At 43.7% G+C, this 72,089-nt stretch overlaps 1 protein-coding gene across 2 annotated transcripts; it reads right to left on the reverse strand.

The window, feature by feature from the left end:
* Window positions 1-2,110: 2,110 nt before the first annotated feature.
* Pold3 (DNA polymerase delta 3, accessory subunit) lies at window positions 2,111-49,720 on the reverse strand. 2 transcript variants are annotated; one of them, XM_032893032.1, is made up of 12 exons: window positions 49,702-49,720; window positions 40,388-40,443; window positions 33,250-33,352; window positions 29,495-29,534; window positions 27,621-27,753; window positions 21,685-21,946; window positions 20,160-20,232; window positions 17,251-17,416; window positions 14,117-14,226; window positions 10,576-10,679; window positions 9,516-9,594; window positions 2,111-5,383 (listed from the first exon to the last, which is right to left on the reverse strand). In XM_032893032.1, the coding sequence occupies exons 3-12, from the start codon at window positions 33,349-33,351 to the stop codon at window positions 5,181-5,183; spliced, it is 1,272 nt and encodes a 423-aa protein (XP_032748923.1). In that variant the 5' UTR covers window position 33,352; window positions 40,388-40,443; window positions 49,702-49,720; the 3' UTR covers window positions 2,111-5,180. The 2 variants fall into 2 exon arrangements, with proteins under 2 accessions (XP_032748923.1, XP_032748924.1); XM_032893033.1 differs by lacking the exon at window positions 49,702-49,720 and adding an exon at window positions 41,899-42,049 and having other exon boundaries at window positions 3,430-5,383.
* Window positions 49,721-72,089: the final 22,369 nt, after the last annotated feature.

Genomic DNA, 72,089 nt, shown 5'->3' on the forward strand with positions numbered 1-72,089 from the left:
GGGTTCAATTCCCAATCCCTCCACAATCACCTGCAACTCCTGACCTCTACAGACATCAGGCACAAACATGATGCGGACATACAAGCAAGTAAAACACACACACACACACACACACACACACACACAGAGCAATGGAGACCAACTGCCATGATGTATATATCCTGCCTTCAATACTTCCCAATTCTGTGATCTTGAACAAACTACCTGTTTCCTCGTGAAAAGTGAGACTAAAAGTGCCAGTGGACCAGAGACATAGTTTAGTAGAGTGTATGTACAAAGCCCTGGATTCCATCCCAGTACCACACAAACTGGGCATGATGATCTGTGCCCATAGTCCCACCACTCAGGAGGTGGAGCAGATCAGGAGTTTAAGGTCACAGTTGGCTGCAGTTGAGTTTGAGGCCAGCCTGGGATACAGGAGCCAGTGTCCCAAAAAGTACTCATCTCAGAGTTGTTAAGAGTAAGGGTTAGTTAATATATACAATGCATGCAACAGTGTTAGGCAGATAGTAGGTGCTCAAAATGAGCTCTTTTCTCCTAGTTTTGTGTGTCAAATTATGAAGTGCTGCCCACCCATTATCTTCCTAAGGGTTTGCAGCAATGTAGGTGGCTGTACATTTTGAATGAAGAAGCTGAAGTAGAGGGCAGAACATGGCCTACAGTCAGTGCTGAACAGAGGCCCTTCTGCTTCAAGCTTACATTTCCATCAGAGAACCCTGCTATCCACTGTTGGGACTCCACATAATCAAGTTGAACCTACAGAGAGCCACTGTACAAACTGACTCAAAATAACCCTAGTTTATCTGCTCAAAACTTGTCTGCAACTTTCCAATTTCAGAGTGGACAGGAACTATGTTAAAGATCCCCACTCGTATTTTTCCTTACGTGGACTGGAGTATATGAGTGGTGAATGAAGTTCCAGTGCTGAGAGAACACATGCAATTGGTAACCCTTCCCCAGTGTTTCTAACACTCATCTAAGCATTGTCATTGTTGAACATTGTTATTATAAACTGGTTAGTGTGTGTGTCTTGTCTCTGGCTCTTACAAATGCCAGAGTCTCTTGTCTGGGACCAAGGTGATGATCATTCAACAGCTTGGGGCCTTTGCATTTGAAAGATCCGAAGCAGACATTAAACAAGATGGTTTTTCCATCCTTCGAGCGCAGTCCAGGAAAAGGCGAGCCACATGGAAGAAGAACCCTGAGAAAGCCCAAGAGACCGAAGGAAAAGCTAAAGAAGGGCTAGCCACAGAGAACTCTGAGCCTTAAAAAAGAAGGTGGTGTGAGCCAAGGGGAGGCCTCAAGGAATGAGGAGTCTGGCAAGAGTGAGGGAGAAAAATAAAGGAGGGGAGTGTGGCAACTTAGGCTTGAAATGGAAGGGCAATTCTGGAGTTACGGTGGGTTCTGATCCAATGGAAAATTAGACCAGAAGCCTTACCAAGCTTCTTGCTAAGGAGCCTGGGTGGTCATCTGTGGGTGGCCCACACTTAAGAACACACACAAAAAACTGGACAGAAACACAAGAGGGGAGAAGTGTCATGCAGCAGGGAGTGGCAAGAGTGGATCCTAAATGTAGTTATTTGGGTACAATGTGCCCTTCAGAGAGGGCACGGTGACAGCATGGGCTAATTTACAGAGCCGCCGGGTAATAATTCAGAGAGCAATGCTCCCTTCTCCCAACAAAACGAGGCAGCCCCTGAAGGTTTCATGGTGGTAAAAGCTGCACTGTACAGCATTCTGAGATCCCAGAACCAGTGAAAGGAGAGACAAGTTTACTAAAGTGAGTCTTGACACTGAGTGCGTTTCTGGCAGATCCGTTATTAGACGCTAGTTCTGCCCTGTCCTCGGGAAACGATTTGCTTCCTTATAAGGTTCTTCTCTTCTGCTCTGTGTAACAAAGACCATCTTCTTAAAGGAGCAAGCTAGGAGAACCTGTCCTCCCCATCCCACTCCTTGTGTTTTAAGCTAAGTAGAGATCCCTACCATTGAGAGTGTCAAGGTACTATCAGCTCTTGAAATCCCTCCTTACCTCTTCTGCTACAGAAATGCAATCTGGAGTGGAGTCTAGGGAACAATGCATTGTTTGTAGCAGCTGCAGGAATGAAGCGACTTTGGCTTTGACAAGTCTCTTTAATTTCATTAGCACTTCCCATTACTAGACTTCAGATACAGTGTGCATGTACTGACAGATGTGCTATCACACCATACAGGAGCACAGGACATGCCAGCTGTCACTCATCACAAGGAACTGACTTCTAATGGAATTAAACAAAAACCAAAAAGACCCACTCAATGTTTTCAGCTGGTCTCCATTATCTATGGGCAAATTCCAAACTACTTAGCAGTACCCCAACTTCACATCTCAATGTATTTCCCCATTTTAAAATTCTACAATCTGGGAGCTGGAGACACGGCTCAGTGGTTAAGAGCACTTGCTGCTCTTGCAGAGGGCCAGGGTTCCAGTTCTGGCACCTACACGACGGCTCAGACCTCGGATAGATGCCTTCTGATCTCCAGGATACCAGGAACACACACAATGCACATACATACGTACATGCAGGCAAAACACTCATACACATATGAGACAAACTTTAAATCTATAATCTATTCCTTCACACCCAAAGCCATGCTCTTGGCCTGGAGCATCCTTCTCATTCTTCTTTCTTGGTAAAGTCACACATGTCCTTCAAAGGAGTGTGTGGTTCTCTCCCCCCAGCTGACTTTGAGACCCTCCTCCTTGAAAGCGCTGAAGAACCGACTTACCCACCACTGCAGTTGCTGCCCTGCAACTCCATTTTATAAACTCATGTCCGTGGGATCCTTAATAGTTTCTAATCTGTGTTCTGGTCAGATGCCTGATGTATGTTAGACACAGCAAATGTTTGAATGAACAGCAAACACTGCTATCTATACGCATTTCTCTCAACAAAAAGAAAATTCCACTCTTTAAAACCTGCCATAAGACAGGATAACCATCTTCCCCTTTGGATCAGGTGTAAAGCCAGGAGGCCTCCGAGAGGACATCATTTGGGTTGTATGTGGGGTAGCTGTCTGCACCCACCATCGGGAGAAAGGCAGCACCCAGTGCCCATCACTGTGGACCACATTCAAGCTACAGGTACCAGTTTCACTCCGCATGCTAAGCAGCTCAGATATTTGCCCAATATCATCCAGGCAGCAAGGGACGAAGCCAAACCAATACAGAACCCCAGATCAGGACTAGATTCTCCCCCTAATGAACTGAAAAGTAAAGAGAGGCTCTCCCACAGGACTGAAAAGATGAAGACAGCAAATAACTGGTCCATCTCAGACTACAGGCGCGTGCTTAACAGCACAAACGGAAAACCAGCCTGTTCCTGGGCAGCGTTTAGATAACTGTGCTCCTGCCGCCTGGCTGTCAAGTAATAGACCCATCAGACATTGTTTGGCTCTCGGTTTCAAAACAGCTTCTAGAATTTATTTAACTCCTGAGTAACCCAATAGAGCACTGCACAGACTGGAGAGAAGCCACCACTCAATGCCTGCTTAACTTTGCAGGCAGCTCAGAACCCGGGTGGCACGTTGGGTACAGAAATCGGAGATTTGCATTCTCCCTGTAAAGATACAACTCCAACTTGCACCAATTCAAGTTTGGTTTTATTAGAAATCCCACCATAATTTTTAAAGACTGGATGGTTGCCTTGTAACTTTTCCATTCCCATTTAGAAAGATGACTAGAAGCAATGACAAAAATAACCACTTAAAATAGGGGATTCTTCCCCAGAGTTTCTTGTAAGCTTAAGTCCAGGCATTCCACTCTTCCACTCAGAAAAGAAAAATAAAAGGCTTTGGAGCACACCAACCTTTACTCAGATGGACAAAACATCTGCCTCCGGTTCTCACATTAGACCAGGACGCATCTCCTGAGTGGCTGGTCTCCATCCAGGCCATGCTTGCTAAAGCAGCCAAGTAAATCCCAAGGTCAGTCCCAACCCCAACCTTCAACAGTAGGAACTGCTTACACCTCTTATGACACAAGCCAGGCTTCGGCGGAAGGGTCGGGTCAGACACCCCTCATCTCCCGTGGGTGAATCACAACAGCAGTCAGATCTGTGTTCTCTTCCCTACAGTTCAGTGTGCAAAGCCATTGCCACACAACGTGAACAGGGCTCACCTCCTGCCCGGCCATAATGGAAGGTGACTGAAAGTTATTATTAGGACAAAAGTACAAAAGCAAATGTTTAATTGCTGTTTCTATCTATAACCAGTCATCCCCACCCTCTTCTCTTCCTGGGGAGCCTGTACTGCTGGGCAAATGAAGAACCTGGCAAACCAAGGAGCAACACCTGTGTAGAAAGGTGGGCCTAAGTTCTCCCTTCCTTCCCAGAAAGGGAAACTGACATTTCTGGACTCTGTATTTCCTTGGGAGGGAGAAATTATCTGGTGCTCACCATTTCTTCTTTTAACCTTTCATCAATACAGGTCCCATCTCTAGGGGATCTAGAAGAATAGACCACACATAAGCACCGTGTATCCTGTGTTGACAACGTGACAGCTCTGGCATTGCCCACCATGTGACTTTAGGCCATTTCTGGTGACGCTGGGTACGTTAGCACATCTCTGTCTGTGCTCTTCCCTAACCAGTGAGTGTGAGGGAAGTGTGAGGGAGCTTCCATGATGAAAGGACTGGACAATACACACTGGCCAAGCCTGGAGCCAAGCGTCACTTCCTGCATCAATGGAGATAGAGAATTATAAAATTTTAGCTTCTCATCTGACCAAGACTTAAAAAGATTTACAGGAAACAGTTTTGTTGGGTGAGGGGACAGAAGTATGGTAGTAGGAAGAGAAAAATGAACACATCCAGTAGAATTCATAAAATAAAAACAGTCACAAGTTCACAGAATAGAAGAGGAATATGGCACAGGGCAAGTAGGGCCCAGCAGGTAATTCTTGAATGAATTCTCCTAGGCAGGTCAATGATTGTGCTTTATAAACTTATTACAATGTAACAGCTTTTAAAATATTATTTTGCCTCTTGCTTGCAGGAGACTAAAACAGAAGTGGTACAAGTGTCCACGATGGCAGAGCAGCATTTGGTCCAGGCGAGGCAAGGAGCCAGGCAAACTTACACAGTAAGTGACAATCTATACTTCTTGGTCTTCTCCCTTGACCACCCCAAGTCCTTCCAGAGACAGCATTTACTTTTTCTGGAAGAAGCCAGTAATGGAAACTTGTCTGTTGGCTTTGCCCAGAGCAGCAGCCCCTTTCTTGGGACCCTTCCGTTCTTCTCTGGGCTCCCGTTTCACAGTGGCAGCAGGGGGTCTGTGTGCTGAGGCCATCTTCATCTTCGTCTCCTCCTCACTGTCTGTGCAGGACTCACTCTCATATACTTTCTCAGTCACTGAAATAAAAAAAAAGAAAGGACATAGGTAGACTGAGTCATTTACTATAAATGGTAAGTTGTCCTGCTCTCTTTTTCCTCCTGAAAAAGCACATCTAGACACAGCCAGAAACTAGCCTACAGTCACATGGCTGACTCCTCCAGTGTCCCCCGTCATCAGATGGGCCTTTATCATCTCATTGCCCACATCTGTAACTTGGGTCCTAGTCTACACTAACTTCCTGAGCCCTACATATGAACTGTATCGCAAACACCGACCTCTAAACTCCACGCTCTCACTGGCTTCCTGAGTCCTATTTCCCTGACCTGCACGTTTACCCATTGCTGATTCTGCCTAAGCACTCTCCCGCCATGCACACTTGTAGCTCACTCTACCCTGGTGTTAACCACTGCCCCAAAGGAAAGCCATAGTTTGTTACTCAGTTTTTGAAACCTAATAACTACTACTGAACCCAAGATTTACTACAGCCTAATCATGGTGAAAACGGCCTCAAACAAACCATTCTAGATGATACATTTGAAAGTTTTAATGGACAATGATAAAATAAGAAAAAATGTTACCAGTTTCTTACTCCCTAGCAGCAGCAGGTTTTCCCTCTGCCATTAAACTGGGCTTGCAGAGACGGCTCAGCTGCCCAGAGCACTTGCTACTCCTGCAGAGGACCTGAGCTCAGTGCCCAGGACACACATTACAGTTCACAACTGCCTGAAATGCCAACTCTAGGGAGGTCAAATATGCTCTTGTGATCAATCTCCTTGGGCACTAGGCACGCATGTGGTGCATACACATGCATGCAGTATACACATAAAAAACTAAAACTACTCAAACTCTTCAAAAGGAAACCTGGAAAAGTACTATGCTAGAGGCTAGTCACCTCAGCCCCAGCGTGCGCAGGCAGAAGCAGTGGTTCCAGTCATGTTCTAAGAGATCAGATGGAGAGACTTTCTACTCCACTGCATCACACACCAGCTCCAGGCCACACACAGAGCTACCTCCCTGAGATGAGAACTAAAGCAGCAGCACCATCTTTCCCGGCCTCTCAGGATGCAGCAGGTGATGCAGAAGCAGTGAAGGGAAACATCTCTCCACTAAAAATGTGACTTCATGTGCATAAAAGTGTGTGAAGCAATCAAGTTCAAAGTGAAATTTCCCCATCAAAGAACAGAGATGTTTCACACTCTTATTCATTGATAATTCCTTCTAACAAAAATACACTGAGTAAACTGTTCCAAAGTTACAGGCACAGGGATTCAACTACCTGGGTCCTAAAGCCCGGGCTGTCCCAGTGTGAACATGTCCTGGGTCAGCTGGGGACCTCGTGGGAACACTGCTGGATTCTAGCTCCAAGCTCCGCACTTAGCAACAGGTCTGTGGTAGAACCTGAGAACTTGTTTTATGCACATTCCCAGACACAAACACTGATGGTCTGGGTGACACTTGATGAACCAATGTCCCCCATTCCATTAAAATGGGGAGTGCAGCATATACGGATGCACGGGCAGTCCTTGGCAAGGACGTTCCAGTGTGTGTGAGTGTCCTTTCTTCACAGTGTGCCCTGCTGGAGGGTAAGTGGCTGCCGCCTCTGCAGCACGCCTTTACCTTATGCACCTAATGCAAACGCCAAGTATCCCCCATGGAGGTCTTAGGAATTGTCTTCGCTTTCAAGAACTGAGAACCCAGTCTGCTGTCACAAACTTTAAAAATGTAACTCAGACTGGAGGACTTGGACTCTGGTGATCCGATTAGAAGTGCAGCATCTCAGTCAGTGTGATGCAAGCACCTGACATCTGTATACTTGGAGTCCAGTAAGAGAACCCTGACGAGACCAGCCCAAATTATATGGTTAGACCATGCTTACAAAGGAAGAAAGGAAAAGAAAAGGACAAGAAAAACGCAGAAGAATTCCAATTTTAGTAAGACTTTCAGGTACTTCACGTAGCTAATAATATTAGAGAAATCTGTCAACCTTTTTGCCAAGATACTTGAGACATTTCCATTGAATATCTACAGTCCAGCAAGCACGATCCCAGAACACCTTCCATCTCCAAAATGCACTATGATACTTACAACTCAACTCATGGGACAAAATTACGAGCTGTTATTATTTATTTCTGTCAGGAAGATCTGAAGAGGCTATGGTACATTACTTGGAAAGTTAAAAACCAGCCAGGCCATACCAACCAAATGTCTCAAGCAGCACACTTGGTGTAAATTAAAAGGGGTGTTCCTACAGTTACAGCTTAGCTACTTCAAACTACAGGACAAAGGAGATTTGAACTTCAAAGCACAGCCCCTCTATGTTAGCTGAACCTGTCACTTTCCTTGGCTGCCATTCTAAAAAGCCTGCTGTGTGGACAACATTCCATTTAGTTTCTTTGCTCTTAGAAACCCCTTCCTTGATCAGAAATTCACCCTAACCTAGGTCAGGGCCCAACACCATAGTTGCTGCTATAACCCTCAGGAAAAAAAATCTAGCAAGAGAAGGACAGCCCCTGTGCAGGTCCATCTGCACAGTTGAAGCAGAGTGAAGAAAACACAGCCAAGATTCATTAGGTTGCACTTGGACTAAAATTAAGGGTGCTACGTGAGCAGTTCCCATCACAGCCTCCGAGACTGTCAACAGTCTTGTGTGGAGAAAAGCTCACAAAGAAGCCCATGTTCCATGCCTGCTCAAATGTGAGGGCTCAAAACAAAGCAATAATTAGCCACAGTCTCCTAGTGAACTCTCATAAAGATACCCTTTACTTTCTCCTTTTAGAGTAAGGATGAAAAAAAAAACCAAAAAACAAAAAAACAAAAAAAAAAAAAAAAAAGGGGAATACTGGAAGGGGGGCTTTTTTACCTTTTTAATTAAAAAAAAAATCACACCTCAAATAGATAAAGCATTCTAATTATATAAAATATTAAAAAGCAAAGGAAAAAAAAAAAAAAAAAAAGCCCATAAACACACACCAAAGTTCAGAATGCACAGATTTTCAGGTAAAGTGTCACAAAAAGAGGACCAGCGCATGCTGAGAGTGTTACTCCCAACTGCAGATGGCAGTCACAGTGACAAGCCTGTCAGAAGCATGGGAGATGGGATGACAGGATTGGGCATGCAACCAACACAATGTCTCCACATGCTTTAATGAGCATCCTGTCAAGGAAGAGTTGATTCTTCAGAGCCAATCGATCTTCTAAAGATAGAAAAGAACAACCAAAAAAGACAGGGTAACCTGGTGGTGGTAGCGCAAAACTTTAATCCCAACACTTGGGAGGCAGAGGCAAGTGCATCTCTGAGTTTGAGGCCACCCTAGACTACAGATTGAGTTCCAGGACGGCTAGGGCTACACAATAAAAACCATGTCTCAAAAACCAAACCAAAACAGCAAAAAGATAAGGCATTAGAATCTTCTCTAGGAGATCCACTTCATGGTGGGTGCCATAAGAAAGGAGAAAAAGAGGGGGGCAGCTTTAAAAAAAAAAAAGGAGAAAGAATTATCCCTGCTCCAACAAACCACAGGTTTTACAAGCCTAAATCCATAACTGCTTCCAGATAGGAGAGCTTGGTGTCGGAATCCGATGTCAAGAGGCTCCAAGTGTTGACTCTCAAAAGCCCCACTGAAGACCACTGAATTGTGGAAAGAGCCCGAGCTGGCACAAGGAGGAACACACAGGAAGTAGGGAGATCAAATCATAGGCTCCTAGGATGAATGAGACTGGGCACCGAAGACTTGACTCTCCAGGGTCCAATCATCTGCAGGAAGCTGCCTTTCTACCACTGAAATACTTACCACAATCAGTAGTTAAAAGAATGTTTCTCAGTGTTTGAGACAGTGTTGCTACCTCCTCTGAATCTTCACAAAGACTCCACTGGGAGGCAAAACAGATATTTCTCTTCCATTCCACAGATCAAGAAAATCTCTAGCAGAGATGACATGGCTTCGATGTCACACACTCAGAGCTTTATTTCATGGTTTAGGGCCCACACAAAAGCCCAGTGTTCTGACTTCACTGCAGTGGGCATTGTACTCTGTATTATAAGTGTGGGCCACGGGCCAGAAGCAGCAACTTGAATGACTAGAGAATTCACATCTGGGATAGACTGCTCTGCAGGGGATCCTAGTGCCCTGATTCAAACATCTGTCTTACCCATGCTGCCTTCTTCATCCACAAAGGTTTTAGATTTCAGTACACGCTTTCGTTTTCTTTTGTTTTCTCCACTTGAGCGCTAAAAGAGCAGAGTAACAACATTAAGTTGACCAGTGAAGCTAAGAGAAAAACCACCTCCTAACATGACATTATAATAAAAGGAAGAGAGAGGAACTCTACACAGCCCTGCCACTCTGCCAGAATGGTTACTGTATGCACTGGCATTGTCCCAAAGACAAACAGGTTAAGGACCTTAGTAGAAGAGACAGACAAGGGCAGCATACACTGCTGCGGTAGGCTGTGTAAGGAAAGCTGGGGCAGAGATTTTCTTATGGCTCTGAGTATGCACCCATGGAGAAGACACTTGCTGTGCTCAGCCTTGGCACTGGAACACCATACCCAGCTAGTTTAGCCAGAAGCACACATTACTACTGTCACTTTCCTTTTGTCTCCACTTCTCTTTCATCCCATTCTTTGGCTATGATGTAACAGCATGAGATTTACAGGAGTCTTAACAGAGTAGATTAAGAAAACTAATGGTTACAAAGAAAAGGAGGCTTATCAGCAGACTCTTCTTAGCATTTCACCACCCATACTAACAGACATGGACAAGCCACAGCTAAAGGGCATTCAAAACTGCACGTCACTGTTTGTTGTGGTTTTTCTCATCCAGTCCTTTCCCTGAAGAACAAATCTGAGTTTTATTTTCTTTTATCTTTCATAATTTGCCCTGGTATACGCAGGGCCTCCTTTTGCACAATTCCAACTGCAGCTATGTAGCACAGCAGCCGTATGGTAGTGGTCACAAAATCCCCAACAGCTGCCCACAGCTGCCTGTGAGCCACCTCTGCTGCCTTCCTAAGGCAATGCCCTAAGCCATGGCTCCCTCAGGTGAGAAGAGAGGCGTGTCCATCTGGCCAACCTGAGGAGGAGCATCATGAGATAGAGCCAGCAACAAGCACTGGTGAAACACAGAGAAGGTGACACACAATTCAACATGGTGACTATAGGTTCCTGAGGGAGAAAAGACGCACAGGAGGGAGCACTCTGGTGGGTTTACCTTGACAGGAGGGGGCTCAGTTTTTAGCACAGGATCAGGAGGTGGAGATGCAGGAGGTGGAGATGGTGAGACTGCTTCAAACATCTCAGGAGAGTCTGCGAAGACTGGGAAAGCGGAACAGGCTTAATGAAGGCAAGCTCTAAGGGGCACGCTGCCTTCTCCACTGCATCAGCCTTCACTCACAGTCATCAAAGGGGATTTTATAAGCAGTAATCACGACAACCAAGGACTCCACAGTTACAGACTTAACTTTAAGAAACACATTGATTTTAAAGAATTTCTAAAGTGACAATATCTTAGAGATCATCCTGGCCAAGGTGAAACACAGAGAAAGTGATACACAATTCAACATGGTGACTATAGGTTCCTGAGGGATAAAAGACAACAAGATCAGAGCATGAAATTGGTTGAAAGATACTGATCACTTACCACATGTCTGGAGTTTCACTTTACCCTCACACAGCTAAGAAACAGATCTTACTCCCATAATACAGTTCAATAAACAGAGGTTTCAGGAGATTCCTTCACTTGACAAAGGCTCCTAACAAATTTAAAACCCATCAGTGTGATTCCATAGCCTTCCCTACCCTACCATCCATGTTCTTATCACTCACGACCAGAAGGCAGTGGAGACAGCCTGCTCTACTCAACATGTCACAGCCGCAAAGACGCTGCTGTGGTCTGGCGATGACTTACCCCTAGACTGTCTATGAAAGCTGGTCTCCATGAAGGACCTAACAATGAAACCTGATTAGTAGTCTTTGGGACTATTTCTAGTGACTTCACTGATAAGCCTTGCATGGGCACAAAAAGTTAGGAGAGAAAGAATGCAGTGAAATGGTACCCACAATGGAGCACCATGGGGAGGTATCCACAATGGAGCACCACGGAGAGGAATCTCAGCGTTTCTCAATAAAGAAACAGAGGTATGGTAGAAGGCCGTCAGAGTAGAGGGGATGAGCTTGTCTGAACCTGAGGCCCTGACCAGAGGCCTTGCAATTATACAGTGTAGTGAGCACTCTACACTGAGCTATGTCCCTAACCCTGACCTGCTGCTGAATCACGACAAAGAAATTGCTAGTCGTGGGCCTTGGCAGCTGCTTCGTTTCACCTGTTCCCTGAAACTCTAGGCTACATTCAAATTCTCTGCACAAATCTTGGAACTGAAACTGTCTTCACTGTAGGTCAGTGTTAGAAATCATGATAGTGAAGGGCTCATGGCCAAATGATCTAAAGAGGTGAGGCAGCACAGCCAGAATAAAACAATAAATGAGACACTTCACATATGAAATGGGCTCCCTAACTTTGTAAGCTCAGTAGGGCAAGAGACAGAAATGAAAGAAAAACAGTGCAGTCAGTGTCAGTCTAGCTATGAAGCCAGCTTCAGGAAGCCAGGGCATGATGGGGGCCTAAGAAAGAGAAGTGTCATACCCCAGAACCAAGAACTCAATGTTCGGAAATAATAGCTAATTAGACAACTGGACCTCAGTGGTCGGAGGAAAGTCTAGGCAGCAAGGAAGGCAAAGAAAAGATTTTTAGCACTCAGTGATAAAGCTGGGAGTTTCTGTTCAGTTCCTCAAGAACATGACTTACAAAAGGAAATGGTTCCAATGGCTCCCCCTGGTCCCTCCTAGCATGGCACATAACTGTTTACCTATGTCTCACTTCAAAGAGGCAGGGATGCCAGTTGTTCTGGCACTAACACAGAGCAGCAGTAACTGGGTTTGCTTTAAATGAAGGAGACTAAGCACTTTCTGAATAAAATTAGGGGTGAGGAATATTCAGGTCGAGGGAAGACCACAGGTGCTGCCTTCTTTCCACTCGCCCACCTCCCAAAGAATCGTACAATAATAAATGTCATAACCCCATGGGAGAGAAGAGAACAGAGATAGGGATTTCAACACGTCCTAGCAATGGAAGGCAGACGGGAGAATGCTGACAACAAAAGTCGGTTCCGTGATTCAGACGGGAGGGATTACCATTATAAACTGTTCTATCTGACTTTAAGGGAGGATAAACCAACATTTCCTACTTTATAAACATTAACCACTCATTCTCGTAATAACTCCACAAATCATTATTTGTCTCATGTAACTGAGGTTCAAAGACATTTTTTAAAAACTTGCCCATAGTCAGTCTTTACCATTAAGCCAAGCCTTCTGACTTAACTCATCTTACTGACGTAAATATGCTTTGTACACTAAGTATCTGAAATAGATTTGTAGTCGATGATGAAAACATTCCCGTGGCAAAGCATGAGCTCAGGAAAGCAGCTTTGCTGGGAAACTAGCTTCAGCTGACCAGCAATGTAACCAACCACTTGTTTGTCAAGAGTCCTCTGGCAGAGACTAGAAATTCCAACTCCTGGAAAGCAGTCACCGCTTCCTAGGACTCAATACTTACTGTTACAATACCTATCATTACCTAGGGAACAATGTGCACGCGTGTGTGCTTAACATTCTTCACAAACAACCTGCAAGGACTGAAAACGCTCACAACCTAGCACAGCTATAAAACTATTCCTTCTTAGCAACACAGAGACTAACTAATGTTACTTCTTTCTGGGTCTAGCATATTTCTTTTAAATATGTAGAACTGCTAAAGGTACTCAGGGTGAAGGCCAGGCTTTGCTGAGGTGTGAGAAGCTACTGTGTGTCAAGCGCTGTCCTGGCATTTCTGACCTGTTGTCTTCATGTTCACAAGGAGCTGTAGTTTGTAGTGACATTGTAACTTTGGAGGAGTAAACATGGAAATTAAGTCTCTGCCCAACATTAGAAAACACAGGAAGCAGTGCAGGAAGATTTCAACCCAGGTCTGTGTGTGTGAGACTCTGGTGCTCCTGCTATCACTGCACGCCTGGGGCACATCTGCTAATGCCCAGTCTGAGATGAGAGACCAAGCTATTATAATCAGTGGAACACAAATAAAAAGTTAGAGATCGTATAAAGGTTCGAGCAAATCCTGATGGCTTTTCAGACACAGAAATTTTAGAATAAAACGATTTAGCCAGATGCCAAAATGATCTCTGGCAGAGGAAAGAACCTGAGGGCCTCTGCTCTGTCAGCTGCTGTCACGTGCTGCTCACCGACATCACGTTTCTTTGCACTCTTTCCCTACTGAGTACTGCACACACTCCTAACAGCCTGCAGGTATTACCACTCTGTGGCTACCATCGTCCACAGGACCTTGACTCAGAGCTGGCACTTTCAGTGACACTAGACCATCCAGTTTAGTAGCTCCGTGAGAGCAAGAAGTGTATGCACATGTTCATGTGTGTGCAAGTGTGCATGCGATTCTACAATATGCACATTAAGAGCCAAAGGAACACCAGCCTTAAAGAGAAAAGAAAGCTCTTAGTATGTGCAACAGCATTCACAAGTTACCAAAGTTACCAAATGATTACTATTCTGATCAAAAGACCGATGTAGATTTCAGTGAGAAATACTCTGCTTTCATTAGAGTCCACAGTAAGTGACGCTTTAGGTCCCTGAGCATGAACCAAGAGATGATCCCCCTAACAAAAATTATTAGCAATATTTACCTTCATCTTCACTGCTATCGGACTGAGGAAGCTTGATCCTTCTCCTCTTCTTCTTCAGGTTTTCGGTTTCCTTTGCTTCCTCATCAGATAAGTCTACTCGCCTGCCCCTGCTGCCATCCAGGGATAAATGAAGCCCGTTACACAGAGCGCACATTTCAGTATGTGTATGTTCCTATGCAGCTTCTTTTAGAGCTCACAGTCTTAATTCCAGAGGGTGGAAATAACAAACAAGAAAAGATTTAACTCTTTTTTTGTTTATTTGACATAGGATTGCTTTTTGTTTGTTTGTTTTTCTGAGATAAGCATTCTCTGTGTAGCCCTGGCTATCCTGGAACTTACTCTGTAGACCAGGCTGGCCTCCAACTCAAAGCTCTACCTGCCTCTGCTTTGAGTGCTGAGATTAAAGGGCTGACACAACACTATGTAGTGCTGGCTGTCCTGGAACTCAATGTATAGACCAGGCTAGTCTTGAACTTACAGAAATACTCCTACCTCTGCCTCCTGAATGGTTAACCACCATGCCCAGTGAGATTGGTTCTCTGGGGATATATACGGTTATAACTATAACTACATCACTTTATAGGTGGCCAGAATAAAAGGTTTCCCCAGTTCTCCATAGGCCATTTTTTATCTAGAGTCCTCTAGATGGCCCCCAAACCCTGCTAACTGGCCTTTTAGTTTTTTAACACACAATTAATAAGCAGCTAATCAGCTATAATACAAAGACCAGGAAGGAAATACTGTTCTCAAGAAGCTCTGGCAGGCCATGTCCATAATTTCCACAGAGAGGCTTCTAAGACTAAGGCCAACCTGGGTCTCGCAGTGAAACCTTGCTTCAAAAGAGGAGCCTGCTCTGGCCAAGTGCACTAGCTACTATAGGACATGATAAAACTTAATGGACAAATAGCTGTGGGACACGACTGTTAAACGCTAGTAGACATTCAACAGGTAGGAAGGGAAGATAAGTATTCTACAGTGAAAGAACAGTGTGAACAAAGGCACAGACAAGACCATAAAGTCATCCTAATGATGTAATAAAAACCTAGACTCTGTCTTGACATTTTTCAGCTTTTCTGTCTGCTTTCTCCATTACAGCTTTCACTTAATCTATAAATAATTAGGGGCCTATTGTGTGTTACAGTCATGTAGATATGTAAGCCAGGGTCTTTTTGTCATTGAATACCTGTCTTATTTCATTTTGAACATCATTTTTTTCCTACTTCAACTAGAAAAAAATAAAATAAACACAACATAAGCCAAAAGAAATAAACATATTAGTGGAAAGCAATGAAATAGAGAAGAAAGAAAAATTTAAAAGCCTAAAGTTGTTCTGTTAAGGAGAAAAGATTAATAAGCCTTTTACAAAAGAAGGAAAACATGTACTTCCAAGTAAGAACTAGAGAATAAAGGAATCTGTAGTCTTAACTATACAGTCTATAAATACTCCAAAAACAAGACTGCATTGTGAACAACTTTAGTAAGTTCAAGCACTTAGAGGAAATAAATTCCTTTAAAAGCACAACTTACTCAAAACCAAAAAGAACTAGAAAATCTGAATAACACTAAAGAAGCTCTCACACACAAAAATAAAAATCCTTCCTATAAAGAAAACCCAGGCCCATATTCACTGATAGATTTATCATATATTTAAATGTACTGGAAATACATCTACATAGGGCCAGAGATGGCTCAGCAGGTCAAGGTGCTTAGTGCCAAATCTAGTAAACTATGTTCTATCCCAGGCCCACCTGGCGGAAACTGACTCCCTCGAGAATGCCCTCTGTGCCATGGTGTGTACATACCCCCGCCCCAGACATGTAAAAATAGAAAATAAAGTTCACAAAGTCTTTTGGAAAATGGGAAACTCCTCTTAATTTATGAAGTTAACACAAGTCTGATACTAAAGCTAGCCAATTACCAGCAAACAGATGACATAAAATAGATATTTGAGGATATAGGTATCCTCAAAAATACAGAAACAACCCTCCCTCTAGAGTTACATCAACTGATCTAGCCGTGTCTAAAATAAATATGACCAGGGAGCTAATGCTAAGAATGCAAGGCTGGTTTAACATTTTCACGTAAATCAGTATAATCTACCACATTAGCAGAGAAAGTGTATGAGCCACCTTAGTAAAAGCAGAAAGCGGGTGTAAAATATAAAATCAATGAGTAAAAGCCTCTCAGCAAACCTGGAATAGAAAAGAGAAGAAGCCTTAACCTGGTAAAGGACACCTACTACTAAAAACCTACACTTGACTTGCTGTTCAACAGGGAAATACTGAGTAGATGCCTGGTAACAGCCTCTAACAGTCAGTGTTGTGATCATGGCTGGGGACATTTTAGTCCACATATATCATGTGTTCCTGGGAGGTAAGGCCCACTGGACAGAGCCTTACCCCTCTGAAATGTCACTATTTTGTTGCTCCAACTTTACCACAAAAGTTGGTTCTTTGTGGGCCTATCAGTGCTGACAGTGTCCTTTAGAATTTCTTTCAACAGACTAATTCCTACCAGCTATGAGGTAGTGTCTCAAACTCCTGGATCCATTTTTAACAGCTTGTGTGCTTTTTATTTTCTTTTCTAATTACATTTTACCACTTGAAAAATAAACTCATTGATATAAAAAGAAAACAAAGAACTTCTTCTCTTAAACTGGACTGGAAACAGTAACTTCTCACTGGGTAATTTGATGTGAAACACGAGCACACACACACACACACACACACACACACACACACACACACAGAGGCACACTTACACAGTGTCTACACACACACACACACACACACACACACACACACACACACACACACAGAGGCACACACACACGCATGCACACTTACACAGTGTCTACACGTTTAACCTGAAGTCTGGAGGCAAAGGCAATCCCTTTGCATCAATAGGGACAAATGCAGCCCTGGATCCTAAATCCCCCAAGCCAGCTGCTCCGTGGTCCTGACTCACTGGATGAGCCGTGGGGCTTCTGTCTTCACTCTACCTGGATGGCTGCATCCCTAAACATTAAGTGGAACTTAATGCTGAGCTGAAAACTGCCTGCTGCAGACAACCAAGCAGACCATCTCACCTCCACAAGACACTCTCCCCTCCCCCAAGGGACAAAATTTTCCTACCACTTTTTTTCCTTCTGCTGCATCTTCACAGGCTCTGACTTTCTGCTGGATTTCTTCAGAGCTGGGGGAGCTGCCAGCTTTGGTTCAGTGACAGACACTGGAGGTTGCTCCACTGTTTTTTCTTCCTTTACTGCTTGTTCTGAATCCAAATTGACTTTAAGTTTACCTACAAATAAAGTACGGCAGATGATGTACAACCCATCATACAGTAGTAATCCATCACTCTTTGACAGTCCACAGGTAACATGTTAGGAGCAAGGGATAAAAAACAGTCCCTGTCCTACAGGAGATCACAGTTGATTAAGAAAACATCTGCAATCTTCATTTCTGCTCCTCACTAATCTCTCATTACCTCACAGCTCTAAATGACAGCAAACAAAGGCCTAAAAATACCAAATTCAGCTTTGGGGCCTTAACTTTTTTAACTACATCTACTACTTTATTATATGTATGCTGGGTATGTGTATGCCATGGTATATGTGTGAAGCTCAGTGGTGTATGCTCTCTCCCTCTACCATGCAAAGCCCAGGGATCAAACCTGGGTCGTCAGGCCTGGCAGCCCTTAAGTTCATCTTAATTTCCAATAGAAACAGAGCTGCAGGTAGTCATGATGTTCAAGAATGGAGCTTAAAACTGGGTGACTGCTACATTCGTAGCAACATCTTTTCTATTCTACCTTTAAAAAAAATTACTTATTTTGTTTGTATGGGTATTTTATCTGCATGTGTATCTGTGCACCACGTGCATGTCTAGAGCCTGTGGAGGCCAGAGGAGAGCATTAGATTCCCTGGGACTACAGTTATAGATGGTTGTGAGCCACCATGTAAGTGCTGGGAATTGAACCCAGGCCTTTTAGAGGAGCAGCCGGTGCTTCTTAACTATTGAACCCTGTATTCTACCTTTGAATGCCTAGATGTTCCCATCTCACTACCACCTTCAATGATAAAACTGAATTAATTCAAATCCTGCTTCCCTCTGGGCAAGTCCAAAAGTATTTTTTCTCTTTGAGAACTGGAATAATATTTACAAGACACTATCAGGTACAAACATTAAGTGAGTTACCTAAGGTATCACTGAAAGGAAAAGTAAGCTCTGGATATGGGCCTCAGTCAGTTCAGCTCCTGATCTGGGTCTCCACACTAAGCTGAGACACCATAACACACATAAGCATCCACGTAGGACAGGAAGGACCCAGCCAACCAAAAAATACAGTAATGCACAATCTAGTCTCATGCATACCCAGTGATAGTGTTTGTAGGCAAAGTCACAATATACAATCAGAAAGCTATGTATAGCAAGTGGTTCTTCAAAACAAAAACAAAAACAAACAAACAAAAAACCCAGGTTGGGTTGCCTGTTCTGAAACTGCTTACTCAGTTTCTAAACGCACATATATTTTTTGATAGTACAGATAATGGGTCAGAATGTAAATGCACCTATTCATATTTTTGAGGGTTTGTGTGGGAAACCTAAATGGTGGGCTTCACTACCCCAGTGGTAGTATCATTGCTTCAATTTTCAGTTTTGTGGTTCCTATCTGTGATTTTCAAAGATTCCCACCAAAATATCCCAAACTGACTAGGAAAGTGAATATTTTGCAAGCAACAAAATTTCATTCTTTTAAAGGCTAAGTAAACTATCATTGTCTGCAGCTATCTATGGGAAAAGGCTGTTTTGTTTTCCATTCTATGCCCAGTGTGCAACAGTGACAAACACATAGTAGGTATTCAATTAACATTTTATAAAGGGATAACATTTGAAATGTAAATACATAAAATATCCAATAAAATATTTTATTTGAAAAAATTTTTTATAATTTGACCTTTTTTTTTTACTATTAGATACACACATACAAATAGTCTAAAACAGTTTTAAATAATTAAAGTTCTTCACTGAATCTTAAGGTTCCAAACACATAAAACAACCACAAAAGCATCAAAATTGTTAAGAAACAGTATTGGACTGAATACACGTCCCAGTACCAGGCACACAGGCTAATGATAGTGTGCCATGCGTTCACAGAAACAGGGACCTCCTGTGCACTGTTCAGTGCCACCATCAAAGCATGTTTCTGGATACCTTCCAAGTACCACATTTTCTACTTTCACAATAAAAAGGTTCTAAGAGCCTCCACAGCACATAAAACACACCATCACTCCAATCCTCCTCGAGTACTGACTGACCATCATGGAAAAACAGAATTCACATTAATTTTGCTTGGATAGGCATGCAACAAAAGGCCACAGATCTCTGTGTGGTTCCTACATTCTTCTTGGTATTCTGCCATGTACCCCCAGGGGATGAGTACTTGATATGAGAAGTATAAAAATATGTAGTTATTGGTCCTAACTATTGGTACTTTCCATTAAGAAAGAATTCTTACTTAAATAAGAGATTTTTCCTTCCTAAAAAAAAAAAAAAAAAGAAAAAAAAAGCATTTAAATGGCCTGACCATTACTGCCTATATTCACATTGACATGTAATTTAGTGCTGTGAGCAATCTTAAAAACCAACTTAAGAAAGGCAAAAATATTTATTTTTGTGGTCCCCAGAGAGACGGTAGTAGTTAGCATCACACCAAGCAAACTGATGCCAGTATCCATGATATTAAGTATAACTCAATATAGGCAGCCACTCTCTCATTTTAATTACCCATTTCCAAAACTCCATGGAGTGATTATTGTATTTTCTTTCTAAGGCAGGAAGTAGAAGCAGAGATAATATAAACTGCCCTCCAAGAGCTCTCACGTACACCCAGAGAGTTTCCTGAGTGGTTGGTTATTTTGCCAATACGTCGGTTGGCAAACTGAATATGTTAGGAAGAAGGAATGCCTGGATAGGCAAAAATTAGACTCACGGTCTCCACCTCGGCATCTGTGTTACTACAGTAACATAAAGAACATGCTTACTCATGGCAGCTTTTCCAAAAAAGTTGCTCATCACATTCCCTTTTCCTGGTGCTTTGCCCCCAGCGGAAGATGCCTAAAAGCATAAAAAAAGACACAATTTTAAATTTTGTTTAACATTTAGACTGCTCTTGGAGTGCATGGCCTCAAGCAATCTCTAGTGATACAGCATATTAAAAGCCAGGCATGACACACAAGACTGTCATTCCAGAACATGGGAGGTGAAACTTGGAGGATCAGGAGTTCAAGGTCAAAGTCAGCATGGACCAGGTGAGGAACTGTCACAAAAACAAAGCCTTCTGCCTTGACAGTACCAACTCTGTATTAATAGCACTGACTATATCAGGGCAAAATGAGCAGATGTTAGCTACAAGAGCCTAGGATAGGGATCCAGATCACCAGACAGCATCAGATTCTAATTCCCAAAGCTTGCTTTCTGTTTATACAATTTTATGAATATATCTGAGTTTTCCTTGAGCACATTTAAAAATTACTTGTCTTAAAAGAATTAAATCAGGAGTGGTATGGTACACAATGGGAAAGAGGGTAAATTATCAGAAGTGAATCTGAATCCTGGACCTACCATTTAATAGCAGTATGACCTACAGGCAAATTACATCACAAGTCTGGGCTCAAGTCTTACCCATACAAACAAAAAACAGTGAGAATCAAACAGGGTGGCTAGTGGCTTTCCACAAAGACTGGGCAGTGAGTGCACAGCAGGGATTCAATGTGCATTGTTCCCCATCTTCCCTCTTTTTTTCCAAAGCAGAAGCTTGAAGACAACAAAGATAGGAAGCAACAACAAAAGCTGCACTTTCTGCATTCTTAAAGCAGTATCTTTGTATCTTTCTCTTATTTTCTTTTTGAGACAGAGCTTCATCATGCAGCCTCAACTCCATGAATGCTGGGATAACAAGCATGCACCACCAAACCAAGACAGTTATTTTTTTAATGCCCTTTAGTTCAGATTACCTAGCAATAAAAAAAAAAGAGAAATGAATGAAGAATAAGGACAAGAATAAAAAGTATAAACCAAAGCAGGACCGTTAAATATGCCAGGAAGTGCTCTCAAAGTCACTCTGCTAATAAATATACAATTCCTCAAACTTGCATGTTCTCAGGATGATTTCTATGTACATTATTTCAATGGCTGTCACAACAATCTTATTAGTGTATAAGCCAGGTATCACCATTTTATAGAAAGAGAATCCAATCTTGGTGAGAAGTATTATGGGGGAAAAAGGACTATCAGAGGAGATATTAAACATTAACTAAATATGGTTCAAACCACATTAGGCACAGTGGCTCATGTTTCTTCCCAACTGGAGAGGCAGAGAGGGAAGAGGATGAGGCCAGCCTGGACCTGATTGCAAGACCTCAGACAATCATAAATGTTCGAACCAAAGCAGACAACTCAGAACTGATCGTGGGACCTGTTAATAAATAGGCTCGCATGGAAGCCATGAAGGCTTTGCAAGATCCTCATCCTGTTACAGAAAAACGGCCTACAGGAAAGAAGACTTACACTTGGTACTTCTCGGGCTTCTGTTTTGGTGTCCTTGTTGGTGTCTTGGGTTTTAGTAGCAGTTTTAGAGATTAACATTCCCATAATTCCTTTGGGCTGCTGGGAAGCCTGTTTGGAGGCGGGTGGACCATGGCCATTGGTAGTCAGCTCACTGGCTTGTGTCTCACTTGCTGCCTGAAGATTTGATTGCTCAAACTTTCTGGAGGATGAGGATTCTGCAGGAGCTCTGGGGACAGCAGCTGCACACTGTATGGCACTAAACCTAAGGACAGACATGAGTTTAAGATTAATGTCATTATCAAACTTCATTTTCAAACTCTGTGCCTTCTCTATACCTTTTCGCATTAATATAAAACTAAGGTATTTAAAACTAGACTGATCATAGAAAGAATTTTCGCATAATACTCTCATTTGGGTAAAGAAATAGGCAGTGTGGAGAAGTAACTCCGGCCTACAATTTGCACTTACCTAGTTATGAAGCTAGTTCTCAATCAACTGCACTCTATCACATCATACTGAACACACTTGCTTTTTTGTTTGTTTGGATTTTGTTCTTTTTGTTTTGGTTTTAGACAGGGTCTCTCTACATAACCTTGGCTGTCCTACAATTCAATATATAGGCAGGCTAGCCTTGAACTCACAACGATCTGCCAGCCTCTGCCTCCGGAGTGCTGGGATTCAAGGTGTGCACCTCCACCAGCCAGCATCTACACTTGTTTTTATTTGCCTCTTACTCTCCAGCAAACAGTGATAATCTCACTGTCCTTAGGAATCCAGAAGGTTCTCTGCCCAAGTTTTAGCAGCAGTAACTATCAACAGAGCCAGAGCTAAAAGCCATACATTACTAACCAATTTCTTGGCAACTCTCCTAGTCAGAGTGTCATGCTTTAAAGGGTGAGGTAGGGATAGAGCCACTTGTTCCCATAACTCATGCTCCTTTGCATCCATTTATTTCTCACTTCTAAAAATACCAACTAAGACCAGGGAGCAACACACTAACGGCTAGTGACGTTTGGTGAGCAGTCTGCATAGTGTACTGCTGGGAACCGTCCACTCATAGTCTCCAGTAAGTGCCAATGTGCTGCTTCCCATGACTCCACTGCAACAGTGCACGATGTGGATGGGAGCCACTCAGCCTTCTCAGGGGTTACACATAAGGCAGAGTCTGTGTCTACCCCAGCCTCTCCTGATTAAGACAACATGTTACTTCCCAGTGTTTTGCTTATGGGGTAGGTGAAGGTTGCCTGGAGGCCTCTTCATGCTCTGTATTTCAGGAGCTCAGTGTACAGTTGGGTAGAATGACTGGTTGGGGGTGGGAGAGCTTCTGGCTTCCCTTTCTTCTTCCATGGATCACCTCAACTTGAAAAAGAACACTCGGAAGACACAGAAACCATGTAGATAGGAGCTACTCAAAACTAACTAGAATAACTAGCTGCCTACATGAATGTCACTGACGATTTCATCTCAGAAATAACTTTGGACTAAGTAGCTTCTGAGCAACACAAATCTTCCACTGAGTCACTGTGGCCCACTCAGAGCACCTCTGGTTGAAGAGAACAGACGGAAATCAGTGACTTCTACCCACTGGTCTTCCTCGCTGGCCTTGCAGCACTTCAGGTACAATGGAAAAGGCAATGTTTTATTTCACTGTCAGTATCTAAAGGTGGCCCAAAGACAACTCTTTCTTTGGCCTGCATTCCACATCTTAGGATCAGGACAGCAACTGGAAACCAGGAAGACACCAAGTTGGGCTGGAGCAGTCCTAACAGTAAAGACTGCTCACCTTCCTTGCTTTCACAGCAGTTTCTAAAAAACACTGGCTTTTGGAGGCTCACAATTCTTAAGAACAAGCACAAATGTTTTTAATGGAGATAAACGTTCCCATTTTCCTCTCCTCTCCTACTTCATGTCCCATCCCCAGCTCCTGATAGACAAGATGGTCAACTGGGCAGTGGTGACACACCTTTAATCCCAGTACTTGGGAGGCAGAGGCAGGAGGATCTTTGAGTCTGAGACCAGCCTAGTTTACAGGGTGAGTTCCAGGACAGCCAGGACTACACAGAAAAACCCTGTCTCTAACCACTCCCTCCACACCCCCAAAAAGATTAGATGGTTAATCTCTCAGTTGTCAATTTGATGAGATTTAGCACCTCCTGGGAGTCCGGCCTCTAGGCACAGCTGTAAGGGAATCCCTTGATTTGGTTGAGGAAGACTTGCCCACTATAGGTGGCACCATTTCCTGGAATGAGATCCTGGACTATATAAAAAGGAGACTGTGAGAGGAACATGCTTTCATTGCTCTCTGATTTTTGATTGGAACTATGATATGACGAGCTACCTCAAGACCCTGCAGCCTTGACTTCCCCACCACAATGCACTGTGCCACTGAACTCTAAGCCAGAATAAACCTCTCTCCTTAAAGTTTTCTTTTGTCAGCAACAGGAAGATCAACCATGATTTGGGGTCTCATGTAATGCAGGCTAGCCTCAAATTCCTATATAATTGAGGATGATGACGAACTACTACTCTTCTTGCCTCTACCTCCTAAGTGCTGGGGTCAAAGGCTGCACCACCATGCCCGGCTAACTGTTAAATTCCACAGAGATGTTCAGTATTAGAGCTCACTGCAGTGCTCTATGAACCACATTCTTACGTACCCTGGCATTTTTGTGCATAGACAAATTTTGCTTTAACTAAGCTGTTCTTAACTTTATGTGTCATAACCCACTTGGGGATCAAATGATCCTTTCACAGGAGTTGCCTATCAGATATTTATATTATGATTCTTCACAGTAGCAAAATTACAGTTATGAAGTAGCAATGGAATAATTCTATGGCTGGGGTCACCACAACGCGAGGAGCTGTATTAAGGGTTGCAGCATTAGGAGGGCTGGGAACCACTGCTAAACTCCCAAGCAGTTCCTACTCTTCCTTGTTTACTTGCTGGACATTAACAGAAGCTGTTCTATCTGATATTGGATATGATGAGTCATCTTGACATGCCACACGATTTTAATACAGATTATTTTTAAAATATAATTAAATGTTTTACATAAAATTAGCAAAGTATTTTTTCTTGAAATCATTCCCTAAAACAGGAAACTTGTAAATTATTTTCTGGCTATATTATCTATTTAATAAATAGTCAAATGTCCATCTTTTCCAAGTTTTAAAATAAAGAAACAAAACAAAACAAAAAAAAAAAAAAAAACAAAAACCAAACAAAACCCTAACCAATCCATTATAATGCCCATTATTAATAGAGGCAACATTAGGTACTGTGTATTGGGCAGCATTTTGAAAAGTTAACCAACAGGAATCCTCATCAGATGGTGTTTAAAGAAAATACAGTTGTCAGTTCTGTATCAATTTCCCCAAGGATCAGTTATCCCATCCCCTCTATTTCTTCAATCACTCCCTCTGACTCTTATGTAACTACACAACTTAAGGCATTCTCTTGCCCTTAGCCTGGCTAATCTGGTGCTAAGTAACAAGTTGGCCTGGAATTCAGTGATCCCCCTGCCTCAGTACCAGTCTTGTAATTACTTCTGTGGTTGGGCTTTATTTTATTTTGCAGTGCTGAGGCAGAACTCAAGGCATTATGAATAATAAGCAAGCCCTACCACCGAGCCACATCCCCTCAACTCTAAAATTTTACATATATATGTATGTGTGTGTGTGTATATATGTATATAAGTATATTTGTATATATGTGTGTGTGTATATATGTATATGTATATATGAATTGAAACTCTGGAATTATATTTACTATATAATAATTAAATATATTGAATTAAATATTCAATATTAATAATTCAATTTCTCGGGGTTGGGGATTTAGCTCAGTTGTAGAGCGCTTGCCTAGCAAGCGCAAGGCCCTGGGTTTGGTCCCCAGCTTCGTAAAAAAAGAAAAAAGAAAAAAATGAATAATTCAATTTCTCCTTAGCTATGATCCTCCTTCCCTCCATTCCAGTCACATTTTCTGGAAACAGTTATCCACGTTAACAGTCTCCCTTCTTCCTGTCTTACTCAGCTGGATCAGTCTGACCCTCCCCTAGCACTCGGAGGCTATCACCACATCCAATGGGTAGCTTCCATCTCTATTTGACCTGCTTCTCTTGAAGCATCCATTAGTCCCCCTTTCTTGAAATTTTGCCCTAGCTTATGAAACCTCATATATTTTCATAATTTTCTACTTCACTGGATGCTGCCTTAGACCCCCTCTTTTCTGTCCATTCATTAGAATAAAGAGCAACCGCAAGAGTACTTACTCTGTGTGGAACACAGCTGTAAGAGCACTGCATCTCTTAGGTTACTCAATCTCTGATTACGTGTGAGATTGGTACTACTGAAGGAAGTTGAATCACAAAGAGGCTAAATACTTTGTCCAAAGTCATATGGCTGGTAAAAATCATAACCCTCAGTTTTATTTTCTATCCTTCCTTCATTCTACATTCTCTCTTCACAGCTGCATCTGCTGCCCTGGCCCAGCGCTTACCTAAACCCAAAATCTTTCTGCTCACTTTAAGACTTAAATATTGCAATAAATATCCTCCCTGGGATTTCCAGCAAATCTACACAGCCAAACCCCAACAGCTCTTCTCAGGATCAAGCCTAAGCTCGACGAAAAACACTCAGTAAGGTGTCTGACTCGTCTTCTAGTTACTTCTCACCTGTCTGCCACCCTAGGTTCTAACCACAGACAATGATTATGCAATGCCATGCTTCTCTCTCAGCTCCGTCTTTACCCTGACAATTTCTACTGGACTTTTGAGTCTCAACCTAAATACCTTAACCTTTTAGAAAAGCTACTTCTGCTTTCCCCTCACTCTACCTATCCAGAAGCTGGTAATAAATGCCTGTCTCCAAAATCTTTTCATTCCATTCCTCTTGACAGCACTGTACTATAATGCTATCTCTTGTGGGTCGCCAACCTCAGGAACAGGCACTGGGCCACATTGTCAAGAGTAACAATTCAATGGTACTCATCAGATATACAACACAAAAACCCAAATTAGCTTTTAATTAATTTATTTAATTTGATATGTAAGAGTGCTTTGCTAGCATGTATACCTGTACACCATATGCATACACAACGCCCAAGGAGGCCAGAAGGTATTAGATCCCCTGGAACTGGGGTTATATAGATGGTTGTAAGTCACCATGTAGGGTACAGGGAATTGAACCTGGGTCCCCTACAGAATTAATAAGTACATTAAACTACTGAGCCACCTCTCCGGCCCCCGAAATTTAAATTATTAAATCAAAGTGGTAGATACCCAAGAATATTTTTAGAGACTTGACTTGAGCTCTTAGTACAATCCCACAAAGTAGGAATCACCACAACTGATTTAAAGATGACGAACCCAAAGCTAGAAAGTATTAAGTAATTTGTCCAAAGCCGCCGGGTTATTAAGTAGCAAAACAGGACTAAAACCTATAATTATCAGTCTCTAAAATCCACTCATTACGGCCTGTCGCTGTCCAGTGCCCTGAAGAACACAAAAGATTTACAAGATCTGATCTTGGCTATGGAGCTCTGGGGACAAGTCACTTTTGGCTGGAAGGAACGGGACGTCAAATTTAGGAACAGTCTTCTGAGGGGCAGCATTTGCCCTAGCCCCTAAAGGATGGGAGAGTCAGACAAGCGGAGACGAGGGCAAAGGGGTACTGAGGGGACACAACAGACATTCCTGGTGGTGATGACAGGATAAATATATGAGAAATAAATTTATGGGGAGTCCAGTGTGGTTTCAATATGGGTAGTGGCTGCTATTTTTCACCTTATGATGTACTAATAAAACTAGGCATGTGTCTTACTGCAAGATAAATGGGGTTTTACTAGACTTGGCACTCACTCTTAAGAGGCAGCCACTGTGTAAACACCTTACAAAATCAATTCGTAAAGAAGCCCACAAGAACATTAAGGAGCTTACTTGCTGCAGTTCTGCAAATTGCTTTTAAGGATGTCATAGTCGGTATTGAACAGAGGCCCACTGTCCTTTAGCATAGCTTTCTGGATGCTGTACACATGGATGCTGGCAGTCACAGCTAACTTGGACTTCACTGCTACAAGTCAACAGGAAAAGCAGTCTGTTAATACACAACTTCATAGCTTGTGGGGACTTTAACAAGAAACTCTTCTGCACTAAAGCCATTTGCAATCTATGGTGGTCCAAAAACTCTAACAGGCCAAACGGCTACATATAAAGTAGAACATCAGGCCTCTGTCTGCAGTGGGACATGGTGAAGCTGAGTTGTTTCTAAGTACAGCACCTGTGAGGGTGTTACTCACCCAGGGACACTCAGCAAATAGTGACTGATGATTAATGACGATTATGAACCTTGTTTTCAGTCAGTTAAGTAATCACTACCTGAGAAGACTTATCTCTCCCAAGAAGACACACTTGTATGTTTCAATTTCAGTTTAAAGAAAGCAACTACATAATATTATTACTAATGAACTGAGTCTACAGAGGAAAATCAAAAGACCATTATCATAGGAGTGAACTTTGGGTTCTACAAGGGAAGGCACTGTGCCTAACTTGTTCCCTGAACCCACAGCCTAGCATAGAGCTTGGAACATATTAACCATCACATATGATGGAGTTTTTTAACATTTCCTTTTGAGCCAGAGAAATTTTTATGCAAATATATTTGCATATATATAGTATACAACTTAAAAATTTACTGATAGTCATAAAGAATTTTATTTTAAAACAACCTCTGGCATACACATAATTTTATTATTAAAGATGAAAACAAATTAAGCAAACTAATGAAACAAGTATGCGTGTTTATTTTTACATAAAGAATTGAAATCTTGGCTGAATATTTGACACTGCAGAATGCAGAACATATCAATGTTTTCTAGCTGATCAATATTTTGCTTTTATAACCATCAGTGCTGACGATGACTTTGCAGAAATACATAGTACAAAATAGAAGAGGTATATTTAGGCCATTCCAGATTGTTAGAACCCTGATCTAGCTGAAGTTTACTAAACTTCTTCTTAAAATAAAACAAGGAACAACTCAAATAGCAATTTTTAGAATCTAATATTCTAACATAAATACAATCCCAAGCACACTAATTTGATACTTACACACTAAGGAACAAGGATGGGAAAACATTCTGTGTTTTTCATGAAGTGTTATGTTTCTAACAGAGCACAGAAGTTTACATATACAATGAGAAGACTACAACTGAGAACATCCACCACAGCACGAGTCTGGGCTCCAGTCCGGGCCAAGGTGGGTCAGGCATACTCACTGGTGCTGCATGGCAGGATGGCACGCAATGCAAAGAAAAGAGCACTGTGTGTTCAGACTGAGGGTGCAGCGAGCTTACATGATGTAACAACGGGAGCACTGTCAGGAATCCACGTTCTGTGAGCTCATCATCCCATACATACTGCCACATTCACTGTTCACCACATTTGATACTGAATTAAGTCTTGGTTATTCTGAGCTCAGTTTGATAATCTTTTCTGCAGGTCTACATTTGGTTATTCATAATATATTCAACATAATATCACAGTCCCAGCTTAAGGAGCCATGTCATCTGGAATTCCTGACAATTTTTTATGTCTATCATGAGTCTTGAAATCCTGTCATAGATGTACTTTATAAATGTCAGCCTTAACAATGAGAAGTTAGGCAAGTGTAAGAAGATTAATGATTCAAAAACCATTAGTAAAAGGAATATTAGACTCTTTGGTTAAATAGTCAAATACACTTTATACAGACTGTACACAATCAATGCAGTAGAGGCAAAGTGAAAAGCTTATTCAGCTGCTCGAACGCTTACCTTCCAGTTTATCTTCTCTCACTACTGCAACCTTGTGGCACTGCAAGGAACAACACTTCATCAGTAAAGGAGTTACAGAAGTCAGAATTTCAGCTTCCTCGACTCAGTTGTGTAACTATGAAATTAGAAAAACACTGGGTACCCTGAAAATACACTACAGTATAGGGCAGTCTGACTTATTTTAAATTTGCATATTTTACATCATCTTGAAAAGAGAGTAAGGAAAATGAGTGTCCAGCCTCAGTATTTTTATGAAACAAAACAATCTCAAACAGTAACTTTTAGTAAATGACTAAACAATAACTACTATATAATCTACAGAACTAAATAAACATTAAATCCATCTATTCTGTTATACTCATGGATTGTCATCAGAGAGGCTTCATCCAGAGACTGATAGAAACAGATGCAGAGACCCACAGCAAATATTATACAGAATTCAGGGAGTCCTGCAGAAGAGGGAAAGGAGGATTGTAGGAGGCAGAGGAGTCAAGGATACCACAAGAAAACCAGCAGAATCAACCAACCTGCACTAGACCTCAACTCACAGAGGTTCATAGGGACTGATCTGACAATCAGGGGGTCTGCATGGGACTGACGTGTGTGTGTGTGTGTGTGTGTGTGTGTGTGTGTGTGCGTGCGTGTGTGTGCGTGTGTGTGTGTGTGATAGTGATGTAGAATTTGGTGTTTTTAATGGGACTCCTACCAGAGAGAGCATAGGCTGTTTCTGAAGTTTTTGCCTGCGTTTGGGATGCTTGTCCTCCTACAGGAGTGCCTTGTCTAGCCTTTATATGAGGGGAAGTACCTAAACTTATTATAATTTTATATGCCATGTTTGGTTGATAACCCTGGAAGGCCTGCCCTTTCTTGAAGGAAAGAGAACTGAGTTTAAATAGATCTTAAATTGGTAAATTGCCACAATGGGCGATTTAAGCAGAATATATCCTACAGGAAAAAAAAAAAAACTTGCAAAAATAATTCTTGAAAAAAAATTCAGTAATTATTATTAAAAATACTCATTTTTCTCCTCTAAATCTAAATTTGGCTTCGACAATGAGTATGTCAATGTTAGGAACCACCAAAATCCTTAATATAGATGAGCAATATAAAAAAAAAAAATCAAGCAATCTATTTTTGGTTGGTTGGTTTTCAGGAGACAGAAAAGCAACCTCAGGCTCAGGCTGGCCTCAAACTCAGTACCTCCTGCCTCAGGCTCTCAGTGCTGCCAATCACAGGTGTGAGCCGCCATGTTTGACAACAACATGAAGTTTTACTGTTTTGTGTTTTAGTACTGATGACAAACCCACAACCTTGTACGTGCTAGGCAACTGCTCTAGACTAAGCTATCTCCCCAATACATCGAGAAAAGCTTTTTAAAAATGTAGTCATAAATTTGAATTAAGAAATTTCATAGATTTTTTTTTCTTTTTTGGTTTCTTCTCTAGTTAAAAAATGAAGCAAGGCAATAGATCAGTTGCTAAAATGGTTGCCAAGCAAGCATGAGGATCTGAGTTTGATTCCCAATGTCCATGTAGAAAGATATGCAATGGTAGGACCACTTACAATTTTAGTGCTGAGGAGACAAACAGGAGGATCCCGGAGGCCACTGGCCAACCAGTCTAAGCCAAATCAGCAAACTTCAGGTCCCAGGCTTGTCTCAAAAAACAAAGTAGACAACTCTTGGGAGTAATACCCAAGACTGTCCTCTGGCCTTCACAAGTGCTGTGTACCCTTGGACATATGCACACATCACTCACACACACACACACGCACACGCACACGCACACGCACACACACACACACACACCTGCACACATTACATTATCATAGACACTAACCATTGAAGCACGCAGACTCACAGTGCAGCCTTAGAAGCAGTAACTAACTAAACCTAAGGCAGCAGTCCAGACGGCCAGGCAGTTCAGCGTGGCTAAGTGCTCCTGTGCTTGGGGCTACTGAAAACGCACAGCCTCAACGGTGGCCATGCCACCTTGCTGTGTAACAACAGTGCAGATCAACGGAGCTGACTACTGCAGTGGGCACCTGTCAAGATGAAGGGCCCAGCAGCACAGCATCGCAAACCCTGCTACCTGTTAGAATTTTATTTTATATTTTTGAGAGAGGTCCTGCCTAGACTCGCCTGCATCAACCTCTCAAATGCTAGAATTATAAGCATGTACAACCATACTAGACTTCGATAAGAGTTCTTCATAGAGGCCAGGTGTGGTGGGTGGCATCTTTAATCCAGAGCAGAGAGAGGCAGGTGGATCTCTGTGGTCGGTCTAGTCTACCAGCCAAGCTACACACCTGTCCTTAAAAAAATTCTGCATAGATTCCAGCTTAAAACTTGACTATTCTGTAATGTCTGGTAAATGAACAATAAATTAGGTGGTGATTTTAAAAAATCATTCTCAACTAAAAATCACTACATAAAAAAACTAATGAGAACTAGTAATGGCAAGTCCTAATTAACATAACAATGACCCACTAACCAGTGGTTCTCAACCTGTGGGCAAAACCTCTTGAGGATTGCATATCAAAAATCCTGCACAGCAGATACTTATATAACAGTAGAAAATTAAAGTTATGAGATAACAGGCAGGATACTTATATAACAGTAGAAAATTAAAGTTATGAGATAACAATGAAGTAACTTTATGGTTGGGGTCACCGCAACGTGAGGAAGTGTATTAAAGGGTCGCAGCATTAACAGGGTAGAGAACCCCAGATGACCTGAGTGTCAACAGTACGCTGACGAGGAAGGAAAACACTGGCTGGAGAACGCGGGGATCTGAATCTAAAGTTCTGCTTCTCCTCATAAAGCTCACCTAAGAGCTTTAAATCTCACATGCTTGAGAGTCCTGTTAAAAACCAACTCCCATCAATATTATGGCAGTAAACTTACAATTCTGAGTGAAAGTCAAAAGGGAAATAAAAAAGACAATCTCTAAGAGGGGCCCCTGATCCTGGGACTAATGACACTGAAACAGAGGTGACTTCAGACAGGCTCAAGGAAAGTGAAGACAGAGAAGACGTGCCATTCACCAGTGTGCAAGAACCATGAATGCTCCTGGAGTCAGTACAAGACAACAGAGCTTCTGGAGCCTCACAAGGCCTAGGAAGAACACAGTGATGTCTGTGCCCACCCCTGAGGGAAAAATGGAAGTCAACAAGAAATCAACAGACCTGAGACTGAAACTGCTTTGTGGTTGAGATGGAGAAAGCAACAGTACCCATGGTGGTGGGCTAGATGCAGATGGGACCAGAACAGAAAAAGATGCAGGAGCCCAAACACACTTCCCAGCCCACGCCGCCGTCTGTCCCAGCAGCTGAGCCTAAGGCCTATCAGCGGGCACTCTAAGTGACCTATCAAAGCCAGTGCTCATGCTACAAACAAAGTCGCCTAATCTTTTTCCTCCTTTTTTAACACCAGAATCTGTGACTTGACATTTGAAGAGGATGAAAATTAAGTACAAGTAAGTCTTTAATACATAACCAAAAGAAAAAAAAGAGGTTCAAGGAAAAGCCATTCCCTAATATCTCATTTCCTAGGTAACTAACAGTGATAGTCTCTTCATCACAGCCAAGATATTACCTAGCCTTACCTGAGTGCAGATTTAGTTTAAAATTTCAGAACGCTCACTCTCTTTAAGAGGTACTTTAAAACTTCCACACCACTCAATCTTGCTTCTTTCTCCTGTTGTTTCTAATGTTTATATCTCATGAACATGAAACCTTGTTACAAGAGAACTTACAGAATGTCCATTCTGTATAAGACTGCCAGACACCAAGTAGGTAACATGCAGCTGAGCTCCCGAATTTTCCTTCCGTTTCCTTTCAACATATTCATAGAGCATCCTGTTACAAGCAAGACAAAAGTGACTCATTAGTATGCAACTTCCTCATCAACTCCTGATTCATGGCTTAGAAGATATATATATATAAAATCAGCTTTTTCAACAGCATAATTTTTTACTTACTGAACAGACAACAGACAGATTTTTGAAAAAACAATGGATGAACTTTAGACGGAGCATGGGACTGAAGTCAACTTGTTTGAGTTGGCTGAGGGACCCAGGAAGTAACTGAGATAAATCTAGAAATATGCCACGAGGGACAGAACCCATAGCCAAACAGTGGCAATGATTAAACAGCAGATACAAAAGTGAGACAACTATGTAGCTATGGCATTCAGAATAAAATTTAATAGGCTTCATATCTTCAGGCATAAAGCAGAAGTGCCATTACTACATGAATAATTCTTTTTGTTAAAGACTTACTTATTTTATATATATATGAGTTCACTGTCACTGTCTTCAGACACACCAGAAGAGGGCATCGGATCCCATTACAGATGGTTGTGAGCCACCATGTGGTTGCTGGGAATTGAACTTAGGACCTTTGGAAGAGCAGTGAGCACTTTTAACTGCTGAGCCATCTCCCCAGGCCATGAATAATTCTTATAACCCAGATTCATACACTCTCTGCAAGCCTCTATTCTCAAGTATCGGCAGTCTATATATATATGTGCTGTTCTGGTGATGATCTGGGGTTTTTAGTAATTCTATGAGATTATTACATTAAATATTCCAAGCTATCATATACATCATGACAAACATATATCCACGTGTTAACTACTGAATTACTTAGTCAGAGGTTTCATGATGTAGCTTATACCATCTAACATCTAAAACGTTCCCTAACCTTACACTGCCACACTGAATGCAGAAATGTTGCTTGCAGTAAAGTCCTCATTCACTTTTATCCCAATCACCCACAATACCAGAAGCTGATGCCCCTCAATGGAGTTTAACAATAAAAAGAGGTACAGCATTTGTCTTTATTGCAAGAAATATTTAGCAAGCTTCTACAACATATCATACTTCAGTTGAGAACAGCCAGAAACTCAGGAACTCTGAGAGCTAGATATGGTGGTACATTATCTTTAACCCTACAGGGAGAGGTAGGTGGATCTCTATGAGTTCAAGGCCAGCCTGGTCTACATGGTAAGTACCAGGTTACCCAGCTATGTAGTAAGCCAAAGTAAACCTCAGCCTCTGTCAACCACTCTCTTCTCCAGATGTCTTCTCTTACCTTCCAGGATACCCAGCCCAGTCTCCTGATACAACTGTTCCACGTTTTCCTGCAGTTTCTGTGCCTTTCTTTCCTTAGCTGTTAGTCTTGTCTTTAGCCATCTTTCTCTATTTTAGTACGACCAACCACCCCAGTTTGCCTGACTTAGATAGGTTTCCTGGGACATGGGATATGGTTGGTCACCCCCTGGTATTCTCCATGACCTATTTTATTCAACTCTATGGCTTCATTTTTCCCTGATGACATCATCATTTGTTCAAACAACCTTAGCCAGAAATCATTACCCTTCTCCTTATGCAATGAGTTGCCAAGTCTTATTTATTATTCCTCCCTCCCAACCAATTCTTGATTCTGTCCTCCTTGAAATAGTCCTCTTTACTAGACTATTTCAAGTCCAAGGGTCACCTGTATTCTCTTTCACCATCATTATCTGTGAGGGTGTCATAGTGAAGTTTTAAAATGCAAGTCAGCAAAAAAGCCAACAGAAACAAAACTTTCCTGAGTGCCCACTGGGGTTCTAAGCAGTGAACAAAGGAGTCACAGTTCCTACCCATTTGGACTAGCCATTTCCTTCCTAGAGCATAAGCTTAAAATTGGTAGGAACTTGAATCACAGAGCTCTGTCTGCCTCCCTTTAATGCTAGGGAGGGAGGCAGAGGCAAGCAGAGATCTGTGAGTTTGAGGCCAGCCTGGCTTACAGAGGGAATTCCAGGCCAGGCAGGGGTATATAGGTTTCATCCACCTAACTCCTCCTGCTCCAAGCTTTCTGTAGCAGAGCAGAACACCTCTGCTTGCTGAGTGCTAACAGAGTTTACTCCTCCCTGTAGTAGGAGTATGCTGAGTCCTACTACACCACACTCTACATCGGTTTATATGGATGCCTTTCTGAATTCCATCAGCTACTTAAGTACAAAGCCTGCACTATTTGCCAGTTTTACGGATTCTTCCACCTTGCTCTCTCATGTCTTTCCCACTGCAGAGATCATGTTAGAAGGGCAGATGAGATGGGATTCTTGACTGTTTATGCTAATTAGGACCATGCTAGTAGAAAAATGAAAGGTGAGAATCATCCTCATCATGCTCTCAAGCATGTCAGTCAAATGCAATCTTTTCTCCACAGCGCTGATACTGCCTGTGTGAGCAAGTCACTGAAAAAATTTGACTTCTTACAGAATATATTTCCAACACCTATGATGACTTACAGCCTCCCCTTTGAGAACATTAATTTTCCTCTCCTTATCAGTTCTTTTTTTTTTTTTTTCCCCTTTTTCTTTTTTTCGGAGCTGGGGACTGAACCCAGGGCCTTGTGTTTGCTAGGCAAGCGCTCTACCACTGAGCTAAATCCCCAACCCCCTCCTTATCAGTTCTAATCATAACTTCCCCAAGAACTAAACCAATTTTAGTCCTCCATAATATTTTCTCAATCTTAAGTTATGTTTAAATCAATGAGGAAGGATCTTCTCTGTTAAAGACTAAAATAATACTTTAAAAAAAGAACTAAAAACAAGAATTTGTTCTGTTTGTTTTGTTTATTCAAGAAAAGGTTTCTCTGTGTAGTCCTGGATGTCCTTGAACCCAGAGATCAGAGATCAACTTGCCTCTGCCTCCTGAGCACTGGGGATTAATGGCACTTAATCATTCCTCTTAGTTTACATTTTCTATTTTCTAAACATGTCTGAGACAGCATCTCCCTCCCTAGATACTGCTCTACATTTTCTTATTAGGGTTGGAGCCCAGGCAATGAATCAAGGAGGACTTTTCAGGGGCTGCTTGAGGGTGAAGCAAGTCAGAAAGATGAGTGGCTTCTGTTGTATGCTAGAACAGCTGTTAAGGCCCTGAGCAGCTGTACAAGAAATCTGACTGCTTCAAGACACCAAGCCCTGCAACACCCTGGCCCATAGCCGCAGCTAAAGTTCAGTCAGCTGACAAGCAGCAGCAACTGACAGATGTACAGAAAGGTGATTAAAGACTGGGCTGACACTTCAGCTAAGACTCCAGATACCACTCAGCTAACATGGGCCATTCCCACTGTGCCCTGTCCACACTGCAGAACCTATGAATGGTTGTTTCTTCCATTAAAGTTTGGGCCAATTTGTTACACACCCACAGTAATCAAAACAGTGACAAACTTCATGAACGATCAAATCATCTATGCTTCCAAGGAGACAACCTGCAGAAGAGAAGTCTATAAACCCCTGGTGTTTTAAACTACCCATTTTGTAGTACTCTGTTAGAGCAACTCTGAAACCAAGAACTAACACATGTAATGGAATAGTGTTTGGCCATAAAACAAATTATGTGCCAATACCCACTTCAGCTTGGACAAACTTTGAAACATTAACCGAAAGAAGCCAGATAAGTATGAATATGTGTGTGTACATATGTATACATAATATTCTATAGACAGAAAGATTAATAGTTGTCTAGGAAAGGTGAGGTGAGAGACAGAGGTTAAAAAAACAGTGACTATTAACAGGAGTGATTCATTTTGGAGTGGTGAAACACTGTAAAACTGTGACTATATTGAGAGAAAAAGGTACCTCAGAAGCATTCAAATTTGCATCCGACTCATCACTAGTGACGCTAAGTATATAAGGGCTGTTTTATTTTGGTTTTAGTGTGTATGAATGCTTGACTGCATGTACGTCTGTGCAGCACATGCGAGCAGTGCCTTGGAGGCAAAAGGAGTGGATTCACCTGCAACCAGAGTTACAGGTGGTTGTGAGCTGCCGTGAAGCTGCTGGAAACTGAACCTGCTCTTCTCTGGAAGAGCAGGGAGTACTCTTACCTGATGAACCACCTCTAGTTAGTTTTTAAATGGTTTAAAATGTTTGCTTATGTATCTGTTGGGTTGCTACTGATTTACCAAATGGGATGATTTCTAAATTGGCATTATAGATATCTTTCCTGCTTTGAAAGATTAAAACAAAAAACAAACAAAAACCCTGCCAATGGTGACAGCTTCACACTAAAAATATTAAATATACTTTGGATGGGTAAATTATTTAGTGGTTCAATATAGTTCAAATAGATTTTATAAAAGAATTAACAGTGAGATTTGGCCCCAACCCTTGCCTAGGCAAAGGCGGAGAGCTGACCCTGGTGGCACAGGCACAGGAGAGTCTGAATAACACAGCCACTACCCAACTGGACACATAGGCCAGATGGCATGTTAAGGCTAGAACAAACTATAGCTCTAATCCTTCAAATTCACCTTTACTTTAATGTCCACTAGATGACTGTAATAGCAGTTGCTTCATTTCATATTCAAACACCTATCACTGAAATAAATAAAGCACAGCCAGTTGTAGTCCACTCCTTTAATTCCAGTACTATGAAGGCAGATCTCTGAGTTCAAGGCCATCCTGGTCTACAAAGTGAGTTCCAGGCCAATCAGATCTACACAGTGAGGCCCTGTTTACAAACAAACAATAAATAAAGCTCTTATCTGTGTCCATTCCCAGAGTTATTGCAACTCTTAGGTTTAGGCCATAGTTGATCTTGGACAATCTTGTTAAAAACAGGTCTAAATCTAGCCCTGAGCTAACAGTTTCAGTCCTTAAGATCTTGAACATCACAGCTAAAATCAGTCTCCTACACCAATAAAATTAACTTAAAGATAAAACTGTTGGCTCAAGAAATCAGAGGCTTCTAAGACGGGCACCATGTTGCTCTGGCTCACAGAAAGCTCCTCCTACAAATAAAAATCAGACTTCCCAGAGGCAGAACAAAGCAAAGCGGCATTTAACCCATACGTGTGTCTTCAAGTGAGTAAGTAATTCTTCCTCTTTGGACAACATTCTGCACCTTTGCAGGTCAATATTCTAACACTAACTTAAAAGTTGTCATTTCTCTTTTGGCCTCAAATTAGATCTGTTCTAACAAAAATAAAATAAAAAGGTGTGGTTGAATGCAAGAAGGGCAGTGCTCTAGCCATCCTAAGTACTCGCTTCACTCTCACCCAAACATTTAATTAGTACATGCGTGTGTACATACATGCAACAGCTCGAGAGTGGAGATCAGAAGACCACCTCTGAGAAGTCCCAAGAACTGAACTCAGGGCATCAGGCTCAAGTCAAACATGTGGTGACCTAAATCATCATTAGCATCGTCAACTTTGACATACTCAGGAGTAGGGAGCCTGTACTGAGGAACTGCCTCCGCTTGATGGGGCTATGGGTATATCTGTAGGGCCCCATCTTGGCACATCAAGTCACTGAAGGGCGAGGTACATCCTATCCCCTTAGGCCAGACAAGGAGAGACACAGGCAGTCAACAGATTTAGGGACAGCCCTAGCTCCAGCTGTTGGGGGTAGGGCTTTTCCTTAATTGTTAAATGATACAGGAGGGTCCAGCCCACAGTGGGCAGTATCATTCCTGGGCAAACGGCTCTGAGCTGTACAAAGAAGGTAACTGAGCAAGCCAGAAGCCAGTACCCTGTGCCCCTTCATGGTCTCTGCTTCAGCTCCTGCTTCTAGGTTCCTGCCTCGTAAGGCGAATAAACTGTTTCCTTCTCACATTGGTTTTAATCGGTGCTTTATCACAGCAACAGGAACTATTATGAAAATATGGGCCAAAGTTAGGCCTAACAAACATGTGAAAAAATAAAAGTCTAAAACAACAAACATATAAATCTAAGCTAGGAGTCTGGATAGACCATATAATGAAAGTTACTTTTGTGCTGCTGTAATAGAAGACCATGGCAAAAGCATCTTACAGAGTAAAGAGCTTATTTGGTGTACAGAGGGACAAGAGGCCACCATGGGAAGAAGGGTGACAGGCAAGAGCTCCCATCTTCAAATGCAAGCATAACTAATAAATCCGAGAACATGAGCATGAAGTGGGGGAAGACCATAGACAGCCAAGCCTGCCTCCAGCACCTCCAGCAAGCCTGGGACTCCTAAACCTCCCAGAAAGGTGCCACCAACTGGGGACCAAGAGGTCAAATATCTGGGCCTATGGGGGATCAATCTCATTCAAATCACTACACAAGTGAGGTTAACCAGGAGTCAAGGCTTCAAATTACCACATTTGCATAGAGTCCACTGATCTAAAAGGGAGGAGAACAGGGGAAGGGAAATTCTAAGTGCTACCATGCAAGCATGAGGACCTGAGGTCAGATCCCCAGAACCCAAGCAAAGCTGGAGAAGTAGCATATTTCTGTATTCCAGCTCTCCTGAGCTGAGAGGATGGCAGAGACCAAAGTATCCTCAGAAGCTTGCTGGCCAACCAGTCTGCTGTACACAGCAGAGAATACCAAGAGACCCCATCTTAAACCCCTTAGAAAGGCAGGGATGAAACCAAGATCGTCCTCTAACCTTTCCATGTGTCCTGTAGCCTGTGAGCATCCACATTCACATACATGAACATGCACACGGTTCAAAAGACAGACAAAAGTAGTAAAAGGTAGAGAAAATAATATTCTTTCCTATTAACACAGGCAGAAAGTCAGTTCTAACCAAAGAGTTCTATGAGAATTAAAACAAAGTGAAAGTTTTCTTTAAGGAGCTGGCCACTGGGAGTTTGACCATGTCCCATGACTATACAGGCAACTCAGATTGGACTAGTTTTTTTGTTTGTTTGTTTGTTTGTTTTTTGGGTTTTTTGTTTATTTGTTTTTTTGCTTTTTGTAGGTGAGGGGAGGTCATAAGTGTAGGAGTTGTACCTGGAAGGACTGGGAAGTGAGTGTGACTGGGGTGCATGATGTGAAATTCCCAAATAAAAAGATTATGCTGAAAATAAAAAACAAAGTGAAAGAAAAATTCCAACATTATTAAAATTAGCAGTAAAATGGACTTACTGTTTGGCCTGGTTAACATGAACTCCCAGTGTATAGCTTAGCCATTTGTAAGTCACCTGAAACAAAAAACAACATTTAAGGTTTTATTAGATGATTCCAGAGTACAGATAAATGCCAAGGTCCTGCTTCTAAAGAGTCTCATTCTTGGATGACTGCGTCCTATAAACTACGGTGGACACCATTAGAAAAGCCATACACTGAGTCAGGCCAGGGAGTCATCTTATCAACACTAAAATGTTTCACAGACTAATCAACAAAAAAGAATCTATGAAGGTGGGTCAGAGAGACGGCTCAGTGGCAGTGTTAGTCACTTGCTACCACACCTTTAATAACCTGGCTTCCATCTGTTGAATTCAAATGGCGGGATTGGAGAACCGGGCCTCTGACATCCACACATGTGCCAAAGCACACGTGTTTGCACACTCATTCATTCGTGTGCCACTAAATATAATAAAAAAGTTGTGTGTGTGACACTAAGTATAATATAAGTTTTAAGAATCTACAAAGCCAAGCCAAATATATGTAAAGATTATTTCGCTTACACTCCTTGTTTTACTTAAGCTCTCTGACACTCGTCTTCGAGATACTACCTAAAACTATCCTAAAATGTATCTAAAACCTAGATTATTTGAAAACATATAACCCAGGAACTTCTCAGTAAACTTGCAACTATACAAAAGAGGAACAGTTGGGGTGGGGGATCACAAAACCGAGTAAAATGGGTAAATGTAGTATCGAGGTAATTTTGATAACTAGAGGCATCAAACTTCCATCCTTCCGAGACCCGATATGTCTGTTGTTTCTTCCAACGTTAAATGATGTAGTCCCAATAAGAAGAGTTTTGATCAGAGGCTGAGTAACATGAGGGGAAGAGACAGACCCAGGATTCAAGAACTATCTATCCAGTACTAATGGCCCATAAACACGTCATTTGGCCCTTGGCTAAATCTCACTTCTAGGGATAACACAAAAGCCTGGAGGGCCTGGGAGGTGTGGGTCACTGTAACCATTCTGTACCAAGCTGTGTCCATGGGCTCACAACTGCAAAGTTCCTTCGCGTTCAAGTCTCTCTCGATCTTTACACCAGAGAGGCGGGTCGAGCTGCTTTCAATATTTAAATTTCCAGGAAGAGGAAACTGTCTCTGGAGGGTAAACCACCAGTCAGTAGACCAGATAAGTCGTCCGGTCTCCTCCGGGGATTGAGGGGCCTATCACCGGACAGAACAGGAGGAGGAGGCCTCACGAACCCCTCCTGCTTCCCTGGTTCCGCGCCCCCCGAACCCCACAATCCCGCCGAAGGTCCAGGAGTTTCAGCGCTCGCGGGAGGCTTTGCCTGCAGGGCGTGTCTCCCCCACAAATGCTTAGTGGCGACTAGCGCCCACCTCAGTGGGTCCCCGTGAAGCCCTAGGCACCGGAGGTCTAGACCCCTCGCCGACCCGGCAGGCCCAGTCCCCCTCACACCCGCCTTGCACTCCCGCACCTCCCACCCCCCTCAAGTCCTAGCTCCTCACGATCTTGTTTTGGTCCGTGACGAACTCGTCTATGTTTTCTAGATACAGCTGTTCCGCCATGGTGGTGCAGCTTCGAATCCTTTGCTCAGACCGCCCCAGCCGTAGCTCCCGCCGGCGGGAAACAGCTTCGCTCACTCTCAGGTCGCAGGTCGTTTCCCAGGGCAACCAAGGCGCCGCACTACGGCGGCAGATGAGGACCAAACTTGTGAGCGAACAGCCAAGGCTGACGTAGAGAGAGGTTGAATCCAGACCGACCGGAAGTGAGGCGTGCGACGATGATTGTGATTGTACACCTGAGGACTTTTCGGTCTCTCCGCTGCCACGAGCAGACTGACTCATGACCATATATTTCACCGCTATAAACAAGAATCTTTCCGCTTAGAAAGTGAAAAATATCTCTTGCTGTCTAGCACTGGAATTCAATGGTAGTGAAAGAGGCCATGTCTGCAGAGATTGACTAGAATTTCAGTACTGTGGAGAGATTGGAATGTTGCAGGGTCAGAGACTTACCTTACCTTAAACTAGTTCTAGCCCTCTGGAACCTTCCTTACCCACTTCCGTATCGGAATTAACACTGGTGATTTAAGGGATAAAAACCTTGTGGAATCTATTAACTTAGCAGATTCCTATTTTCTACCAACCCAAAAGCTAAAGATGCCATCAGATAACATCGTGAGTCTATAGGAAAGCTTCTTCCATCTTTCTACCTCTCTGATTGTATTTTAAACTTGCCTTGATTTGTGAAATTTACTGTTCTGTAGAACTCCATGAAACTGCTTCCATGTTGGAGCATTGGATTTGGGATAACCTAAATCTGGGTTCCCGGATCATGGTCACTCAAAATACCTCCAGAATAAACTATTTCTCATTTCCTTTAAGATGAGAACTATGGGTTTTGAATCGACAACGGAGTGAAGTGGGGTGCCCCATACTTGCCACTTGATAGCTTTATTCAGCCAAAACTTTAAGTAGATGCTCTGATGTAAGTATTTCTCAGGCACTGGGGCACAACAAGGGCAGCAGTAACAAGAGACAGATAAAGGACTGCCTGTTAAAATCCCTCAAAAATTAGTGTGGTGAAGGTTTTCCAGTAGGAGAAGAGAGAGGAAGACTGTCTCAGATTGTTCTAGCTACTGAAATGTTGGGAGAAGGGGCCACCGGGGAGAAGAGACATGGAAAGAATCAGATCCTGTTGCCTCTACTAAGCTGTGTAATGGAGCCTCATAAACATTATTCCCAGGAAAACTGAGAGAAAGAGAGAGAGAGAGAGAGAGAGAGAGAGAGAGAGAGAGAGAGAGAGAGAGATCCTTAATAAACCTCCAACTACTGGAGCAATTGGATAAGAAACAGAAACAGGCTGTTGAGGTAAACTGATTGGTTTTGAATCCTGATTCTGCTACGCGTGTGCTCTTAGGTAAGTTTTTTTGTTTTGTTTGTTTTGTTTTGTTTTTTAAGATTTATTTATTTGATTTTCTGTAGCAGTGCTCTATTTGCATGTGCACCTGTGTGCCAGAAGAGGGCGCCAGATCCCGTTACAGACGGTTGTGAGCCACTGGAAATTAAACTCAGGACCTCTGGAAGAGCAGACAGTGCTCTTAACCACTGAGCCACCTCTCCAGTCCCAAGTTATTTAACTTTTAAGTGTTGGTTTATTCATTTTGTAAGATGGGAATAAGAACTTCAAAGGTTTGCTGCAGCATGAATTCATATAAGATATAATTTTCAAAAGCCTACAAAGGGCCTTGTATTCTTCTAGGGGTGATGGGGGTAGAGCTGTGGTCAAGGTTACAATGTTACATTCTCCAGAGATATGTAAGTAAGGAGGAGGAAGAGTGGTTTAGAATAGTGGTGTCCGGCATGGTGGCGCATACTTTTGATCCCAGCAAAAGCAAGGGGATCTCTGCCGAAGACTACCCTGGTCTACCTATGGAACTCCAACCTAGCCAGAGCTACATAGTAAGAACTTGTAACAAAACACAAAGAAACAAAAAAACAATAGAGATAGTGAAAACTGAAAAGGCTGCCTGGTTTCAGTTTTCTTTTAGAATCAGGAAGAAAAGGCTGCTAATTAGACGAGGGCAAATACAGAAGTAACATGGAAAGGCACTAGATTGGGGATCAACCAGGAGTTTCATGGATGATGTGAAAAGACTGGGAAAAAGAGCAGATGAGAAAAGAAATCAAATTATTCTATTTGGCTGGAGTTATAAATGAGACAATACACATAAAGTCTTCAAATATGCTCACCACAATCACACTAATAATAGTTGGTAACTATGTTATTACATAACAAACATATTGAGCAAGTGCTTTTAAAATGATGGTTCTTTTAGTCTCATAGAAACCCAGCAAATGGGGGTTGGGGATTTAGCTCAGTGGTAGAGCGCTTGCCTAGCAAGCACAAGGCCCTGGGTTCAGTCCCCAGCTCAAAAAAAAAAAAAAAAAAAAAAAAAACCCAGCAAATGGATTTCATAGAAAATCATAACAAATACCCATAAACAAACCTAGGACCACGTCAAAGAGATTAAAGTTGTGTCTACAAATTCACTGAAAAGGTTTTAGGGTCAAAAATAAACCAGAGAAGAGTATCCCTTGGAATTTTTCCCTCCCACAAATTAGAGATGAAGAAAGTCTTTTAGTTCATGTAACAGTTCAGGTAACATGTAACAATTCAGATAATAGTTCAGATAACAATTACTTATTTATTGAGTACCTAGCATGTGGTGGGTATCCCTAGCAGTGACCCTAATCCTCAAGAAGCCTTGTTAGATTTTATTTTCCCTTCACACATACACATACCCAAGATGAGGTCCCATCACTTCAAACCAGCTTTATGTTGTTCATGGGAAGAGTGACTAGGAAGCCATCTATATGCACTTTGAAACAGAGTTTTCATAAGCAAAAACTATTTTAAATATGATCTCAGGGCCGTGAGATGGCTCAGCAGGTACAGTGCTCAAGCCTGATGACCTGAGTTCAGTCCCAGGAAGCCGCATAAAGATGACAGGAGAGGACTGAGTCACACGGAATCGTCCTTTGATCTCCACACACCATGGTGCATATAGGCCCCCATACATGCACACACTAATTAATAAATAAAAATTCAAACTTACTGTCTTCATAATGTCATAACACCCACATGTAATAGACTCCTAACAAATGTATTTTGACTGAGGTTTAGTTACAACGAAGACATTGAGATCTAAGGGGAAATACCGTTGAGAAAGAAGTGGAGCTCGGCTGTGCCCACTGTGACTTCCCGTCACTGAATCGGCAGGCGCCATGTTAGACTTTGTGTTTAAATATTCTCATGTAATCTCTTCAACAATCTCGGATGCTAAGATCGCCTGTCCTGTTCCAGGTATTCTATAAAGATCTAAAAGCAAAGACAGGATGACAGTGCCCAAAGGACAGGGATAATGTATGAAAAACACCATATCATACTAAAAATGTCAAAATAAGATGTTTGCCGAGGGAAACACATAGCTGCCGGTTCTTAAACCCTCCTTTCTCCGACTTAAGTCTTTATCTCAATTTTATAGAAACTGTTCAGAGTTAAGTAGTTTGCTCCAAGCAACACACAGAGCAAGTATGCTCCCATCCAGGCGTGCTAAAGCCCACATTCTCAATGCTGTGCTTACTTTAGTGGTAGCACTGGGCTGCCTTTTGTTCTCATCCTTGTCTTTTGGGGGTTTTGGTTTTTTCTCGTCTTCTGACTGTTTGACTTTTTACAGATCCATGTCATTTTTATAGTCAGAGAAAACAGAAAAGGTTAAGCGCTAAGCAACATAAAATCAATCTGTTGTCTTATTCCAGATATGGGAAGGGTTTTCCATATTTAAGACATGGAATGCAAATCTTCAAAAGGAATGAAGCTAACACTTTTGCCTACACTTTCTATGACACGACTTTGGAGCAAACAGCACTTTGACTGCCTCTGCCTTGAGGATAAAGCTTAATATCAGTGTGCCGTGCTGGGAGTTCAACTCTTGGCTAGAAACCAGGACCGGCAATCAGCTTGAGAGCTGAGAGAGTTTTAGATGGCCAAAACTTAAGCATGTAAGTGTCACATGACACCAGCAGTGGGAGCCAGAGAATCAAGACTCAGCCACAGAAGGCTGACCTTCCTTTCCCTTCCTCATCATCACTCCCATAGCAGCAGTGAGCACTATCAGGGACCTGAGTGGGAATACAGACAGGCTTCAGTGTTGGACGGAGTGAGGAACCCTCTACCTACATACTGTCAGGCTTCCCAGACCCAGTTACCAGCAAGGGAGCAGGCCTTTGATAGGAAGGGAACCCCACCCTGGGCTCCAGGAGTGAGACACAGGCCTCATTGACACAGAAGCGACAGATAGATGTTAATACATATGACACCTGTTGACTATAGCTATTGACCTTATATGATCTTATAGAGACACAGTGTGTTCTTCATCTTAGAATTTTGTCTGGGGTTGCAACTGGATGTAATGTTAGAGCATCACATAGTGCCAAAAGGAGGTGACTATACAAGCTTAAAAGTAGGAAATAAGGAGATAACTTTGAACATGGGTATCTGAGGCTAGACACCATGTCTTTTCACTATAGGCAAAATATGTAAGAAATAAACTCAGAATAGTGTCAGAATATGTATGCCCTAGCAACAGATAACAAGCCCACCTTTCCTCTTTTCAAAAAGGTTCATCTAGGGCTGGAGAGATGGCTCCGTGGTTAAGAGCACTGACTGCTCTTGCAGAGGTCCTGAGTTCAATTCCCAGCAAGCACATGGTGGCCCACAACCATCTGTAAAGGGATCTGGTGCCCTCTTCTGGTGTGTCTGAAGACAGCTACACTGTACTCACATATGTAAAATAAACAAAGCTTTAAAAAAAATGTTCTTCTAGGGATTGGAGAGAAGGACCCCCAGTTAAGAGCACTGCCTCTTCCAGAGGACCTGGGTTAGATTTTCAGCAGCCTAATGGTGGTTCGCAACTGTCCTGTTCCAGGTATTCTATAAAGATTGTTGTGGCAGGTAAAGCCAGCAAAGACAGGTCACATCAACTTCTGGACAGTGCCCAAAGGACAGTGGGATAAGCCTCCAAGTACTTGTGAAAAACACCATATCAGTGTGTCGATGTAAAAGTCTGTTATCAAAAATAAGTATGTTTGCCGAGGGAACACATAGCTGCCGGTTCTTTCCCACCTGCAGCACCCTCCTTTCTCCGACTTCACCAACATGGCTCCAGAAGTCCATGTATTTGTTTTTTAAAAGATTTCGTTGTATTCTTTTTTTGTTGTTTGTTTTGAAACAGTGTCTCAATATATAGTAGCCCTGGCTGGCCTGGAACTCCCTATGTAGACCAGGCTGCCCTTAAACTGACAGAACTCTAGCGGACTCAGCCTTCAAGTGCAAGGATTAAAGATATGGACCACTACACCCAGTCCTTATTTTACTTTTATGCTTGTGTGCACATGTGTGCAGGTACCCACAGCAGCCAGAAGAGGGCACTAGATCCCCTGAAGCTGGAGTTCCAGGCAATGGGTTTTGGGAATCAAACTCAGTCCTCTGAGCCATCTTTCCAGCCTCTCCCATGTGTATTTTTTAAAGGTTTGTTTTATTTCAATTATATGAGTACACTGCCGCTGTCAGACACACCAGAAGAAGGCATTGACTCAGGACCTCTGGAAGAGCAGTCAGTGCGCTTAACCTCTGAGCCATCTCTCCAGTTATTTATGAAAATGAGCCAGCAGCCTCCATTCCTGTCTTGCATCTGCTTTAAATATTTTCCCTTGTTCCTTTCACGGGGGTGGGGTGGGGCTTGGAGAATGCTTTGGAAAAGACCACGTTGTAAGAGAAAATAAGCAAGAACCCGCATAATAAGCAGGTCCAGCAGGCTGCAGACCATGCCCGTCCTCAAATACAGGCTGGGATTAGGAACAGTTATACAGGGTAACGGGCAATGAGGAGGATTCGATCACTCAGGGAGCAGACCAAACCTCAGGGAGGACCCCAGCAGTGAAAGGACAGTGAAAAAGAAGACTAGAAAGGGAAGTGACAGGGAGGAGGATCCCTGGGAGGGCTCATGTGGAAACAAAAGAAGTGAATTTGAGTAGACAAAAGTACCAGTGCCCCTCCGGGTGTCACTGTGGAGGTTCCCGAGAGAAACAAGCTGGGTCTGGTAATTAGAAAGACTCTAGGGACATCAGCCAGGGAGTAGGGGCTCAATAGCTAGGGCTCTGTGAGGTGAAAGGTGAAGCGAATGGAGAAGACCTGAACACTAGGTGGAGACACCTCTGGCCAGTTAGCCAGGTGGAAGTGAAGATGTGGGAGGGGCTGTGGAGGCTCTGGGACTCCTAGCAGGTCTGCGCCTCCCCTAGGGGAAAGGCAGCAAGCAGGTGTCTGCCTTAGCAACAGTCGTTGTACCCGCTGTCGACTTGACACAAAGCTAGAGTCATCAGAAAGTAAGGAACCTCTGTGCCTCCATGAGATGCAGCTGTAAGGCGTTTTCTAAACTGGTGATCGTTAAGGGAGGGCCCATGGCTGATGGTGCCATCCTTGGACTGGTAGTCCTAGGTTCTATAAGAATGCAGGCTGAGCGAGCCAAGGGAAGCAAGCCAGGAAGCAGCACCCTCCTTGGCCTCTGCATCAGCTCCTGCCTCCAGGTTCCTGCCCTGCTTGAGTTCCTGTCCTGATTTCCTCCCATGATCTGCAAGTGTAAGTCAACTTGTTTTTTGTTCATGGTGTTCCCTCACAGTAATAGAAACCCTGTCTAAGACAATCATGATGAGCGTTCTGGGCGTACCTCCATGTGAGGTTGGGGTACCCAACTATTTGACATCATGGCACATTTTCATCTAAAGTGTCCATGCTTGAAAACCAACGTGATCTACTTACAAGAAACACACACACACACACACGCGTGCACAAAAAAAACACCAACAACAAAAGCCTTCATACTATTTTAAGTACATTCGTGATTTTGTGCTGGACTGTATTCATGGCTGTCCTTGGTCCCATGCTGGAAGGAGGGGTCTCAGTCAGAGCCTCTAGCTGCAGGAACTAAAGGCTGAATCTGCAAGAGGGTGGCATTCAGTAGAGCCTTGGTTCCCAGGGAATGGGATATTTTCAAAAGGCCTTTTCATTCCAATCCCCAGCCCCCACTTGACCATAGACGGCCTAGGGTAGGCCCTTAGCAAATATCTGTTGACAGGTAACTGAATGGATGGGAGGGTGAAGTTGAATTGCATATTGTTCCACTCTATAATCCCTTTTGTTGAACCATAGAATATTGTTTGTGGAAGGCGTTGTTCCCTTTTCCTCCCGCCACTGAAATTCTTTTATAGTCTGTTATCAGAGTAACCATTATTGATAAGCTACCTAGGGAAATCCAGCTTACTTCAAGGGCCCAGTGATCAGATATGCAGGAAGATGGATAGCCAAAAGGAGCAACAGTTGGGACTAAATCCAGGTCCTAAACTGGCTTGAATGCTGTAAGACACACTACTGCTAGAGACCCAAGAGGATTGTCTCAAAAGTCCCTTACACACACACACACACACACACACACACACACACACACACACACACACACACAGTTGCATGATGCAACTTTAAAAAGCATGCCATGAGGGCTGGAGATGGCGCAGAGGTTAGCCGCAGGTACTGCCCTTGCAGAGCTGAGATCCCAGGTTTGGTTCCCAGTACTCACATCAGATGGCTCAGAACCAACCTCAGCTCCAGCTCCAGGGGATCCAGTGCCCTCTTGTGGCCTTTGTGGATATCTGCATTCATGTGCACATTCCTGCGCACAGACAAGTACATACCTTTCCATGGTTTCTTCTAAGTCTGGAGTAAAAGAAATAGAATCAGAAGCAGCCTTCCGCATATTGACCCGGCTGGTTCCCCCTCCGCTGTACCCCCAGGGGCGCTTCCTCCGCAGCCTCGGATCTCCTTGCACCTGCTGCGATTCATCCTCTTTATCACTGTGTTCTTCTTTTAAGTCGTTGTCTTCTTAAGAAAGCCCATGCCCTCTGTCTTCTTCTCTAGCTCCATCTAGGCCCCATCTCTCCTGCTCTGTCCTGGTCCATCTTAGCACCAGTTCCAAGATGATCCTATGCTCCCTGCTTGTCCCTCTGTGGTTCCTAATGGCTTGGAGGATAGAGTCTCAATTTCCTAACAGAGGAGACAAGGTTCTGGGTTTTCTAGATCTTGTCCTGCCCATCTGTCAGCCTGCCATAGGCTTTAAATATGTCCCCACAGAGCATAGTATCATATTACTGGTCACTTCTCAGGAGGTTCTCTCTCTCTCTCTCTCTCTCTCTCTCTCTCTCTCTCTCTCTCTCTCCACTAAATTTTTGATGTATCCATGCCATACACGTCTCTGTTTCTGACTCTGCTGTGAGCTCCTGTGTGTGTCTGATTCACCGCAGTTCAGCTGGGCCTACAACTGCTGTAGTTGGGCCACAAGCAAGCCACCAGATGTGATTTAGTTGGTGAGAGATAGGCATGTTCCCAGCCTGGAGTGTCGGGTTTCTGACCGCCTGCCCCTCCCCATTGTTCTCTGTCCATTCCCAAACGTTATCTTCTGCCTCTGCCAGCCATTTCTGCCTCTGAGAACTCTGCCAACTCTGCTAAGCCGGAAAAAGGGAGCATCCCTCGCCTGGGCACTGAATGAGACTTGGATGAGGCATTTCTTCCTCTCGAGAGCTAGCCTCCCGCTTGGCGGTCCACAGGGGCCACATTTCCTCCAGATCACCTGTCTGAGGGCAGGTGCCAGGCGGCTCTCCTCCTTTGGTCCAGCCCTGAGCAAAGGTCACCCCAGCCTCCCACAGTCAGTCTGTCTCTCTGTAGTTCCACCTCCCCATTCACAGCCACAGTTCTAATGCCAAATAGACCTAGGTTGGCCACCCCCACACGAAGATGCTTTAGGGCACTGCTTTAACTGGGGGAAAAAATCCACCCATTTTAGTATGGGTTGAATGAGTTTTAAGATTTTTATAAAGTTGTGGAAACACAACACCTCTTCTCTTGTGGCCTCATTTCTTACAAATGGCAGTCAATCTCTGTTCCCAACCCTCAGACCCAAGCAACCACTCGTTTCCTTTCTGTCTCTAACATTTTGCCTTTTCTAGAAATTTCCTATAACACATGACATGGAGGGTGTGTATGGTTGCTGTCATGGACTGAATTAGGTACCCCACACACCCTTATGTTTCCAAGATTGTTAGGTTGAAATCTGAATCCTGAGTTCCTCAGAACGTGACCGTACTTGGAGATCATCTGATTTATAAATGAGGTTACTGGGACAGGGAGGGGGGCATCTAATAGGATGCTGATCCTAGAAGGGAAGAGGAGGCCATTTCTTTTTTCTTTCTTTCTTTCTTTTTTTTTTTGGTTCTTTTTTTCGGAGCTGGGGACTGAACTCAGGGCCTTGCGCTTCCTAGACAAGCTCTCTAACCACTGAGCTAAATCCCCAACCCTGAGGAGGCCATTTCTATACACAAAGGAAGGCCACATAGAGACACAGGGAGGTGATATCTGCATGCCAAGAGAGGCTCAGAGACCAACTCGACCACTCCTTCATTTTGGACTTCTATCAAGAAAATAAATTCCTATTGTTTAAGTCTCCTACTCCACACGGCTTGGTTTCTGCAGCCCAAGCAAGTGAACCAACAGTGCACACATCAGTTACACAATGGGACAAAGCACCCATGGGTGAACAGGAGGGAGGGTTTAGCATGGCTCACCATCTTAGCAGTTTAAGCTCACAGTTGCTTAGTTCCATTGCACTGAGTACAGCTGCTCACCTCATGGTGACCAGGCAGCAGAGAGGAGGGGCTGGAGGTACAATATACCCTTCATGAGTGTCGGGAGTGCTCTCCCAACATCCTACTTCCTACAGTTATACCTCATGCCAACCTCTCGGTCGTCCATCAAGACATGAGCCCATGCCTGGATTAATTCAAACGTGAGTGTAGAACCCTCGCAGTCCCACCATATCCCAAAGTCCCACCTCTGAATATTGTTGCATTGGGGATGCCAGGTCTTCAGCATGTGAGCCTTGGGCACACGTAACACCCAAACTGTATCATCAGTCATTCACTAATTCTTATTGATAAGTAATAGTCCATCGTATGAGTATAATGCATTTTGTTTGCGTGGTAGAAAGTGGAGTTTTGGGTTGTTTCCAGTTTGGATGCCTACCAGTTTCGGTGTGAACGTGTTTTCACATCTGTCAGGTCGACCTTAGGATCTAGAACTTAAGATTAAGCCTTCTTATCAACCGCTAAACGCTCTGTGTGTCACTTTCCTGTACTCCACCGGCACAAACTGATGTTAAGTCCTGGAGCACTTAGCTGATTAGTTCGTTTACTTTCTTCATTTGTTTATTGCAGTGCTGGAGATCAAACCAAGTGCCTTCTGCATGGTTCCAGAGGCCTCTCCCTTAGCCACACTCCCAATCCTACATTTGGGTGTATTTATAATGGGTGCTCTCTCTGCCACCCCACTCCCCAAGCACCACTAGTTGAAGGGTCTTCTGGGTCCCCATAACCATTTGAGGTTTTCTCTAGCACACTACAATATCAGTTTGTTTCATCTACTAGGCAAGTTCTTTTTTTCTTAGATTTATTTATTTATTTATATTAGTGCACTGTAGCTGTCTTCAGACACACCAGAAGAGTGCATCGGATCCCATTACAGATGGTTGTGAGCCACCATGTGGTTGCTGGGATTTGAACTCAGAACCTTTGGAAGAGCAGTCAGCGCTCTTTACCACTGAGCCATCTCTCTAGGCTCTACTAGGTAAGTTTCTTTTTTTTTTTTTTTTTTTTTTCCCCTTCTTTTTTTCGGAACTGGGGACCGAACCCAGGGTCTTGCGCTTGCTAGGCAAGCGCTCTACCACTGAGCTAAATCCCCAACCCCAGGTAAGTTTCTTATGAAGAGGTATGCTATCTACTTTGGTACTGTCACTGTTTAGGACCCGTGTGATAACTGGTGCTCAGTATATAGATGGCTTCATAATCCAGTCATTTAATAAGTGTTCACTGATTGCCCGACATTGATAGCTGCCCACAGAGAACACACGCATATATACAATAATGTGTTTACACACACACACACACACACACACACACACACAGAGTGTGGGTGGGGTTCAGAGGGGTTGCAAGTCTTTTTGGTTAATTGAGGAAACAAGCCCTGTTCAGAAAAACTGATTAGAGAACAAGACAATGGAGAATGAAGTTGCTGAGGCTAGAGAGGCATCTTAAGGGTTAAAGACACCCATTGTTCTCCCAGAGGACTGTGGTTTGTTTCTCAGAACCCCAGAACAGTCTTTTGTAATTCCAGTTCTAATGAATCTGATGCTCTCTCTGTTCTGGCCTCTGAGGGAGCTGCATGCATGTGGTATACAGACATACATACAGGCATCCACCCACACACATGAAGTTGTAGTGAGAATTTTGGTTTCTTTGAAAACCTGGAAAAGTTATGGGAATATGTTTTTGTTTTAATCCTAGGTATGGAATATGGGGCCGCTACAGATGGTCCACAGCAGCTGACTATGATTTGCTTCGTGCTTTGGCAGGAGCATGACTTTTGCCAGCTGCACATAGATTTTGCAGGTGTATGACATTTGGAATTCTGGGGACTCTTGAGAGAGGATATAAATGCAAGAGTCCCATGTGGAATGTGGCTGCTGCTGCTGACTGCTGGTGACTGCTGGTGACTGCTGGTGACTGCTGGTTGCTGTTGCTTGCTGCTGCTGCTGCTGCTGCTGCTGCTGCTGCTGCTGCTGCTGCTGCTGGTGACTGCTGGTTGCTGTTGCTGCTGCTGCTGCTGCTGCTGCTGCTGCTGCTGCTGCTGTTGTTGTTGTTGCTGCTGCTGCTGCTGCTGGTGGTGACTGCTGGTTGCTATTGTTGCTGCTGCTGCTGCTGCTGCTGGTGACTGCTGGTTGCTGTTGCTGCTGCTGCTACTGCTGCTGCTGCTGGTGGTGACTGCTGGTTGCTATTGTTGCTGCTGCTGCTGCTGCTGCTGCTGCTGCTGCTGCTGCTGCTGGTGACTGCTGGTTGCTGTTGCTGCTGCTGCTACTGCTGCTGCTGCTGGTGAGTACTAGTTGCTGTTGTTGCAGTTTGTCAAGTGGTTGTGCACAAAGTGACGAGAAGAAGAAATTGGATGTCCTGACTGCAAAGATCAAACTTTCCCCAAGGAACTCAATACCTCTAATCAGCAGGAAGTCGTCTAACGATATCAATGCCCACTTTCCACTCTAGCCTTCTTTCTCTTCTACCTCGTGTTGAGGGGTTCGAAGGGATAAGGGTGGAGAAAGGTGGTAGAAAGAGAAACCCATAAAGTGGCCAATTTGAAAACTTTTTTAATGGACAAGCACGAGGCTTTTCACACATTAGAGAAGCACTCTGCCAACTCTGCTATGTCCCCAGTCCTTCCCATACCTTTGAAAGTGCCCTCCATACTTCTTGGTTTGGCTTACTGATTTCAGTGACTAGAAAATGCTTGACTATAGAGACTAGATTAAATTCGTAGGCAAATGGTTGGAACTGGAAAATATCATTCTGAGTGAGCTAACCCAATCACAGAAAGACATACATGGTATGCACTCACTGATAAGTGGCTATTAGCCCAAATGCTTGAATTACCCTAGTGGCCTAGAACAAATGAAACTCAAGACGGATGATCAAAATGTGAAGGCTTCACTCCTTCTTTAAAAGGGGAACAAGAATACCCTTGGCAGGGAAGAGAGAGGCAAAGATTAAAACAGAGACTGAAGGAACACCCATTCAGAGCCTGCCCCACATGTGGCCCATACATATAGAGCCACCCAATTAGACAAGATGGATGAAGCAAAGAAGTGCAGACCGACAGGAGCAGGATGTAGATCTAACCTGAGAGACACAGCCAGAATACAGCAAACACAGAGGCTAATGCCAGCAGCAAACCACTGAACTGAGAACGGGACCCCCGTTGAAGGAATCAGAGAATGAACTGGAAGAGCTTGAAGGGCTTGAGACTCCATATGTACAACAATGCCAAGCAACCAGAGCTTCCAGGACTAAGCCACTACCTAAAGACTATACATGGACTGACCCTGGACTCTGACCTCATAGGTAGCAATGAATATCCTAGTAAGAGCACCAGTGGAAGGAGAAGCCCTGGGTCCTGCTAAAGACTGAACCCCCAGTGAACTAGACTGGTGGGGGGAGGGCGGCAATGGGGGGAGGGTGGGGAGGGGAACACCCATAAGGAAGGGGGGGAGGAAGGGGATGTTTGCCAAATGTACATAAGAAATACTCAAGTTAATAAAAAAAAAAAAACCCATACAAAAGAAGTAAACTAAAATATGTTTTAAAAACGAATTCTAAAACAAAATGTCTACACAGAAACTTGTGCATGGGTGTTTGTAGTGGCATCTTTTTATCATGAGAAACATGCAAAAACAACCCCAATGGCTGTCACCTAGTGAATGGATGAGCAATATATGGTACACAACAAAATATTTAATTAGAAAAAGAAATGAAGTTCAGACAGACCTTAATAAACAAACTAACTGAAAGCAGTCAGCCATAATGGCTCTGTACAACACAATCCCATTCACTTGAAGTCAAGTCCAGAATAGGGAAATAGTGCAAACAGTAGATGAGTGGCCAGCGACTGCCCGGGCTAAGGAGATCGTGGGGAGGTGTGGAAACTGCTGTTATAGACGGAGTTTCTGTGATGACTAAAATGTTAGAGAACTGACTATGGGAAGAGTTTCACATATCTGTGACTCAATTAAGTTGTTGAAATGCATGCTTCAAATGGGCAAATTATACTGTATGTAAAATGGTGGTTCAATAGAACTTTTCTAAAATTGGCACACACAAACTTGTCAGTGTGTGGGTGGTGCACACTATCGTGTTTTATAAAAAGATAAGAAAGGCCAGGAGTATGTATGGTGTAGGGGAAGGGAGTGCCTCGGCAGGGCGCATGCTGAAGCAACCCTTCTCCCTGAGATACCAGCGACAGGATGGTATAGTATAGAAGGGAGTTAAGGGAGAAGTAGAGACAGAGAAAAGGAGAGAGAGAGAGAGAGAGAGAGAGAGAGAGAGAGAGAGAGAGAGAGAGAATATAGGAGTAGAGGCTGGCCATGAGCACTTGGAGAGAGGGGAAGGAGAATGGGGAGGGGGAGCAGGAGCAAGGGGAGGAGAGAAGAGAGCAAGAGCAAAAGAACAAAAGAGAACAGAGGGGGCAAGCAGCCCCTTTTATAGTGAGTCAGGCACACCCTAACTGTGGGGCGGAGCCTAGACTAAATGCCAACACACACCTATAATCCCACAGTTGAGAGGCAGAGGCAGAGGCAGAGGCAGAGGCAGAGGCAGAGGCAGAGGCAGAGGCAGAGGCAGAGGCAGAGGCAGAGAGGCAGAGGCAGAGGCAATCTTGACAAGTTTCCAGCCTGTCTAGACAACACAGTGAAATCCCATGTCACAATGGCAACGAAAATACAAACAGAAGAAGCCAAAGCAGGTGCAGTGCTAGCCCAGATCATACAGAACCAGCCCAGTAGTCCAGACCCAGAGCCGCCCCTAATCTGGTGGTCTTACTGTACCCCAAACTAGAAATCACTGCCACTCCTCCTCGACCTGTGAAAAGGACCCCGTTCTTCCTGCTTCTTGTTTTTTTCTTTTAATCTCATCATGGCTTTTGCAGTGCGGGTACGGACCTTCCAGCTTTGCAAAGATTAACAAACACTCAGTCACTAAGCCACACTCCCAGCTTCCTGCAGACAATTCTCCACCTTCTCCTTTCAGTTGTGAAATAACTAATGAAGGGCATTATTGATAAACATCGGACTCAGCCTGGAACCACTGAGGTACATCTTCAAAACACACTAAGCAGGGCCAGCTAACAGGTCTCCTATTTAGAAGATCATATTCCTCCCAGCCCTTCCACAACCACCATCTTGATGTCATTGCTCCCACTAATTTTCTCAAAAAGGAGCCTGGAGCTTCTTCTGTTAGTCAGCAATCAGGCGACTAACAGGGTCTTAGAAAGTCCCCGACCCACCTGTCAGGAGGCAGGTTTCTTAGTTCCCAAGCTTGGAAATCTGTATCCTTGCTAAGTATGCCAACTCCAGAAGGGGGATGCTGGAGGGAATCAGGTGTGAGAAGGTATGCTTGGCCCTTTCAGAGCACAGCAGAAATTAGGGAAATTCATTCAAAAGAAGCCATTGGAAATTAGCAATCTAAAAACACTGCTAGCATTTTCTAGGCTCCAACAGTTACCTGGCGAGAGCCAGCTGTGCCTGACTCACTATTAAAGGGGCTGCTTCCCCGCTCCTCAGTCTCACTCCCTAACTCTTGCTCCCTTCTCGCCTCCTCTTACTCCTGCTTCCCCTCTCTTCCCATTCCCCTTCTCTCTCTCTCTCTCTCTCTCTCTCTCTCTCTCTCTCTCTCTCTCTCTCTCTCTCTGTCTGTCTCCGCCCCCCGCCTCCATTCTAGGGCCAAATAGGAGTGACCATGACCTAGGGATAGAGACTTAAATCACCTCTGAATTCCATGTGCAAGTAGTTTTCATGAAGTCTTTATAGGAACGGAACAAAGAAAGCCATAAATCAAGACACTTTTCAAATATACTGGTGGGCACATCCGATCTGCAGGCCACAGAGTGTTAGGTACAACAGAGAAGTGGGCAAGGAAGGCTCTTCAGGAAGCTGAACATAACTCAAGATAAAGTGTCATTAGGCCCCTCAACCATCAGCATTCCAGCGTCCCCACATCACTGACATCAGTGGAGTTTTACATCTGTCCATCAGCCTTGGAGGACACAGCACCTTCCAGGAATTTTTGTTAACAGATTTAAAACTCTGTTGCTCAAAGCACAGGTTTTCGACTTAACAGACTGAGCTAAGTCATACCGGCTGCTGCTTTTTGGTTTGGTTTTTGTGGGTTTTGTTGTGTTGGTTGGTTGGTTGAGACAGGGATTCTCTATATAGCCTTGGCTGTCCTGGAATTTACTATATAGAGCAGGCTGGTCTCAAACTCAGAGATCTACCTGCCTCTGCCTCTGCTGGGATTAAAGAAGTGCACCTCCATGCCTAGTCCATGAGATTTTCCTTCTTAAAAGATGTTAAACAAAACATAAACGATACCATATCCCAGAGGCAATAAAATGCCATTTTGTTAGAGCATGTGCAAGCTAAAGTTTAACACTGATGCATGACAATTTTGAAATTATTTTGGAACATTCCTGGCAAACCAACATAAGAACAGACTCAATGAAGTCAAATGTTTGGGGCACATGCCTGCAGAGGCAGGAGAATGGCCACAAGCTTAGGAACTATGGGCTGAGTTCCATGCCTGGCAGGGAGACCTTGACTCAAAAAAAAAAAAAAAAAAAAAAAAAAGAAAAAAAAAGAAAAGAAAGAAAGAAAGGAAGAAAAAAAAAAGAATAAAAGGAGAAAATAAGCCAGACACCATGACCAGTGCCCGGGATCCCAGCACTTGGGAGATGATAGACCAGGAGTTCAAGACCAGCCTAGGCCACAGAAGGAGTTTGAGGCCAGCCTTACATTCATAAGACCCTATCTCAAAAAACAAACAAATAAAAAACCCAAGCAATTATTTCGTATGAAGGGCAGAGTTTGAACAATAAAGGTTATGTGTCCCTGCATTCTGGCTAACACTTAGCTCAGATGCAGAGGGCAGTTGCTACTTCCTGAATGTCACGCCAGGACAGAGGCAGGGTTTTAAAGCACTTGGCTCCCTAAAGAAAAAGCTGAATTCCAAGTTAGCATTTGTAACTGCAATAAGATCCAAGAAGGGCAATTTGAGGGGAATTTTTATTATTTTTTTTTAATTTTTATTGAGACAGGAGTTTCCGTATTCCCAGGCTGGCCTGGAACTCTCTATGTATCTGAGGAAGACCTTGGACCTCAGATTCTCCAGCCTTGACCTCTCAGGTGCTGGGGTTACCGCACTGCATCATTTTTGCGTGGCTTATGTTTCTTGCATGTCTGGGGAAATGTACTTTGTCTAGACATATGTTCCTAAGTTTATGCATAATAGCTCCGGGGGGTAGGGTAGAAAACCAAATATCTGGCTTTTTTCCACTTCTATTAAGAGAAACAAGATCTGCCTCCTTTCAAGACTCATGTAGCAGTGAATTCATCATTTAAGAAAGGGATTTGGAGGTCAGGCCCCAACCCAATGAGTAAGCCAGCCAGGCAACAACCACAGCAGTGCTAAGCCCTGGCATCCACATCTAGACATTTAATTGTAATTCAGATGTAATTACTTAACCTATCCTTCAGACACTCACTCAGCCATGTGTGCCTACAGTCACCGTAAGAACTTATTAAGTACCTACAAGCTCCAGACCCACAGCAGAGAGAACCCCTTAGAATCCGAAACAGAACACTCTCTGTGAAGCCTTCTCCCTGCAGACACTCCCTCACTTATGAAACACCACAAGGGACCCAGCCAAACGTGCAAAGAGCACAGAGGAGCAGCCTGTCAGCTTGGCTTGAGGTTGGGAAGGGGGAAGTTGGAAAGTTTTTATGGAGATGACCTTGAAGAGAGTCTTAAGGAAAATGGGGTGGGTACTTTGCTAGGCATGAAAGAGTCAAGTGTGTTGGGGAAACCCATGTGGGCAAAGTGGGAAGGAAGTTCTTAGAAAGAAGGCACACCTTCCCCTAAGCCTTCTGCAGGATGAAAAACTGCTTAGAACCTGGAGGATTGTGGGGAGGTAACAGTGTTGCAGGTCCAGAGCTTAACTACAGAGTTTTCTGGCTGCCTTCAGTCTCCCCATAGTCACTTCTTGTTCCACCTCTGCATCTGACTAGTGTCCTTGTGACTAACAAATGAAGCCATTTGGAAGGCAGATAGACCACAGGCTTCCACTCAAAGACCAAGAATGTCTCCAGACAATGTCAGAGGCCTAGAGTAGCGTTTTCTCCACATTGCTGTGACCCGCTCTCTCCCGATGTTTCCACTGATGCCTTTGAAATGATGACTTTCTTTGGTCTGTTACTACAAACATTTCATAAACTGTTACAGCTTTGGAACATAGTATCTCGGGTAACTTAATTCTGTCTTCCTGGGCCGTGGTCATTCATATTTGGCTCTAAAACAAATAATTACTTAAGGCCTTTGAAGATGATAAGTACTAAAGTCATGTCCCATGCAGATAAGGGATGACATAAACCACTACAAAGCCCAACCAACTCCATTTTTGAAGAAACTCCATTTTGTGCAAGACTAGGGGCTAAACTCCAATTCCAGGAAGAAAATCAGAGTCCTCCTGAGCAAGCATCCTATGGTAACCCTCCCCACTTAGCAACAGCCAATCAGGCTGGGTCAAGGTACATGTGGATAACTTAGGACACCCTGCAGGGAACAGATAACGCAGCCATCCTGTTTGTCAGGTGGTTTTGTCCCCCTGTTCATTTCCTGCAGATCACACCAGAGATGCGATTTTAAAAATATTAACTTGCTGACCCATATGGAAATTCCCCAAGCTTGCAGTAATTACAATAAGGGGTTCTCTGACCCACTGCAATGGGGACAATGAGAGACCTTGCTCGTGAGCTCCTAATAAAAACCCTTATGCGCTTTCATCAGAATTGACTCCGGTGGTCCTTGGGGTGCCTACGACTTGGGCATAACACCACAGACCAGACATAGCTGTTCTGGGTAGACTCAGAATGGAAATATAGAGGCAGGTCAGGTTGTAGGGTCACTGTGGGGGTAGATGGCAGCAGAGGACTGGGTCTCACATCACCACCTCCATCACACATTTGGTAATGTCTATCAGAGCAGTGGTTGTCATATGGGCCCTGAGCCAATTAGTTCTAAATGGTAAGTTCCGGAGCTGATTCCGTGACTCCGTGACGTGCTTACCTAACTCATAGCCTTTCCTTCTCTTCTTCAACCAGCCGGTTTCTGTTTCTGTTGCTCGCAATAAGGAATCGGGCTTGACGGTGTTGAGACATCAGTGCTGAGAGCAGCCTGGGTGGACTAGGACGAGGAAAGGTTAAGACTGAGAATTTCGGACTACAGAGATGGCTCAGTTAGCAAGCAGCCATGTGGACCCAGGTTTATATCAGCATCCATGTAAACGCCAGGTACAGATTTCTGGCCCTACAGACCTGCACCTACACCTGCATGCACACATGCTCTTACCCACACAAACGTGCATCTACCACGAACAAAAGTGAAAAAATAAAGTTAGGCTGTTTGTGGCATAATCATCAGGAATCAAACCACTTTCATTTGTATCTTAGCCCCCTTGCCTGTGTCTTTATCAGCTTGAGATGCTGTAACAAAATACCACAGACTGGGTAGCTTAAATAGCAATTATTTATCTCTCATGCTTCTGGAGGATGAGAGGTCTAAGACTGGGATGCCAGTAGACTCTGTTTGCTGAGGGCTACCTTCCAATTTGTAGGGAGCTGCTCATTTACGGTCTCCTCTCCTGGAGGACAGAGTGAGCTCTGATCTCTTCAGGCTCTGTTTTCACCATGAGACACCACCCTCACCACACCATCTAAAGCAAATTACTTCACCAAGCCTTTTCTTCCAGATATCACCACGTTAGGAGTTAGAGCATCCGTCTGCCTCTGGGGGGATACACAGATGAGTCAGGAGCCACACATTAACTGAGTGACCATGAACAAGTCAGACACTGCCGATGGTCTCACCTATGTGATGTTAAGGCTGATGCAAAGATTATATTAATCATGGGCCTAAATGAGCTTTGTACACTTATGGGGTTTAAATGAGATCGGCCTCCTTAGCCTCATATATTTTCATCCTTGGTTCCCAGTTGGGGGAAGATTGGGAAGGATTAGGAGGTGTGGCCTAGCTGTGCCACTGGGAATGAATCGGATGTAGAGCTCTTAGCCACCTCTCCAGCACCATACCTTCCTGATTGCCACCAAGCTCCCCGCCATGATGATAATGGGCAACCCTCTGAAACGGTAAGCCAGCTGCCAATTAAGTGCTTCCTTTGTAAGAGTTGCCTTGGCCATGGTGTCTCCTCACAGCAATAGAACAGTAACAGTGCCCAACACTGAGTGTGGCACACAGAGTATGGCAACATTTGAGACACGAAGAAAGGATAGCAATCCTTTTGAAATAATGGCTCTCTTCCAAGGACTGTGATAATTTTTTTTGTCAACATTATCTTCCTAATAGCCTAAGGTGACAGCCATTGACTGCCCCTTCCCAAAGCCCTAATAACACGTGGTCCCGGAGGCAAATATTGGGAGGTGGTGGGACTTTTAAGAAGTCATTACATGCTAGTTTAATTCCAGCACTTGGGTAGCAGAGGCAGGCAGATCTCTGAGTTCAAGGCCACCCAGGACTGTAGGGTGAGTTCCAGGACAGCCAGGGATACATACATAGAAAAACACTGTCTAAAAAAAAAAGAAAGAAAAGAAAAGAAACAATAGAAATCACTAAGTTTAAGAGGCAAATGGAGCATTAAGAGAGATCACGTAGTTTTTGAGAGATTAAAGGGTGGGTTGTTACAAAAGTGAGTTTGGCTCTCAGTTCCCACCTGCTATCTCTTCCACTTGTGCTATTTGTCCTTTCTGATTTCTACCATGTAATAGCCTCCTCTCCTTGTAAGGGTCTGAGAATTGTTGAAAGAAGACACTAGACTTGAACAGTACACAAAGACAAAGAGCATTTATTCTGCAGACACAGCTCGGGTCAACCAAGCATCCAAGCAAAATGGTGACCTGGGGGGCGGGGCTCACGGCCCCCTTTTAAAGCCAGTTAGGGGTCTTCCAGTTACGGTTAGGTCACCTTCAGCAGGATCGATTGGACTTATGGTATGGTATATTTGTACACTTCTGATTGGTTTGTACCTCCAGGGAGAGAGGGTTACCATAGAGTAGCTTTTTCACATCTGTTGTAAGCCCCTGGACAGATGTCAGAGCAGTTGTCGTTTGGCTGCCCTTTTTCTTAGCCCCCCCCCTCCCCCAGAAACCTGGGCTGTCCTTCTGGGAAATTGAAGCTTAAGGCCTAATATGGCTGCCTGTTCTAAAATGGAGTGCGTTAGGTCCTTTCATCCTTTATAAATTACCCTGCCTGGGGTGTTTTGTTAGAGCAACAGAGGCTTAGACCACCACCAATGTTGCTGAGTTGCCCAGGGCTCTATTGGTGCTAGCACTGAGTTTCACACAGCAGCCGTCTCCTCAGATGTGGACAAAGTCTATCATGCTTACCTTATAAAAGAGAAACAGAGCCTCAGAGAGATCTTACCATGTCCCTAAATCACATTTACTGACAGTCAAAATTTGAACCCAGATCAAACAAGACTTAAAAAACAAACAAATTATAGTGGCCAGAGGGCAAATAGACATTGGAGTATGTGAAGCCCGTGGTCTTTTAGCCTTATGCTAAGCTTGGTTTGGAGAGCGCTCCTGGAAGACTGCCCAGAGGAAATCTCAGCACCCTGGTCCATTAAGGGCAATCCCTTCAAGGCATGGTGCCTGCCCTTCTGTGTTTTCACTCCATAGAAACTGTTTTGCTTCTGTGGCGTGACTTAAGCCTCTCCTGCTTGATCCTGTTTATATTTTTCCTTTGTGTTTTGTCTTCTTTAAGCATGAAGGAACAATTTAGCCTTTCTAGTTCCTACTGCCTGATTCCCAAAGCAGGTGGCTTTGAGTCTTGAGTAATAGAATTGCAGTAATGACTTACTGCAAGTAAGGTGGAGGTGAGTGGGTGCCCAGCAGGCATCAGGACCAAGTACTTCTCAGATGCTAATGCCTGAGTCCAGCCTGGAAGGACAATAGCTAGGAGTGGGGTAGGGGTGGGGGTATGATTCCCACCCCCATGCCCCCCCAGTAATTTACTCTAGTGCTATGTTGAGAGACTGGAGTCTGGAAGCTAAGCTAGCCTGTGGTCCCCAGCCCTGTTCTATGAAAATTGTGCCTTCTAAAGAGTACCATCCTGCTCTGAGCTTTAGTTTCCTCATCTGCCAAATGAGGGAGTCACGTGATTAGGTCACAAGCTTCCCCAGCAGTCCTGTGAAGTTGGCTTTACAAGGACAACCATAATCCTGCCAAGGAATGATACCCCAGTCTCAAATAGTATTCAGAAGCAAAGAGCTCCCCCCCCCACTTCCCGCAGACGTCTAGCATGGAGGGGAGGTGTCTCCCATTACCAAGATGGAGACATCCAAGTGAGCTCGAGGGCCTGATTTAAAGCACATTAGGGGAATTCTGAGGAGGAGTAGGTGACCTTTATCTCAATCTGTTGACTCTATCTCTAGGGACATCTGAGAACCATTGCTGGGGATTGGGGGTCTGGAAACTGTTGCTGGGGAAGTCTGGAAACTGTTACTGGGGAAGTCTGGAAACTGTGCTGACCCCATTGCCTGTGTATCAGGCCAAGAAGCAGGGCAGCTTCTGATAACAGCGTAGTATCTGACTGACTGCCTGAGGCCTGAAGTTTTTTCAGTAACTGACTTGCCTGGACTTGCCCTGTTGGTGGAAACACAGAGATTTAGGCCCAGACGCTTTTTTTTTCCCACATGGAGAGGTTTTAATGAGAGCATGAGAAAAGGGAGAGGGATGAGAGAGAGAAGAAAAAGAGTAGGAGAGTAGAGGCTGGCCATGAACACGTGGAGGGAATTGGGGAGGGGGATGGGGAGAGAAGGGACAAAGGGGAAGAGGGCAAAGAGCAAGAAGCAAGAGCAGGCCTAAACTCTTGAACTGTTTGTTTGAAGTCTGTCACAGGGACAGCCTGTCTCAGTCCAACCACTACTGTGGGCAGGCCCTGGGCTAGGTGGTACTATGTAAGTGGATGTGAAGATGTGAGTGTGAGTGCAGGATTTGAGTGTGAGCCAGTGTGTGTGTGTGTGTATGTGTGTGTGTGTGTGTGTGTGTGTGTGTAGACCATTCACTGAAAAGGCTCACCTGAGACTCCAGCTGTGGTATAGGTCCCCTCAGCCACTTCTCCTTCCTCTACAACAGCCCTCCCATCTCCATTCCTTCCTGGGTGGGAAGGAAAGACACTGGCATTGGCAGGGTGGCACTGAAGACAGCATCAGCAACAACTCTGGACTTGGGCTTTGGGTTTGAATCCTGACTCCACCCTGTGCTAAGTAAGTAGCCATGAGCACATTACTTATACAACTCTACATCTCCTCCCGGAGGTTGCGGTTCCCAGCTTGGCACAGCTGTGGGCTCAGAATGAGAAGAGAGTATGCAGCACTTAACAGACCCCAGCTCTGCAGATGCTCAGACAGGACCAGCCACTGTAGGGCCTGAAGCGGAACAAAAATATAGGTTCTCTCTCTTTTAAAATTGTATTACGTTTGTGTGTGTGTGTGTGTGTGTGTGTGTGTGTGTGTGTGTGTGTGTGTGTGTGTCTGTGGGCTGGAGAGGTGGCTCAGTGATTACGTGTTGGGAGCTATGCCCTTAAAACCCTCCATTATTGATGTTAATATTATAGTTAGAGTTAAGTTTGACCGGGTTCATAAGGAGGTCAGGACATGGAAAACCCCCAGCCAGCTGCACAAGGTGGTGGTCAGGTTGCCTAATGATATGACAAACTTGTGACCTTTCTGAGAAACTAACATCCTGTTGACGTCAGCCGATTATCTGACCACAAGAGCACTGTGTCCCTGGCTTGAGTAGACAATTCGAGCTTCCCCACTCCCTCTGTTACCGCTGCTATGGTATAAATTCAGCCTTGGGAAAAAATAAAATTTGTCACCTTGACCAGACTCTCATCTTGGCATCCTTCTTCGCATCTCTTGATCTCCATTCTCTCCTAGGTGGTCCTCAACTTCCACTGACTGCCCTGTGGGCAGGGTAATTACGACTACATACTACTTTCTCAGAGAACCAAGTTCAGTTCCTAGCATCCACATTAGGCAGGTCACGAACACCTGTCGCTCCAGATTAAGGGGATTCAAGTTCCTCTTTTGGGCCCCGGAGGCACCTGTACTTATATATATGCTCATATATGCCATGCACAGCTACACACCCATTAACATAAACTAAACAAAATCTTTAAAAATAAAACAAAATGTTAATTTTCCTCCCCTCAGGCATGCTCAAACCCATGAGCTTCCTTAATTCACAGTCTGGCCCCCAAGTGTACTTAGTCTGCTTCTCTGTTCCCATAAATAAGTGTACCCATCGTTCGGCTCTGGGCCTGGGGGACAGTTGTGGCTTGGTGATACAGCGCTCCCCCTAGCATGCTCAAGTCCCTGGGTTTGATTCTTCTGCTCCACATAGAATAAGTGTAATTGTAAAAATGCTCTTTTCAGCTACTATATGGAGGTAGTGTGTGGGTAAGGGGATGCTGCGTGTAAGGGTCCCCAAGGAATCCAATCAGCAAAACCCAGAGGCTTGGAAATCTCTCCCATTCCCAGCCCCTTCCTGGACCGTCTGCGGCCCTAGAGTCTAGATGAAGGTCAGGGCAGCTGAGTCACTTGCTTCCTGAACACTTCCTATTTTTTCCCACGACGTTCATTCATCTTCCCTCCCTCCCAGATGCCAAGGCTTAAATGAAGATAGGACATCACACAAGATGTTTCTCAGAGACTGTCATCTTTTCACTGCTCCTTTTATGTCACCTAAGTCCTTCTGGATCCCCAGGAAAGAAACCAAGGGCCTGGGGCCCAATGGCAAGGAAGGAGCTTCCTAGTAAGAACACTGTCCACTGGGTAGGAGGGATGCTTCGGGCCGGAGTGTGGCAGAGTGCTAGGAGCTGGGAAGTCAGCCAGTGTCTCATCTTTTGTTTTTTCCTCCTAGGGCTTCCTGTCTCAGAGGTGGCTGGAGAGGGGTCATGGGGACTTCCTGGCCTCTACAAATAAACCTTTCCGTTGCAGTTGTTCAGGCCACACTTCCAGGCCAGACAGACCAGGTTGGTGAGCAGTACCAGACAGCAATGCATCCCTCAGCGGAAATACATCCCCCTCAACCCTAACTCCCACCCCCATCCCTGCCTCCAGATCCCATCAAAGATCCCTGCAGGAGGAGGCTACACACTGCTGCCTCGGATTAGAGACCAGGACTTATCGATTGCCCACTTTGGGAGTGAGTGGTAACTGGATGAGGAGAAGTATCAGAGATTAGCAGTTTATCCCTGAGTCCCAGAGCCTACCATAGTCACTGGCATGAATAGGAGCTCAGTGACCTTCTAAATAAGTGGGTGGTGACTCAGTACAGCACCTGCACTTCCCTGAGGCAGGGGGGACAGACCCGTCCGGAATGAGCAAGTTTCCGTAGACACATAATGAATTAGTATCCGAACCCAGACAAGAGCTGCATTCCTTATCGTTTCCATTTCGGTAGCAAAATACCTGACGAAATTAACTTGAGGAAAGAAGGAAGGGCTTATTTTGGCTCACGGTCAGAGGTGACAGACCCTCACGGCAGGGGAAGCATGGCAGCAGCAGGAAGCAGGTAGTCATATTGAACCACCACCATCAGAAGCAGAGAGGGGTGAATACCAGCGTTCAGCTCTCTTTTCCATTTTTATTCAACCTAGGACACCAGCCTAAGGAATGGTGCAGCCTACAGTTGAAGTGGGTCTTCCAGCCTCAGTTAACCTAATTTAGATAATTCCTCCTGGGCATGCCCAGAGGCTTGTCTCAGGTAATTCTAGATGCTGTTGTGTTAAGGATATAATCTTAATTTATCACAGATGCTCACAGTTCCTAAATCCTATACCAGTGTTCTTTGTACCGACTCGTGATGCATGTGTAGGAGAAGTATTTTTCCCTGTGCAAATAGAGTTAGGAAACTTCTATAAAAACCCTCAGAGAGCTTGACATCTGAGGACATTGGAGATCCTAAGATAGAAATTGGTGAGTTGAGCATGTGTTTGAGGAATTTAAAGATGAGAGACTCCATGGAATGTTTAGGACAAAGGCTGATGGAGTTGTGCCGAGAGCAAACTGTTCTCCCATTACTACTACGAGGCAATGATGGGTGTTTTCTAGGGACTGGTGTGGACCTGGATGAAGGGAATCAGCCTACAGTCTTTAAAAGTGACCCGCCCCAAGTTTGGTTATCCACACCTGTAATCCCAGATTAATAAAAGGAAAAGCATACACATGATTTTTATGTAATATCAGAGCAACAGTTCTCAACCTTCCTAATGCTAAAGTTCTTCATATTGCAGTGACCCCCCAACCATAAAATTATTTCACTGTTACTTCATAACTATAATATTGCTACTGTTGTGAATCATAGTGTAACCTGATATAGGATATAGATATATAGGATACAGAATCTGATAAGCAGGATATCTGCTAGACAACCCCTGTGAAAGGATCATTCAACCTCAAAGGGGTCCCAAGCCACAGGTTGAGAACCACTGTAGCAGAGGCTTCCTTAGGAAGCATACCTACCCACCTACATAGGTAAATCTGTGTGTTTTTAAGGTTAAAGAAGAAGCAGGTATCTATAGAGAAAGATCAGTGAATTAAAGTATTGTCCACTGTAATATGCTGGAGGGATGTAGCAAAACCCGTTTGCTCAGACTCCTTTCCCTTAGATACCGCAGGGTGTGCTATTCACTTGGGGGTCTCAGGGACTGCTGTAGAGTGAGGTCAGAAACTCTCTCTTAGCTTTCTTTCTTTTTTCTTTTTTCTTTTTCTTTTTTTCGGAGCTGGGCAAGTGCTCTACTACTGAGCTAAATCCCCAACCCTCTCTTAGCTTTCACAACCTGAGTAATAGGAGAATGTGAGAGGGACTGTCCTATTCCTGCTGTCTTCTCAAATGTAAGGCGCTGCTGTATGTGGGGGTAGCATGTTCTGAACCTCACTATTGTTAAATGAAAAAGTGAAAAAGACTCCCCACTGTTGGGGTTGGGGATTTAGCTCAGTGGTAGAGGCCCTGGGTTTGGTCCCCAGCTCTGAAAAAAAAAAAAAAAAAAAAAAGACTCCCCACTGTTGGTGAAGGCATTAAATACTATAACTGTCTGGAAAGTATTCTGGAACAATCCGGGAAGTTTTAAAATGTAAGTACCATCGGGCCAGGCAAGTCTTCTTTAAGACTGTGTTACCAGCACAAAAGTATCTTTTCGTGCTATAAAATAAATATAGGTGCAAGAATAAATACCTCTCCCAAAGGTAAAATAAAGGTACAAGGGTATTTATGAGAATATTGCTTATGGTGACAAAATTGGAAAGGACCTGGGCATCCAACAGCAGGGACATGCTTTGAATGGCCTTTTGTGCATTTGTTTTACACCGTGACTGTTTGACGCTGTAGCTATTCGAAAGACAAATCAAACCTTCCTCAATGTGTTTTTAACAAGCTAGCTCCGTGGACTGTAGGAACCGTAGCTGTGCTGACGCTGTAGGTGAGAGCAGAACGCCCCGGAGTGTGTTCTGCGGGCCTGAGTTAAATGAGCAACATCAGAGAGAACCTTCCTGGGTTTATAGTTCTGTACTAGCAAAAGTGTGGCAAGTCCCTAGACACAGTGTTCATACTGGTTTGTTGGGGGCACAGTGGGGAACAGTGCTGGAGGAAGCACTGAGAGAAGGGGACTGGTTAACATGTTCAACATGCCTTGTGTTTGACCTATTAAAAGAATGCATTACACTTTTAAATTTGTATTTTTATTTATCTATATGTGTTTGTGTGACTGTATGCCATGTACGAGCAGGTGCCCAAGGATACCCAGAAGAGGGCACCTGTTTCCTGAAATTAAAATTATAAACGGTGAGTCACCCAAGACAGGTGCTAGAAACTGACCTTGGGTCTTTGGGAAATAAAAGGGTAGAGAAAAGGCACGGCTTCAAAAATTAGGAAAAACTGGCTTCAGCCTCCTATTCTATTGCTTACTAATTGGGTAAATACGCACTACTTATAAAAATGTCCCCAGTCCAAGGTTCTCTTATCTGATAATATGGGGGTAACCCTTAATTCTCAGGGTCATGTAAAGGTTAAGTGAGGACTCGGGGTGGAGCTCAGCGGTAGGCACTAAGCTTCAACTCCAGCAGTGGAATAAAGAAAACAAAAGAAACTTATGAGCAAGCATGGTAACACATGCCCATAATTGCAGCAGGAATTGAGAGCAGCCTGAACTCAAAGCAGTGTCCCAAAAGATCATATGACATTTAAGTGCTTAGTACTCAAAGAAAGAATATTGACTAGACCCTGTCACAGCTGGATTGAGCTGAGTGGGGAACACAGGAAGGTTTATCATTTTGCCGTGCTTAGGACATTCAGGAAAACAAGAGTTCACACAGGTCACTTTAACAAAGAGAAAGTCGTAGTGACAATGTTAGAAATTTGGTATCTTTTAAAACACAGAAATATTATAAGAATGTGCTTTTGTTTTAATTGCAGGTGTGGGGATGTGGGGCTGCTCCGGACTGTCTGGGCAGCTATGATTTGCATCGAGCTCTAGCAGTGGCATGGTTTTGCAGGGGCAGATGGTTTCTTTGATTGTGTGGTGCTTGGAATTCTGGGAATTTTTCAGAGAGCCCTCAGTGATTGTGGGTCATTTAGGGAGGGTGTTGTTGTTTGTTAGTAGCCATGGTTAAAGAAGAAACAACAACAACAACAACAACATCAACAACAACAAAAGAATATTAGATTCAGGGAGTTTTCTAATTCCTCTCTCCCCTCTATTCTTGTTTCTCTCCTATATAATATTAGGGGGATAATGGGTGGGAAAAAGAAGAACCTGCAAAGTAGCAAAGGTCATTAATGAGTGGCACCCAACGTGGGGCTTGATACAGAAAAAATGGGAAATTTGATTTCAAATGCCATGAAATGGCAGGAGGTGAAAGAATAGATATTATTTTTCAAGAAGGCAACCCAGCATTTATTCTAGTTCCTGCTACTGGGATATTCCCTACTTTGCTCCCAGGGAAGGGTTCTGTTTTCTTCTTTTTCTTCTTCATATATTTTGTTTCAAATGGTTGAAAGACTGGCTGAGCAGTTGGAAAAATTGCAGGTGGAAATGGAGGAACCAGAGAAATAAAAACTGGCTGAAATGGAAAAACAAAAGGGGTCACTCTGCTCTCTTGGTTCTGAAAGGATTGCTGGGTTGGCTCTGCAGCTGGGGAGGTTGTGTGTGAAAGTGGAAGCAATTGGGAGTAGAGGAGAACAGGAAAAGAGAGAACAAAAAGTCTCAGTCCCTGTGACTGAGCGAGGAAGCAGGAGTTTCCTACAAAAGGAAAGAGGGAAAGAAACTGTGCCAGAGGGTAACTGTGCCAGAGGGCAGTAGGGTTAAAGAAAACCTGAAAAGGGGAGGACAATCTGATGAAAGAGCTCATTTCAAAAGAAAGGGTTAATCTTGAACCAACTGTGCTGCCAGAGTTAGAGGAGGGCAGCCCTGGGTTAAGAGATCACCATCAGCTTTCCCAGTAGTTACATAGCATATGTCTGCCAATGGTTATGATGGGATAGGATGACATCCTGTACAAGTGACAGACCAAAAACATTTCAAAGAGATCATGATTTCATATGAGATATACTCACCTTATGTGAAATAAATTCTAAACAACTGGGCTACTCAAACTAGAATTATTCCCCAAAACTGGAAGGGATTAGTAATAGCTGTGTTAGAAGCTGGTCCACAGTTGCAATGTTTAACATAGTAGGAAGAAAAGGCCTCAAATATTGAACAGTGAAATAGAACAAGGAAAATGAACATACTAAAACAGATGCTAGGCAAAGGGTGGTACAAGAACAGATTCAATTTGATGATGTTACTGTAGAAAGATGTCACTTAGCATCTTTAAGAACCTGGGACAAAGGGGGTTGGGGATTTAGCTCAGTAGTAGAGCGCTTGCCTAGCAAACGCAAGGCCCTGGGTTCGGTCCTAAGCTCCCCCCCCCCAAAAAAAAACCAAAACTTGGGACAAAGTTGAGGAGCCTGGGAGAAAGTCTACCTCATTTACAAAGATTATACAAGGCTCTGGAGAACACTTCACTAATTTTTTTTTTCCCAAAGATTAACCTCAGCTGTGATCAAAGCCATATCAGACCGTGATGCAAGGGGTTAGTGATAGAGACCTTGGTGTTTGAAATGCAAATACTGAATGTAGAAATGTTACTAGACTATTAAAGGCAGAGCAGCACCTATGGGTAAAGGAATAAGGGATATGACTGATATTGGTTCTAACATGTACCGTGTTAATATCATAGGCCAAGCTATAGCTAGAAGTCTCCAATGCCCAATGCTTCAATTGTAAGAAGTATGGTCATTTGCAAAGAGACTATGACCAAA

Source organism: Rattus rattus, chromosome 2 (genome assembly GCF_011064425.1).
Source record: "Rattus rattus isolate New Zealand chromosome 2, Rrattus_CSIRO_v1, whole genome shotgun sequence".
In the NCBI taxonomy this organism is placed as follows: domain Eukaryota; kingdom Metazoa; phylum Chordata; class Mammalia; order Rodentia; family Muridae; genus Rattus; species Rattus rattus.

Bases quoted from the DNA above. Each gene is read 5' to 3' on its own strand.
- Pold3 (XM_032893033.1), bottom strand. From the start codon at position 41,958: ATGGCGGAACAGCTGTATCTAGAAAACATAGACGAGTTCGTCACGGAC. The intron at 33,353-40,387 runs GTAAGTCCATTT...TGCTTGTAACAG, and splicing joins CATGTTAACCAGGCCAAACA to GATGCTCTATGAATATGTTG. The intron at 20,233-21,684 runs GTAAGTCTTCTT...TTATGCTTTTAG, and splicing joins AAGCCCGAGAAGTACCAAGT to GCATCTTCCGCTGGGGGCAA.